The sequence below is a fragment of the Saimiri boliviensis genome, chromosome 17 (assembly GCF_048565385.1).
Source record: "Saimiri boliviensis isolate mSaiBol1 chromosome 17, mSaiBol1.pri, whole genome shotgun sequence".
Lineage (NCBI taxonomy): Eukaryota > Metazoa > Chordata > Mammalia > Primates > Cebidae > Saimiri > Saimiri boliviensis.
The window spans coordinates 7,185,568-7,257,656 of NC_133465.1; the positions used below are offsets into that span (position 1 = coordinate 7,185,568).

At 41.3% G+C, this 72,089-nt stretch overlaps 1 protein-coding gene across 2 annotated transcripts; it reads right to left on the reverse strand.

Moving 5' to 3' along the window:
- Nucleotides 1–3,628: 3,628 nt before the first annotated feature.
- TEKT1 (tektin 1) lies at nt 3,629–39,055 on the reverse strand. Of its 2 annotated transcripts, none has more exons than XM_074388104.1 (11): nt 38,982–39,055; nt 38,650–38,762; nt 37,075–37,151; nt 35,822–36,549; nt 34,127–34,333; nt 23,992–24,157; nt 21,448–21,576; nt 20,768–20,911; nt 18,674–18,896; nt 4,422–4,618; nt 3,629–3,933 (listed from the first exon to the last, which is right to left on the reverse strand). In XM_074388104.1, the coding sequence occupies exons 5-11, from the start codon at nt 34,314–34,316 to the stop codon at nt 3,726–3,728; spliced, it is 1,257 nt and encodes a 418-aa protein (XP_074244205.1). In that variant the 5' UTR covers nt 34,317–34,333; nt 35,822–36,549; nt 37,075–37,151; nt 38,650–38,762; nt 38,982–39,055; the 3' UTR covers nt 3,629–3,725. The 2 variants fall into 2 exon arrangements, with proteins under 2 accessions (XP_074244205.1, XP_010338053.3); XM_010339751.3 differs by having other exon boundaries at nt 38,543–38,762.
- Between the last annotated feature and the right edge of the window lie 33,034 nt (nt 39,056–72,089).

Below are 72,089 nucleotides of genomic sequence, written 5' to 3' on the forward strand. Positions count from 1 at the left end.
CTAATACTAATACCAGCCTCTTCAGGTTTTTGTAAAGATTTGGTGAGAAAATACACGATAAGCCACTTTATGAACTGTGGATCACAGTTGAGAGTGATAGGTCATCACTGCTGTCCATCGGTCAATTATCTGGGATGACCGGAGGTTGTGCCATAGCCACAGAAAAATTGACTTGTGAAAGAATCAGAGCTGAGCCTAAATGAAGGAGAAACTACGTTTAAATGGAGCCCAGACTGAACAGAAACCAAAGGTGGGTTCTAATACCATTACTCATCACTGTTACCCAGCTATGATCCTGCTCCCCTAGGAGGGTGGCTCTGACCTTGTCATTCCCAACCCTGGCACCCCCAGAACATGCTAGAGTGGTTGTGAAGGGAGAAGATGACAAGACATGAGCTCTCTGGGTTAAGGTGAGTGGCAGACAACAGAACCCACAGAACAGAGAAGTACCTAGACTGAGTACACTGGGGGAAAAGCAACCTTCCTGAGATTTTCTCCAGCGTGCCAAATTCTGTGCTACTCAAGAGAATTCCCACTCATCACTGCCAAATGAACCACGGAAGAGATAGAAACTTTGATCCTGTGTTTCTTTTAATTATGTGGATTACAGACACTCAACTTTGGTTCTATCTTAAGAAGATTCAAGTTTAAATAACTCCCATTTTTTTCTTTTCTTTTTTTTTGAGATGGAGTCTCCCTCTGTTGCCCAGGCTGGAGTGCAGTGGCATGATCTTGGCTCACTGCAACCTTCACCTCCTGGGTTCAAGCGATTCTCCTGCCTCAGCTTCCCGGAGTAGCTGGGACTACAAGTATGTGCCACCATGCCCAGCTAATTTTTTTTTTTTTTTTTAGTAGAGAAGAGGTTTCACCATGTCGGCCAGGCTGGTCTTGAACTCTTGAACTCAGATCATCCACCCGCCTCAGCCTCCCAAAGTGCTGGGATTACAGGTGTGAGCCACCATGCCTGGCCAAATGACTCTCAATTTAAGTGATGATATTTAAAAATAAATTTTGTATTATCTAAGAAGAAAGTTTTATCTTGAAAAGATATCTGGCTTGGATGGGTCAGAGGGCTATGAAACAGGATGGCCTTAGTCAGTAGCTAAAAAGGCTCTTGAAACTGTGGGCTAATGGCAAATGCCCTTCATGAAACACAGGCTAAGATCAGATTTCATTTGTGAAACACAATGAGACCCAATGAGACCCAGGAAGTACGTGAGCAGATTTACTAACAAAACGTTGTTTCCTTGAAATCTTAGATGTTTCTGCATTTTGTGTCTACATGTTGAGAAATAGCCTCAACCAAAATCGAAATGATATTTCCCTTAAAAACAGCACGTGCCAGACGCTGTGCTGAGAGTCTTCCAGGTGTTATCTCACTGACCTAGCCTTTATTAGTCTTATTTACAGATTAGGCAACTGAAGCTCAGGGCAGTTGAGTAACTTGTCGGGAATCACACCACAGGTAGACGGTGGAACTGATCCACCAGCTGATCTGAATCACATCTCCCAGCAGAGCCTGAAATCTGAATCCACCACTGAGGCTGGCTGCCTCTCAGAGCTGTATTCACGAGGAGGGATTTTGCCCAACGTCTTCACACCCTGCTGGCCACATCCTCTGGGACAGACCTCATAACCCTACTAAGTTAGCACAAACTCTGAGGTCTGCCCACTGAGGCCTACTCAGACTCTTCTGAGCCAGAGCAGAAGAGCACCCAGAGACTTCCCAGTGAGCAGAGAGGGGCCTCCCTCCTTGATTGGGACATAGGAACCGCTGTGTATTTGCTCGGCACTCTGAGAGGAGATGTTCAGCACCTGCAGCCTAGATCAGAATTAAGCCAGTGCTTTTGGCCTCAAAGGGGCTTTCTCCATCCCAAATCGGGAACATCCCTTTCTGATGTCAAAGAGTCTCTGGACCAAGGAAAACCTCGATTGTAAAGCTCGCAGGAATTAGGCCCACACCCTGCATGGTCCTTGTGCCCTGTGACACCATACATGCCCACAGACAGCCAGATTCAGGGAACGGCAAGGATAGGAAGAGTTCTAGGCCATGTAGTCCATTCCTTACTTTACAGGTGGCCCTAAGGAAAGAGAGAAACTTTCCTGGCTAGTGTTGGAACTAGAAGCTAGGGCTTCTGAGCCTCACACTAACAGGTGTCCATAAGCATCAGGGAACCAAATGCTAGCAGAGCGTAGCAGCAGCTTCGCACGTGGGAGGGTGGTGAGATGGTAAACCTCACCCTTGGAAGGCATTCCTTCAATGTTAGCAGAATAAGGAACGAAGGAATGGTTTTTCACAGCAAAGGTCTTCCTTTGACGGTCACCCAGATAGATCCCTGAGCTGCTGCAACTTAGCGGAAGGCAGCCGCCACCCAGAAGCAGAGCTCTCTTTGGAAAAGAAACAGTAAGTATTTGAAACAGTCTTGCTGAAAACTTTTAAAGAGGTACGTAACCATTAAAATAATTATAAAGACAATTTAGCAACATGAACGATGGCTTGCAATTAACAGTGAAGGAAGAAAACCATATGAAATCGAGTCTATGCCATGAGTACAACTGTGCAGAAATTATGCTGGTATAGGGTGGGGCTGCTCACAACGGCTCACATTCATCAAACACTCGCTGCCCCACAATAGAGGCTCAGTATGAACCCCTTTACGGAGGTGCTTTCATTCAACGCCCCCTTAACCCTATCAGTACGGTCTACTGGAGATCCTGTACTGCGGACGGCAGACTCCAGAACCTACAGCCTTAACCATTGACTTGAACCCATGGCATGAATGGAATTTTTTTCTTTTTCTTTATGTTATTTGAGTATTTTAAAGAAAAAAACCACTCCCACTGATTGCTAATTGGTCTGGAAACTATCACCTAACTCACATTAGGTGCACATTAGTAAGGACGCACGTTACTGGTACCTGGAAAAGCTCGCACGTGGAGCCCGGGAAAGTCTGCCTCCTCTTTCTTAACCTGGCAATTTTGAGACTGCAGTTCCTGGGGTCTGCACACAGGCTGAGTACCCCCATCAGCTGCCCCTCCCACGCCTACCCCTCACAGCTGACATGCGCGTCCACAGGCACCCTTAGAGCCCTCCTCCAGCCTGTGAGCCGGAGATATCCCCACTCTGTGACCACATAACCCCAGACCACAGCAACCTGGCTCACCCACGCCTCATTCCCTGCCCCCACATTGAATTTCACTCTGAAGAAATTCTACAGGCTCAAGAGGACTCCTGATGGGGCCTGCCGCTCTTTCACCTAGGTTTTGTAGGACTTGAATAAGCTTCCTGTGGACCATCCAGAGGGGTCTATGTCAGCCATCACCACATTGTTTTCTAGAGAAAAGAAATTTTGAGAGCCAAGAGACAGCTTAGCATCCCATCTCATGAGCAAGAGGGGCGTGGTCTAGAGAGTGATCCACCCCGGCTACTTTACTGAATTGAACCTGAACTGAAATGTCTTGAAACCCTCTCCTGGGGCCCCAAGTCCTGTGGCATTATAAGGGTGGCCTGTGCTTAAAACATGGAATTTAATTGTTAGGCAAACACCACACCAGCAGCATAAAAGAAACTTGCCCCCAAATCAGCCCCCTGAGCAGGCTTGGAATGCCAGCCGAGAGGTTGCAGCAGGCTGCTTAGAGGCTCCGCCAGCCTGAAATGAGAGCTCTGTACTACTGTAACTACCGTTTACAATGTGGTTTAATGAGAATTGGAACTAGCCCGCCTATTAGCAGACAGCTTCAGGGCGGAGGCCCCCAGCCCAGACCCCATGGTCTTCCCCGTCCCGAAGTGGGATGGACTTCCTCATGTGCATACACAGCACTTCGTCAATATAGATGGTGTTCTCTTTGACCTGGATCTCCTCCTGCAGGGCAAGCTGTCTGCGATGCAGCCCTTTCAGCTCGACCTGAGCTTGGGCTAAAGTTTCCTTCAATCTAGGAGAAGGGGAAGAGCAGAAGAGAATCATTTCTCTCTATGCATTGCTTTCTCAGGGGAAAGAATGTTCCACAGTGTTCAGTGCAGCCGCCAGATTGATACGTCCCCTTCCCTTCCTCTCTCCTCATTAAGACAAAGATTTCACTAATTTTAAAATAAAAAGCATAATGAAAAACAAGAGATTTCAAATTGGTGGACACAGACCAGATTCATGACGTAAATACCTTATGAAATGCTGATGTTTAAAGGGCAGATTTTACCTCAACAACTAGATTTGGGCTTCTTTAGAATCATTCCATATAGGGTTCTGTTTTCTGCAAGGCAACAATTTTGGTGGGAGGTGGTGGAGACTGCCCTCTAGGGAGGATTCCGCAAACGTTACAAAGCAAGTAGGCTTCATTCACCCTGCTGGTCACTACCTAGCCTCTGCTTGAAATCGGGTTGGGAGTGAGTCCCCAAGGCCTTCTGCCCCTGGCTGCTAGCCTACCTTGCAACGTTGCAGGTGAGCTCTTGAACCTCCTTCATTAGCCTATACTGCGCAACATCGCGACACAGCTCCACATTCGGCCGGTGCGTCCTGGTCTCCAAGCGCGTATGAGCCACCTTGGCTGGCCCTTCTTGGTCAAGGATGGCTTTTTCAAGAGCTGTCATATTTTTCTCCTGGGAAACAATCTCTTCCATGACCTTACAAAAAGGATTAGAGTAGGTGAGGCCAAGTCGTGCTCTTCAAAACTCAACAGCTGACAGCAGATCGGTTGTGGTCATGTAAGTTAGGAAGAGGGAACCTCAGATTTCTTCTTAAGCAGGAGGCCAGAGTCTGAGCTCTCTTCCCTAAAGCAGTGATTGCTGGTGGGCAAGGTCACTCACCCAGCCTTAGAACCTTATGGACTGAAGGGACAGGACCGGGCATTGTCACCTCATCTACCCACAGGAAAATGCCCTCAGCAAAGGCCTGGCCAGAGTGGGATCTCACTGCTGCTCAAAGCCGCCTGCTTGCCTTGGTACAGGATACCTTCGTATAGCGAGCAGAAAGCTGCCTATTTTCCTCACCACTCCCCACTGCTAGCACCAGCTCTGTCCTCTGGAAGCCTGGGAAAAGAAGGAGCAGTTCCGTCCGAATTCGATTGGTCTTTTTGTGAGTGACTTTATGCACAGAAAAAGACTACTTTTAAGTTACTTGGTTTTAACAAAATTAATATTTAACTGGTTTAAAAATGTATTTCTTCATTAAGCATTTTTTTAAAACTTTACATCTGCTTTTTTTTTTCTATCTACACAAAAGTAGATAGAATAAGGAACCTCGTATACCCATCATCAGTTTGAACAATGAGCAATAGATGGCCAATCTTGCTTCATCTATGCTCCTGTCCATCAGCTTAGTTATTTTAAAGCAACTCTCAGATATTATTTCACTTAAATATTTGAGAATGTATTTCTAAGCATAAGGATTCTTTCTTTCTTTTGAAATAACCACAGTACCTTTATCACACCAAAAAAGAGACAAAAGATTTAGTGATTAAATTTCACCAATAGTTCCATATATTTTGGTCAGAGTTGGTTTGTCCAAATTATATCCCAATGAGGTCCAGAAATTGTACTTTGCTTTCTTAAGTTTCTTTTAAAACATTTCTTAAGCTTTTAATAAGTCCAGTTCACAGATATGCTATTTTTAAATTTAGCAAATATCAACAATTACTTTAAACTGATTTTGACTAACAGTTGCTCCCACTTCAAACTTAAAGTTCTTCGAATATTTATTTAAAGCAGCATTTATCAATTTGATATATAATATTTTAAGAGATTTGAATTAACAAATAAGACCTTCTGGAGTTCTTAAATAGATTTGTCAATTAATAAATCAGTAAAAAACGATGATGCTTTGAATTCTCTTAAATATTCTAATGCTATCTTCAAAGCGAAAGTTTCAACTAAAATCATTGGCTAAAACAATTATTTAATTGCATATTGTAAAGTAATTTGTGAAAAACAGGCCAAATCTCTTAAATTTTACAAATACCTTAACCATCCAAAACACATAGATAACAATACACTTAGAATAAAACTACTACTGCAATGAGTGAGATCAAGAATCAGCAAACTATGGCCTATGGACCAAATCCAGTCTGCAACCTGTTTTTGCACAGACCATGAAATAAGAATTTTTTTTTAGAGCCATTTTAGGTTTAAAGAAAAACTGAGAAGAAAGTAGAGTTCGCGTAGGCTTTCCCCTCCCTACCTAGGCTTCCCTTATTATTAGCCTCTTGCATTAGTGTAGTCCATTTGTGATTCATACAATCGATGCGCCAATATTGATATCTTACTGTTAACTGAAGTCTATAGTTTACATGAAGGTTCTCTCTCTGTGTTGTACATTCTATGGGTGTTTGTTTATCTGTTTGGGATGGAGTTGCTCTGTCACCCAGGCTGGAGAGCAGTGGCACAGTCTTGGCTCACTGCAACTCTGGATTCAAGAGATTCTCCTGCCTCGGCCCCCCAGATAGTTGGGATTACAGGCATGTGCCACCACAACAGGCTAATTGTTGTATTTTTAGTAGAGACTGGGTTTTGCATGTTGGCCAGGCTGGTCTTGAACTTCTGACCTCAGATGATCCACCCACCTCAGCCTCCCAAAGTGCTGGGATTACAGGCATGAGCCACACTGCGCCTGGTAGAGTCTATGGGTTTTGGCGGAAGTGTAACTACATGTATCCACCTGTACAATATCATACAGAATATGTTTCACTGCCCTAAAGACCCCCTGGGGTGCCCCCATTGATCCTCCCTTCCTTCTTCCACCCACTGAAACCCCTGACAACCATTGATCTTTTTAGTTTCCATAGGTTTGTCTTTTCCAGAATGTCACACAATTGAAATCATGATTCATATCATACAGTGTGAGTTTCAGATTGGCTTCTTTCACTTAGCAATATGCATTTAAAATTTCTCTATGTCTTTTCTTTTTTAAAAAATGTATTTATTATACTTTAAGTTCTGGGGTACATGTGCAGAATGTGCAGGTGTGTTACATAGGTGTACACGTGCCATGGTGGTTTGCTGTATCCATCACTCTCATCTACATTAGATATTTCTCCTAATGCTATCCCTCCCCTATCCCTACACCCCCTGCTATCCCTCCACTAGCCCCCCACCCTCTGACAGGCCCCAGTGTGAGATGTTCCCCTCCTTGTGTCTATGTGTTCTCATTGTTCAACACCCACTTATGAATGAGAACATTTAGTTTTCTGTTCTTGTGTCAGTTTGCTGAGAATGATGGTTTCCAGCTTCATCCATGTCCCGGCAAGGACATGAACTCATCCTTTTTTATGGCTACATAGTATTCCATGTTGTATATATGCCATATTTTCTTTATCCAGTCTCTCATTGATGAGCATTTGGGTTGGTTCCAAGTCTTTGCTATTGTGAACAGGGCCACAATAAACATATGTGTGCATGTGTCTTTATAATAGAATGGTTTATAATCCATTGGGTAAATGCGATTGTGAGTCAAATGGTATTTCTATTTCTAGATCCTTGAGGAATTGCCACAATGTCTTCCACAATGGTTGAACTAATTTACACTCCCACCAACAGTGTAAAAATGTTCCTATTTCTCCACATCCCCTCCAGCATCTGTTGTCTCCTCAGTTTTTAATAATTGCCATTTTAACTGGCATGAGATGGTATCTCAATGTGGTTTGATTTGCATTTCTCTAATGACCAGTGATGATGATGAGCTTTTTTCATGTTGGTTGGCTGCATAAATGCCTTCTTTTGAAAAGTGTCTGTTCATATCCTCTACCCACTTTTTGATGGGGTTGTTTTTTTCTTATAAATTTGTTTAAGTTCTTTGCAAATTTTAGGTATCAGCCCCTTTGTCAGATGGGTAGATTGCAAAAGTTTTTCCCCATTCTGTTGGTTGCTGGTTCACTCTAATGATAGTTTCTCTTGCTGTGCAGAAGCTCTTTAGTTGAATTAGATCCCATTTGTCTATTTTGGCTTTTGTTGCCATTGCTTTTAGTGTTTTAGTCATGAAGTCCTTGCCCCCGCCTATGTCCTGAATAGTATTGCCTAGGTTTTCTTCTAGGGTTTTTATGGTGTTAGGTCCTATATTTAAATCTTGAATCAATCTGGAGTTAATTTTTGTATAAGGTGTAAGGAAGGGATCCAGTTATAGCTTTCTGCACATGGCTAGCCAGTTTTCCCAAAAGCATTTATTAAATAGGAAATCTTTTCCCCATGGCTTGTTTTTGTCAGGTTAGTCAAAGATCAGATGTTTATAGACATGTGGCATTATTTCTGAAGCCTCTGTTCTGTTCCATTGGTCTATATATCTCTTTTGGTACTGGTACCATGCTGTTTTGATTACTGCAGCCTTGTAGTATAGTTTGAAGTCAGGTAGCCTGATGCCTCCAGCTCTGTTTTGTGTTTTGTTTTGTTTTGCTTTGCTTAGGATTGTCTTGGCTATGTGGGCTCCTTTTTGGTTCCATATGAAGTTTAAGGTGATTTTTTCCAATTCTGTGAAAAAAGTCAATGGTAGCTTGATGGAGATAGTGTCGAATCTATAAATTACTTTGGGCAGTATGGCCATTTTCACGATATTGATTCTTCCTATCCATTAGCATGGAATGTTTTTCCATCTGTCTGTGTCCTCTCATTTCCTTGAGCAGAGGTTTGTAGTCCTCTATGTCTTTTCATGGCTTGATAACTCATGCCTTTTTCATGCTGAATAATACCACAATTTATCCATCCATTCACCTACCTTAGGTGTTTTCAAGTTTTGGCAATCAAAAATAAAGCTACTATAGACATTCATATGCAGGGTTTTGTATGAACATAAGTTTTCAATTCATCTGAGCAAATACCAAGGAAGGAGATTGCTGAATCCTAAGAGTATGTTTAGCCTTGTAAGAAACTGCCCCACTGTCTTCCAAAGGGGCTGCACCATTTTGCATTCTCATAAGCAATGAATGAGAGTTCCTATTGCTCCACATCATCACCGGCATTTGGGGTTGTCAGTGCTTTGGGTTTTCTGTAAGTGTATAGGAGTATCTTGTTGTTTTAACTTGCAGTTCCCTAATGACATATGCAATGAACATCTTTTCTTATGCTTTCTTGCCCTCTGTATATCTATATTGGTGAGGAGTCTGTTTAGGTCTTTTGTTCTTTTTCAGTTGGTCTGCTTCTTACTGTTTAATTTTAAGAGTTATTTGTATATTTTGGATAACAATCCTTTATCAGATATGTATTTTGCAAATATTTTCTCCCAGTGTGTAGTTTTTCTTTTCATTGTCTTATGGGTTTTAAAACTTTTAAATGGTTGTGGAGAAAAAAGCAGAATGTTGTCACGTGAAAATTATATAAAATTAAATTTTTAATGCCCATAAGTAAAGCTATATTGAAACATAGCCATGCTTATTCATTTATTTATTATTGCTTCTGAACTACCATGGCATAGTTAAGTCATGACGACCGACTGAATGTGATGTTCTTATGGTTTTGCACTGTTGCCCAGAGCACTATAAATCACAGTGACATGTTTATAACTTGACAGTTTTCCAACCATGTATCACCGTACAGTGACATCTTATTTTATTGTTTTATTAACAATGTGTCTTTGTCTGTTTCTGCTGCTATAACAAAATACCTGAGACTGAGTAACTTATAAAGTACAGGAATTTATTTCCCACAGTTCTGGAGGCTGGGAAGTTCAAGATCAAGGCCCTATGCAGTGTCTGGTTAGGATACTCTCCACTTCAAGGTGGCACCTTGTTACTGCATCCTCTGGAGGAGACAAACACTGCATTCTCACAAGGTAGAAGGCAGGGGGAAAAGGGCCTAGCTAGTTTCATCCAGCCCTTTTATAAAGCACTAAGCTCACTCATGAAGGTGGAGCCTTCATGGTCTCATTGCCTCCTAAAGACTCTACCTCTTAATACTGTTGCATTGGGGATTAATTCACAACATGAATTTTGGAAGGGACACAGACATTCAAACCATAGCACAGTGCATACCCATCATGTTAGAACAAGAAAAATGTGCTTTGTGAGTTGCATTTTTAAGTCCTAGTGGAACGTAGGTTCTGTTTATCAATTAGCTGTCAGACCACTGTGTTTATTTTGCAAGGACACTATAAGTTTGCTGAAAGAATATAATACACATTGACATTACCAGACTAATTCTCATCTCATAGAAAAGCAATCATCAGGGTCGGGATCCAAGATGGCCAAACAGGGAGAGCTCTGGAGTGCAGTTCCCAGCAAGAACAGCAGAGGGTGAGTGCCCACCACATTTCCAAACAAATTTTCACTGCCCATAGACCAGGATATTCCCAAGCTGAAAATCACGAGTTTTCGACATGGCAGTTTCAGCTGGTACCAGCTTGGCGCACAGAAAGTCACACAAATCTGGGCGGCCATTTCAACTGGAACCTGGAATGCCTGGGAGACAGAGCTGCCCATTCACCTGAAAGGGAGCAGGCAGAGACAGGGAACCAGGCAATCTGGCTTAGCGGGTACCATCCCCACAAAACAAGCAATCTGAAACACTCTGGATTGAGAGTTTCGCAGCAAGGACAGCTGGACCCAGGATGGTCCCACACAGTGAGGGGAAGGGTGACCACCACTACCAAGGCAGTTCACAGCAGCTGGGCAGAGCCTGCGGCAGCTCAGCAATACCTCTGCTGGCAGGCTGTGACTAGACTACTCTGCAGGGCAAGGCATCTATGAAAAAAAGGCAGCAGCACAACAGGATCTTATAAATAACGCTGACCTTCCCTCAAGCAGCTCCCCAACCCCTGTATACCCAAAGAGACACCTCATAAAGGAGAGCTCAGGCCAACATCTGGCAGGTACCCCTCTGGGATGAAGATAACAGAAGAAACTGGCAGCAACCCTTACTGTTCTGCAGTCCCCATGGGTGATCCCCAGGCAAGCAGGGTCTGGAGTGGACCTCCAGCAATCCTGCAGCAGAAAGGCCTGGCTGTTAGAAGGAAAAATAAGAAACAGAAAGAAATAACTTTATCATCAACAAAAAGGACGTCCACTCAGAGACCCCATTAGAAAGTCACCAACTACAAACACGACAGGTAGATAAAGCCACTAAGATGGGAAGAAACCAGTGCAAAAAGGATGAAAACACCCAAAACCAGAATGCCTCTCCTCGTCCAAGGGATCACAACTCCTCACTAGCTAGTGATCAAAGATGGATGGAGAATCAATCTGATGAATTAACAGAAACAGGCTTCAGAAGGTGGGTAATAACAAACATCTCTGAGCTAAAAGAACATGTGCTAACCCAATGCAAAGAAATTAAGAACCTAGAAAAAAGTTAGATGAGATGGCAACTAGAATAAACAGTTTAGAGAAGAATATAAATGACTTGTTGGAGGTGAAAAACACAGCAGGAGAACTTCACAAAGCATACACAAGTTTCAATAGCTGAATCGACCAAGCAGAGGAAAGGATATCAGAGATTGAAGATCAACTCAATGAAATAAAATAAGGAAAGAACAGAGTAAAAAGAAATGAATAAAGCCTCCAAGAAATATGGGATTATGGGAAAAGACCTAATCTACATTTGATAGGTGTACCTGAATGTGACGAAGAGAATGAATCCAAGCTGGAAAATACTCTTCAGGATATTATCCAGGAGAACTTCCCCAACCTAGCAAGGCAGGCCAACATTCAAGTCCAGGAAATAAGACAGCACCACAAAAATATTCCTCAAGAAAAGCAACCCCACGGCACATAACTGTCAGATTCACCAGGGTTAAAATGAAGGAAAAAGTGCTAAGGGCAACCAGAGAAAAAGGTCAGGTTACCCACAAAGGGAAGCCCATCAGACTCACAGCAGATCTCTCAGCAGAAACCCTACAACAGAAGAGAGTGGGGGCCAATATTCAACATCCTTAGAGAAAAGAATTTTTGACCTAGAATTTCCTATCCAGCCAAACTAAGCTTCATAAGCAAAGGAGAAAGAAAATCTTTTATGGACAAGCAATTGCTGAGAGATTTCGTCACCACCAGGCCTGCCTTACAAAAGCTCCTGAAAGAAGCACTAAACAAGGAAAGGAACAACCAGTACCAGCCACTCCAAAAATGTACCAAATGGTAAAGAGCATCGACACAATGAAAAAAAAAAATGCGTCAACTAATGGGCAAAACATCCAGCTAGCAACAAAATGGCAGGACCAAATTCACACATAACAATATTAACCTTAAATGTAAATGGGCTAAATGCCCTAGTCGAAAGACACAGAATGGCAAATTGGATAGAAAGTCAAGACCCATCGGTGTGCTGTATTCAGGAAACCCATCTCACATGCAAGGACACACATAGTCTCAAAATAAAGGGATGGAGGAAGATTTATCAAGCAAATGGAGAACAAAAAAAAAAAAAAAAAAAAAAAAAAAACGCAGGAGTTGCAATCCTAGTCTCTGATAAAATGGACTTTAAACCAACAAAGATCAAAAGAGACAAAGAAGAGCATTACATAATGGTAAAAGGATCAATGCATCAAGAAGAGCTAATGATCCTAAATATATACACACTCAATATAGGAGCATCCAGGTACATAAAGCAAGTTCTTAATGACCTACAAAGAGACTTAGACTCCCACACAGTAATAGTGGGAAACTTTAAAACCCCACTGTCAATATTAGACAGATCAACCAGACAGAAAATTAATAAGGATATTCAGGACTTGAACTCAGATCTGGACCAAATGGACCTAATAGACATCTACAGAACCGTCCACCCCAAATCCACAGAATATACATTCTTCTCAGCACTGCATTGCACCTACTCTAAAATTGACCACATAATTGGAAGTAAATCACTCCTCAGGAAATGCAAAAGAAAGGAAATCGTAACAAACAGTCTCTCAGACCAAAGCGTAATCAAATTAGAACTCAGAATTACGAAACTCAGAACCGCACAGCTTCATGGAAACTGAACAACTGGCTCCTGAATGTTGACTGGATAAACAATGAAATGAAGGCAGAAAGAAAGATGTTCTTTGAAACCAGCAAGAACAAAGACACAACATACCAGAATCTCTGGGACATATGTAAAGCAGTGTCTAAAGGGAAATTTATAGCAATAAATACCCACATGAGAAGTGAGGAAAGATCTAAAATCGACACCCTATCATCAAAATTGAAAGAGCTAGAGGAGCAAGATAAAAAAAACTCAAAAGCTAGCAGAAGACAAGAAATAACTAAGATCAGAGCAGAACTGAAGGAGATAGAGACACAAAAAAAACCCTTCAAAAAATCAATAAATACAGGAGCTGATTTTTTGAAAAGATCAACAAAATAGACAGACCACTAGCCAGATTAATAAAAAAGAAAGGGAGATGAATCAAATAGATGCAATAAAAAACAATAAAGGGGATATCACCACTGATCCCACAGAAATACAAACTACCATCAGAGATTACTACGAATAACTCTATGCACATAAACCAGTAAACCTGGAAGAAATGGATAAATTCCTGGACACTTGCACCCTCCCAAGCCTAAACCAGGAAGAATTTCAAACCTTGAATAGACCAATAACAAGGGCTGAAGTTGAGGCAGCAATTAATAGCCTACCAACCAAGAAAAGTCCAGGTCCAGATGGGTTCACAGCCAAATTCTACCAGATGTATAAAGAGGAGCTGGTACCATTCCTTCTGAAACTATTCCAAACACTCCAAAAAGAGGGAATCCTTCTCAAATTATTTTATGAGACCAACATCATCTTGATACCAAAACCCGGCAGAGACTCAACAAAAAAGAAAACCTCAGGCCAATATCCATGATGAATAGAGATGCAAAAATCTTCAATAAAATACTGGCAAACTGATTGCAACAGCACATCAAAAAGCTTATACATCACGATCAAGTAGACTTCATTCTGGGGATGCAAGTCTGGTTTAACATGTACAAGTCTATAAATGTAATCCACCACATAAACAGAACCAAAGGCAAAAACCACATGATTATCTCAATAGATGCAGAGAAGGCCTTCAACAAAATTCAACAGCCCTTTATGCTAAAAATTCTCAATAAACTAGGTATCAAAGGAACATATCTCAAAACAACAAAAGCTATTTATGACAAACCTACAGCCAATATCATACTGAATGGGCAAAAACCGGAAGCATTCCCTTTGAAATCCAGCTCTAGACAAGGATGCCCTCTCTCACCACTCCTATTCGATATAGTATTGGAAGTTCTAGCCAGAGCAATTAGGCAAGAAATAAAAGGGGGGTGTTCAATTAGGAAAAGAAGAAGTTAAATTGTCTCTATTTGCAGATGGCAAAATTGTATATTTAGAAGACCCTATGATCTCAGCCCAAAATCTCCTTAAACTGATAAGCAACTTCAGCAAAGTCTCAGGATACAAAATCAACGTGCAGAAATCACAAGCATTCCTGTACACCAATAACAGACAAACAGAGAGCCAAATCATGAGCAAACACCCATTCACAATTGCTACAAAGAGAATAAAATACCCCCTCGCCCGTCACGCAATGCACGTTCGTGGAGAACCTGGCGCTAAACCATTCACAGACGACCTGCTTCTGGGTCGGGGTTTCGTACGTAGCAGAGCAGCTCCCTCACTACGATCTATTGAAAGTCAGCCCTCGACACGAGAATAAAATACCTAGGAATACAACTAACAAAGGATGTAAAGGACCTCTTCGAGGAGAACTGCAAACCACTGTTCAAGGAAATAAGAGAGGGCATAAACAGATGGAGAAACATTCCATGCTCATGGTTAGGAAGAACCAGTATTGTGAAAATGGCCACAATCTCGAAGCCCATTTCACTTACGTGAGGCTTCACCCAGTTGAAGAAAGACCCTGTTCCCCCAATGCTACACTAACCTAGCAGCCAGTGGCCACATGTGGCTGCTGAGCATGCAAAATGTGCTTCAGCCTAAACAAGATGCACCGTTAGTGTCAAATCCTACACATCAGATGTCTAAGACTTAAAACATGTAAAATATGTCATTATTTAAGTCGATAACAAGTTGATGTAATACTTCATGTAGCAGGTTACACAAAAATTAAGTTCACTTGTTTTCTGTTTTTTTGTTTTTCTAAAAAGGCTACTAGCAAATATAAAATGACACATGTGGCTTGCATCACATCCCTCTTAGACCCTGCTGCCCTACAGTCTTTGCTCCTGTCACCTGCAGGGCGTTGGGCCCCTCTTTACCCAGGCTACCTCCTGCGTGAGCTCCTGAGTCCATCTGGTCCCTCCTGCAGTGTGAGGCCAGAAGAGGATGTAGCCTTTGTGTTTCCATCACAACGTGGTGGTGGGGACAGGTGCAAGCTCAGGAGTCAGGCAGACCTAGTTTCGATGCGCAGCTTTTCTTACTAGTCATGAGACTTTAACAAAGTGATTTGTCTTCTCAGCCTCAGTTTCCACATCTTTCAAATGGTGACATGTGATATTGTGAAATATTTGGTCTTCTTCCCCACTCCTAAAACCCTTGGCATCTCTGGAGTGATGAGTGTCTTTTGCATGCTGGTGAAATGTCTGTTGGCTGGTGGCCCTGAATAGCTTCAGGATGGAGGCTGGTCACCAGAAAGATTAAGGCAGGATTCAAGAGTTAGGACTTTCAGTCTTATTCTCCAACCTCCAGGAAGGGGAGAAAGGCTGAAGGTTGAGCTGATACTCAACCCAATCATGCCTATGTAATGAAGCCCCCATAAAAACCCAGAAGGTCAGGGTTCAGGGAGCTTCTGGATAGCTGAACACATGGAGGTTTCTGGAGGGTGGTGCCAGGAGAGAGCATGGAAGCTTCACACCCCTTCCCATGTGCCTTGCCCTATGCATCAAGCTGTTCATCTGTATCCTTAGCAATATCCCTTATTATAAATGGGTGGATGTAAGTCAAGTGCTTCCCTGAGTTCTGTGTGCTGCTCTAGCAAATTAACTGAACCCCAAAAGGACGTCATGGGAATGTTGATTTACAGCTGGTTGGTCCAACAGCACAGGATACAGCCCGAGACTTGTGACTGGCATCTGAAGTAGGGGCAGTCTTGTGGAACTGAGCCCTACTGAGCCCTGGGATCTGATGCTACCTCCAGTCAGACAGTGTGAGAACTCAGTTAAATTAGAGGACACCCAGCTGGTGCCTGCTAGAAAATTGTGTGGTTGGTCTGAGGAGCAATAAATACCTCTGGGGTCAGAAGTGTTGTGTTGAGGGGTGTGTGAAAGTGGGGAAAACGCTTCTCTTCCCTGTCTCTCAGAAGATGATAAGGATATCTACCCATTTCAGCGTTGCTAAGACATAGTAATGTAATGGCACAGGGCACCCAATGCAATGTGACTGTCATTCTTGTCATCAATGTTATTAACCATCCTTAAGGCGAGGTCACCACTTCAGATAAGAGCAGGACCATCAGCTCCCAAGTTCTAGATGCCTCTTCCATCTATGGATGGTTTGCTCTCAATGTTCTTTCAGCGAAAATACTTTCATTCATGCTGCTGCTAAGACATTCTATGCTAGTACAATTTTTTTTTTTTTTTTTGAGATGGAGTCTTATTTATTCTGTTGTCCAGACTGGAGTGCAGTGGTGCAATCTTGGCTCAACACAACTTCTGCCTCCTGGGTTCTAGCAATTCTCCTGGCTCAGCCTCCCAAATAGCTGGGATTACAGGTGCATGCCACCATGCCTGGTTAATGTTTGTATTTTCAGTAAAGATGGGATTTCACTATGTTGGCCAGGCTGGTCTCAAACTCCGAACCTCAAGTGACTCGCCAGCCTCAGCCTCCCAAAGTGCTGGGATTACAGGCGTGAGCCACCACACCCAGCCAGCGCAATTGATTTTTTAGACCTACGTGAAAGACTTTACTTTTGCCACGGTTCAATTTCACCTAATTGGTTTTAACTCATCATTGCAGCCTGTCCAGACCATTTGAAATGCTCGTTTTAGATGTCCCTTCCAAACACTCAGCCTTATACCTCCCAGCTCCTGCAGGGACCTTCTCCTTTATCGGGACTGGGCTCCCCACAGGCCCCCGTGAACCAGCTTCCTGCCTCCTTAGCCTCTTCCTCTCTTCTCAGTGCTCTCCTGTCTTAGATCCATCTTTCAAGGCCTATACTAAGTTCTTACTCCACCAGGAAGTCTCTGGAGTATTCCTTGGCTATCATCATCATCATCAATCAACCAATTTTTATTAGTTATATGTATAGTATTATATGTTAATTATATAGGCAAATTGTGTGTGTGTGTGTGTGTGAAATGCATACGTGCCAGGCATTGTTGTAAATATTTTATATGAGTTGTCTAATTTAACTCTGTCTGGGGAAGACTATTGTTTCTCCCCATTTTATCAAGAAGGAAACTAAGGAACAGGAGGCTTCAGGGGCTCCCTAAGGTCACACAGCAAGTGTTGAAGCCACAATTCAAACTGAACACGTCTGCCTCTGACGTCTACTGGTTTCCACTAGGCTTGTCTACCTCTCCGTTTACTGAATATTGCAGCCTTACCCTCGATGGTACCCTGGTTTGTCCTGCATATCACAGAAATAAAATCTTGTCCACAATTGGACTCTGAGCTCCAGGAGGGAGTGTTAAGAATGTGGCAGCAGGACAGGGATTCAGGGGCCGAGAAGGCCTGGGCTCTACTCCCACCCTCCCACCTTGGGGCCCTTCCCCTCTCTGTCTCAGCTTCACCAGCAGTAAAATGCAGGGCAGGCTCACAGTGGCCTGCTGAAACGGGTAGCTTGAAATCTACCAGTGTGGGAGTATTTGTACCACAGATAATGGCAAATTCTATAGGAAGGACCCTAATCTGTAGAATTTGCCGATATTTGTAGTACAAATACTCCCATATTGTATTTGCAATACCGATACTAACCCCCTCCGATATGGTTTTGCTCCATGTCCCCACCCAAATCTCATCTTAAATTGTAATCCCCACATGTTGAGGGAAGAACCTGGTGGGAGGTAATTGGATCATGGGGGCAGTTTCCCCCATGCTGTTCTCATGATAGTGTGGGTGTTCTCAAGAGATTAGATGGTTTTAAAAGTGGCAGCTTCCCTTTCACTCTTTCTGTCTCCTTCCACCTGTGAAGAAGGTGCTTGCTTCTCCTTCACCTTCTGCCATGGCTGTAAGTTTCCTGAGGCCTCCCCAGCCATGCAGAAGTGTGAGTCAATTAAACCTCTTTCCTTTATAAATTATCCAGTCTTGGGTAGCTCTTTACAGCAGTGTGAAAATGGACTAAATACACCCTCTGAGAGCCAATTTACCAGCATAAAGCTGGATAACCAGGAGTAACAACTAGCTCGAGACCTAAAGCTACAACCAGGTTTGGAGAAACTGGCGGCATCAACTCCTGTTACTTCAGAGTCCTAAAGGACATGTGAGAGCATGCACTCCATTTCCATATTTCGCATACGGATGAGTGGTGACTGGAGTGGGAAGACAGCCAGGCACAAAGCTGCAGCTGGCCCCTGAGCCTCCCGTCTCCTGCCTCAAGGCTCTGTCCTCTGCATTTCTGTTTTCTGCAGCAGTGAGTGATGATAGAGGCCCTGAGTGGGGCAAAGTCCCACTACAGTCCCCGAAAACCCAAGGCCTGCTGCTAAGCTGGAGAGATATAAATGACCCTTACCCATGAGTTAACCCAGTATTCCAAGCCCAGAAGTCTAGCGGTCTGGCCCAGGGGCTTTCTTGTTTTCCATGATGAAACCTACTGAATCTGCTCTTCTTCCATGCTCCCTCAAGGGGCCTCACCTTGGCCAGATGAACAGCCAGCTTGTCCCTGGCATCCTTGATATCCTTCAGCCCATTCTTGAATGCCGTGTCCACCACATCACACTGCTTGCGCAGATCATTGGCTGTCTGGGACAGGATTCGATCCACCAGGGCTTTTAGCATCAGGGAGTTGTTCCGCTGCTTGTCAGCCTTCTCCACGTTGGTGTTGGAGAAGTCCAACCAGTCTTCCAGACTCACAGAGCTGAAACAGACCCCATGCTTTCATTCACAGTATATTTGGGGTGGGGAAGGGGATTGGGGAAAGGGATGAGCCATACCTAACCTCTTGTCAGAAGCACCTAGAATGTTTCCCTATCTATAGGCAGAGCACGCAGTGGTCTGCCAGTATCAATAGCTGTCACTTTGGGCAACTTCCCTACTCTAGCATTGGGCTGGCAACTTATGGACATAATCTCATTTAATCCTCATGATGGCCAAGTGAGCTGACTAACTTTTATAATCCCCATTTTATAGTTGAGGAAATCTGGGCTCAGAAAAATAAAGTAACTTGGGTGAGATAGCACAGCTAGAGATAATTTGAGCATCAAAATAAATTCTAATGTAACAGATTATAATACATTGAGTAAAATAGAAACCATACATCTATGCAGATTTAAATAAAAAAGTGAATAAATTACTAGTGTGAAGAGGAACTGTCTTCTGTCTTCTGTAATGACACTGATGAACCTCAAAATGATGTTAATTGGAAGAAACCGGACACACATACACACACACACACACACACACACACACACACACCCCTAATATATAATGCTGTTTAATGAAAAGCCGGGAAAACCACCCTATTAGGAGTCAGGAAAGTTATTTATTACCTTCAGGTGGGAGGGAGGGAGTATTGATTGGAAGAGGACAACATAATAGGGATTGTGATCATGTTTTCTTTCTTGACCTAGTGGTGACATGAGGCTTGTTCAGTTTGTGATTAGAGGCAGCCTCTGAGATGTCCCTTAGTGATCAACCCCTCCTGGTGTTCGTGCCTTTGTATAATCCCCTTGCCTTGAGTATGGGATGAATTTATTGACTTGCTTCTCACAAACAGAAGGATGTCACTTCTGGGATAAGGATATAAAAAAACTGGCTTCTGTCATGGGTATGCTCTCTCGCTCTCGCTCTCTCTCTCTCTCTCTCTCTCACTCGCTCTCTCAGATCACTCATTATGGGAGAAACCAGTGCCATGTCATGGGACTTCCCCATGGTGAAATTCACATGGCAAGGAACCAAGGCCCACCATCACCTGTAATCAGCTTGGAATTGGACCCCACCCAGGTCGAGCCTTCAGATGGACTGCAACCCTGGCAGCTGGCTTGACTACAACCTCAGAAGACATAGAGACTGGGACACCCAGTTAAACAGGGCTTGGCTTCCCAACCCACAGGAACCATGAGATAATAAATGTTTATAGTCTTAAGCTGCAAAGTTTTGGGATAGCTTATTATACAGCAAAAGGTAACTAACACAATGATAATGCCTTGAACTGTATGTTTATTATTTGTGCACTTTCCTATATATATATGTTTTATTTCAAAACGAAGGTTTTAAAAATTAGAGTTAGGCTGTGATATAATGTTAACTGAAAATGCAAATGATTAGATGTCACAGAAAAGGTACATAGTATAATCCCATTTTTATAAACTAAACAAAGTTTACCATGTGTGAGTGCATATGTACATATGTTTGAATGAACATGCAGCTAACATTAGTTATCTCAGTGGATGTAAAAATGGAAATAGGAAAATTAATTTGCTCTTCATATATTTTTTAGATTCTTTTACTTATTAAAAACATGTATAGATGAAGGAATACATTTTTTATTCTTTAAAAGTTTTGTGTCAGACTTTCTTAGTTAGTAGGCCTAACCTGGAGGATCAGGAGTCTCTGGGCCCAATGTCAAGGTCATCACCATTTAGCACTGCCTTTACCCCAAGCCCACCTCTTCCAACCTCTCAGCCAGCTGCAAGGACGAGTCACTAGGTCTTACTTGTCTAAGAAACACTGGGACATCACCAGGCCGCCAACATATACAGCACTATGAAGACTGCAAGACGCACTCACTTTGGCTCGATCCTCACGGCGTTCTCAGAATATCTGATGTTTGGTGAGTTGTTGTTGAGTGAGAAGCAGATGTCATCTATGGTCAGGGCCACAAACTTGTCCTTCAAATCCTTCTCAAGATTGTACTTGGCAGAGCGGTTCATCCTGAAGAGGGAGAAAGTAAACTGGGTTTCTGCCTCTGGAATGCCCAGGTGGCACCCACAGGTCCTCAGGGAAGTCCTGGAAAGTGAAGCTGCAGCGAGGTCTGGGACAGGATGATGGTACTGCCTCCCCAACTCCCATCACCCCAACACTCACGCATATACCATTTGATGCCTAGTGACAAATCCACGTAGCCAAACATGGACTTGGAGATCCTCCCTTCTACACCGACGTTTCCCAGTGTCACCACTGCAGAGCCTACTGTGTGTGAGGGGTCAGCCCAGGCAGTGGGCTCCAGCACCCTCCAGTTTATAACCAGGGTAAAATCCAGCTCCAGCCCCACCCTTACCGGAGGGTGGCTGCCATGTAGGAGGGATGCGGCCAGCTCTTACCCTGAGTGCTGGGAGATCTGGGGACAGAAAGTGGGAGTGGGAGTACTGAACCCCATTCTTTCTGGTCTGTGGAGCTCAGCTTTTGTGGGCACTGCCTCTTCTCAAAATTCCCAGTGGAGATTTGGAGAGCAGCCCAAAACATCCTACCTAATCTGCTCAGAAGCCTCCTCCAAGGTACGGGTCAGCAGAGCCATAACACCCCGGATGATCTCAGCCTCCTTTATCAGCTCATGCTCCACCGTGTCGTGCACCAGGTCAATGCCAACACGCTTCTCCCTGGCAGGGGGAAAGGCAGCCAGTCAGCCAACACGCAACATGAGGTGACTCGACGTTGGCTAATGTCTACACTGTCAGAACCACCTGCACAACTGATCTGAGTGTCACCCAATCCATCCGGTGACACAGTGGATGATGGATATTAGTGGGCGTCTATGTGACTTCAAAACGTCCAAACACGACGAAGAAAAATTGACTGGTGACTGGTCACTTGGTCTGAAACATGCCAAATGGACCTTTTTTCCCCAAGTAGAAGAAAGTTTTAAATAATAATAATATATTCAAAGACCTGTTTCCTTCCCTGATCCGCATCCAGTGTGTAGACAAACAATTGAATATAGAAAGATGTTTTATAGTAATAATAACTATTAGTGTTAACACCAATATTAATATTACCTCCACCACTGAGCACTTACTCTGTGACAGGCATTGTGCTGAGCTATTTTTTTTTTTAAGATGGAATTTTGCTCTTGTTACCCAGGCTGGAGAGCAATGATGTGACTTCGGCTCACTGCAACCTCCGCCTCCCAGGTTCAAGCAGTTCTCCTGCCTCAGTGCCCACCACCATGCCCAGCTAATTTTTGTATTTTTAGTAGATACAGCATTTCACCATGTTGGCCAGCCTGGCCTCGAACTCCTGACCTCAGGTGATCCACCTGCCTCGGCCTCCCAAAGTGCTGGGATTATAGGCATGAGCCACCGCATCCAGCCGTGCTGAGCTTTTTATATATAAACATTCTTTCTTAGCCCTTTCAAGTACAGATGGGGAAACTGAGTTTCAGAGAGATTAAGAAGTGACCTACCCAGTGTCAAGGAACTGTGCATCACATGTGCTTTTAGCCATCATGCCATCCTCCTCCCAAACAGACCGTGCTGGATGATGTTTTGCCCCTTTTCAACCTGCCTGATGGTGCTTGGCAAGGAGGCTCCCCTACTCATGAGCTGTGTACCCCTAGCCACTATATAACCTCCCTGTGCCTTGGTTTCCTTTTCTGTAAAATAGGGATAATTATTAGTACTTCACGGGATTGTGGCACACTACGAATGAGATATATAAGCATAAGATACAGTACCTGGCACCTAGTACATGCTCAATAAACTTAGCAACCTATATGTTATAACTATCCTTAGGCTTAGACTTGAGCCAGCTGGGTGTTGAGCTCTTTGATGAGCTGCTATTTCTCTTTGCTTCATAGACTTTCTAAATCTGGCTGGGAAGACTGCTTCCTGGTTGCTGCAAAGGGTCCTGGTTACCCTTATGTAAGGAATAGGGCTTTCCAGGAAGACAGAGGCATGGTGCCTTTGAGAAACTGCAAATAGCTCTACACACCTAGGCACATCCCACTATTGGGAATGAGATATGGACCTGGAGAGGTCACTGGGGTCCCTATAGTGATAAACCTTGGTTTGTTAAGCTAAGAAGCTTAAAATTTATCTTGAAGCCATTGGGGTTTGAAGAATTCTAAGCATGGGGGTGACCTGGAAAAATCTGCTTTTGGAAAAGTTCACTCAACAGCCAATGTGGAGGGTATACTAGATTACAGGGGATTACGATAACAGCAAGAAGACATGTTAGGGCTGTGGCAGGACCCAGGTCTGGAAACCAGCATCACCCCAGAGTAGAGAGGATCATTCTATTCAATGGATTTATAGGAGGGAAATAATAATAAAAAGCATGTTCATATAGGGCTGTCTGGATCAGAGTGCTTCTGTGTAACTCTGCATTGGAGGGACGTACTGGCCCCCAGGAGCCGTAGTGTCTCTTCTCACCTTCTTCCTTGGCAGCAGAACCCCTGATTTTTTAGCTGACTACCTGGCTACCCAAAGTAAAGCAAATCATTTCCCAGCTTCTGTTGGTGTGGACATGTGATTAAGTTCTGGTCAATAGGATGCAAATAGAAATGATGAATGCCAGACCTCACTTACTTCTACTTGCTGGAATGTAGACATAATGGCTGGAGCTCCAGCTGCCATCTTAAATCATGAGGTGACATTGGCAGTGAAAGCCATGTGCAGTAGAACAATAAGACAGACAAATCTTGGAACCCTAAAACTGTGGCTCACCATTCCAACCCTGAACTAACTATCTCTAGACTCTTTAAATGTAAGAGAGAAAGAAATCATTTTCTTTAAACTCAATGTTATTTTAGAGTTTTCTGTTACCCACAACGAAGCCTAGTCCTAAAGTATATTTGAGTTGAGTTAGTCAAGAGCAGAGTTGAGGCATGAACTGAGTCCAGTGCCCCTTGCACTGCCCGGCACCAGGGGCATGCTGGGATAACTACAGGCTCTAAAAGAACACCTGCTCAATTGCCATGTTCCAATTCACTATTCCACACAGCCAGCATAAAATGTTACTATCCAGCATCTCATTTGTCACAACAGATGAATCATTTGGGGGACCTTCCCTCCTACCTGTATGCCAGGCACATCTCAGTAATGTGCAAGGGCTCTTTCAAGCTCTCCAGGGCTTTTTCCAATCTGATCTTATATATGAGTAGATCATCAGTTTCATTCACAAGCTGCTCAAGTTTGTCATCTAACTCCTTCTTCCAGAACCGAACTTCTTCGAGTCTCTGTTCTGAAGCACACAGAGAAGTTACACCAGGGTTAATCTATCCCAAGGTAGCCAACATTGGAATTAAAAACTTGAGGGCTATTGTAAAACTACCTGTCATATGTTCTCTTCCTCTTACAGCTGTGCTGCTTGGAGCATCTTTTCATCTTTATAAATAGTTATTTTCAGGAAGGAAGGAAAATATATTTTCTTACAGTCCACATCAAATTTATCATTCTATACTCATTAGTTCTTCAGTGCCCACTGTTTTTAATAACTTTTAATTTTATCAAAGCTATAAATGTATGTTGTTTGAAAAATCAAATAGTATCACAGATAATTAAAATTCTCTGAGCTGTCCCTACCTACTCCCACCTTCTGGAGGCAGCCACTTTAAACACACTTATCACTTCTTCTAGCATTTGCTTATACTGCTATTCATTCATTATCAGTTTTGATATTATATATTTATTTCCTATGACAAAAGATAATGATTTGCTCTTAACAAACTCACACAACATACTTTGATCCTTCCATCTCCCAATATAGTTTTATCACCATTTTGTTAATAAACTTATTGTTTATTTACATCTTATAAATATATAAATGTTATTTACACCTGAGCCCTATCATACACTGTGATAAATTTCTTATAAAATTTTCTGTTTTGGGGAGGGGTTAAAATGACATTTTTCATTGTTCAACACCCGCCTATGAGTGAGAACATGCGGTGTTTGATTCTTCCTCTTCCTTGATTTACTCTTTCAGTAATTTCCTAAGAAATGGATGCATGTGAGGTAAAGTTTTTGAGAACCTGTAAGTCTGCAAATGTCTTTATTCTACCCTCACTGTTTCATCTTATTTATTTGGCTGTACACTCAGTTACAGTTTGTAAATCTTGTTTATTTAGAATAGTGATTATGCCCCGACATTTCCTTCTAATTTCCAAAGTTTCTGTTGAGAAGCCTGATGCCATTCTGATTCCTGATTCTTTATATGTGACCTGTTTTTTCCACTCTGAAAAATTTTAGTAATCTATTTTTCTAGTGTCCAGAAATTTCACACTGGTGTCAAACTTATATAATTTTTGTGCCACATGCCAAGCACACCCTTTGATATGGTTTGGCTCTGTGACCCCATCCAAATCTCATCTCGAACTGTAATCCCCACCTGTTGAGGGAGGAACCTGGTGGGAGGTGATTGGATCATGGAGGCAGTTTCCCCCATGCTGTTCTCCTGATCGTGAATGAGTTCTCTTGAGATCTGATGGTTTTATAAGGAGCTCTTCCCGCTTCACTTTCTCTTCTATCTCCTGCCACGATGTGAAGAAAGTCCTTGCTTTCTCTTCACCTTCCACCATGATTGTATGTTTCCTGAGGTCTCCCTGGCCATGTGAAACTATGGGTCAATTAAACCTCTTTTCTTTGTAAATTACCCAGTCTCGGATATTTCTTTATAACAGTGTGAAAAATGAACTGATACAGAGAATTGGTACTGGATGTGAGGCACTGCTATAAAGATAACCTCAAAATGTGGTAGTGACTTTGGAACTGGGTAACAGGCAGAGGTTGGAACACTTTGGAGGGCTCAGAAGAAGACAAAGTAATGGGAAAGGTTGAAACTTCCTAGAGATTTGTTGAATGGTTTTGATCAAAATGTTGAAGGTGATATGGATAATGAAGTCCAGCTGAGATACTCTCAGATGGCATTGGGAACTGGAGCAAAGGTCACTCTTGTTATGCTTTAGCAAAAAGACTGGCAGCATTTTGCCCCTAGAGAGATATGGAACTTTGAACTTGAGAGAGATGATCTAAAATTGGAACTTACGTTTAAAAGGGAAGCAGAGCATAAAGGTTTGAAAAGTTTGCAGCCTAATCATGTAATATAAAAGAAAAACTCATTTGGGGTGGGGCAGGGGGAGTGGGGGAGAGGTGGTTGTGGAATTAAAGCCAGCCGCAGAAATTTGCATAAGTAACAAAAAGCCAAATGCTAATTGCCAAAACAATGGGGAAAATGTCTCCAGGGCATGTCAGAGATCTTCACAGCAGCCCCTTTCATCACAGGCCCAGAGGCCTAGGAAGGAAAAATGGTTTCATGGGCCGGGCCTAGGGCCCCACTTCCTCATCTTTTTTTTAGAGACAGGATCTCACTGTGTCACTCAAGCTGGAGTGCAGTGGCACAATCATAGCTCACTGTAACTTTGAACTCCTGGGTTCAGGAGATCATCCCCACCTCAACCTCCTGGGTATATAGGTACACACCACACACACCCACCTAATTTTCTTATTTTTTGTGGAGGCAGGGGTCACTCTATGTTGCCAAGACTGATCTCAAACTCCTGGTCTCAACTGATCTTCCCATCTTGGCTTCCCAAAGTGCTGAGATTCCAGATGTGAATCACCATATCTTCTCCATTTGCTTTTTGCTCTTTCTGAAACTCCTCTTAGTTATTGAGCCTCCCAGATTGATCCTCTAATTTTCTTGTCTTTTCTTTGCTGTTACTTATTTTGTTGTCCTTTTTCCCCACTTTCTGGAGATTTTCAACACTTCTTTTGATTTTTTAAGATTTTTCTGCTCTTATATTCTTAAATTCCTAGAACTCTTGTTCTCCAAATGATATCTTTTTAAAGATGCCTCTACTCATTCCAAGGACACAATCTCTTCTCTAAATTCTTGGTAGATTGATAGTGTATTTCTTCTTTTTCTCTATGTACCGTCTGTCTCCTGAGTTTCTGTGTATTTGATTATTTGTTTCAGTATCTGCCATGTTAGTGGCTTTCCTCAAATATTTGGCAATCATCATCTGATTTAGACTGAGATGCTAAAGTGCTACCTGAAAATTGTCTATAGGGACAGTGCTTGTCAGCCAGAATGCTTTACTGTATAGAGTGATCAGGTGAGACCCTGGCATCTTGCTAGAGAATCCCCACATGTTCATATCTATAGATCTTTCCTTTGGGGACAGTTACTTTCTCCACAGAGAACTCCTCCAATCTCCTGTCTGAGGGCAGAAGCCTGTCTACCAGTGTTCTGGGAACCAGCTAGAAGAATTACTATGTAGACATAGGAATGAATGAATCATTAAGTAGACATTCATTGAACTCTTTAATCTTTAACCTTCTACTGGAGTGAGGGAGAGCCAGAGTGACGAGGGAGTTCTTTATAAGGACTTTCAGCCAATCTTGTTTCTGGTTCTATCTTGACCTTCCAGCTTCAGAAGTAACTGGGTGCATCCAATGTTGAGCATTGCGAGATTTCTGCAGCATAAATCAGCTGAATTCGTATTGTTCTCTACCCACCCTGACTTTCTGCAATCCCTAGGTCTGTTATCACTTGACCTTTGCTTTCTAAAATCTTGATTTCATCATTTGTCTACTGTTGCTTCCTCCGTGTGTGTGTGTGTGTGTGTGTGTGTGTGTGTGTGTGAATCTCTCTCATGCTTGAGGCATAGCTTTATTGTTATTCTGTTAGTTTTACTGTTGTTCGTTATTTACTGATATTTTGTTGAAATTCTAAAAGGAAGAGAAGGCAAATGCATGTACTCAGTCCACCATGTGGATGAGCATCTTCCCATTGATACCTTGTAACTGATTTTCACCACCACTGTATACCCTCCGCTATCCTACTGGACACCTCTTAGCTCAAAGGTCACCAAAATCAAGTCACCAGTCCAAATTTATTATGGCTCAACTCTCAGCCTCTTTGACATTTAGACAACCACTGATACAATAGAAGACTTCCTTGCCTATGGAACCTCATTTTTTGGCTTTCATAACCTTGGTTTCATCTTTTAGTCCTTCCACCTGAACTGTTCCTCAGCTCTTCTCTTGACCCACTTCATCTCATGTGCCCTTTTCTTCTCTTTCAATATATTCTTTGGGTAATCTAATCTACCCTTATGGCTCCCCTTAACCAACACCTTTATGTGATTACTTCCAAATTTCTAGCTTTACCTCTTTTTTTTTTTTTTTCTTTTTTCTTTTTTTGAGACAGAGTTTCGCTCTTGTTACCTAGGCTGGAGTGCAATGGCGCGATCTCGGCTCACCGCAACCTCCACCTCCTGGGTTCAGGCAATTCTCCTGCCTCAGCCTCCTGAGTAGCTGGGATTACAGGCACGAGTCACCATGCCCAGCTAATTTTTTTGTATTTTTAGTAGAGACGGGGTTTCACCATGTTGACCAGGATAGTCTCGATCTCTCGACCTCGTGATCCACCCGCCTCGGCCTCCCAAAGTGCTGGGATTACAGGCTTGAGCCACCGCGCCCGGCCTGCTTTACCTCTTAAATTCTAACAGGCTACCCACTGAACTGAACCTTCCAAATTCAAGATCTTCCTCAGACTTGGCCCTACCTCATCTACCTCTCATCTTTATCATGCTGCTCTTCCTCATGTACTCTATACATCAATTTGGACCTCTCTACTCATTCCCCATAAATGTCACATTCATCCTGCCTTTATTATTTTGTCCAAGCTATCTCCTTGGCTTCTGTTATTAAAATTCATTCATAAAGCCAACATACATTTTATCAAGCACCTTTTCTCTCCATCTTTGCTGCTATTGCCTTCATCTAGGCCAGCAACTTAGAATAATTTTAGTTACTTGTCTTTTTGCTTGTGTTGTGTCTCTTTTACAGAGTAGAATATAACAGTCTTCTTCAACTTTACACTCCTAAGCATCTAGCACAGGGTGAGACCTCCTTGAAGGATGAATGAATGATGAATGAGCTCTGGTCCCATTAACCAGGATAGGGAACTACAGAAGCAGAAGCAAGTTTTGAAGGACGGGGTGAGTTCATCTTAGGATGTATTTATTTTGAGGTGCCTGAAGGAATATATGTGGCAATATATAGCAAGTAGTTCTCTATTTCCCCAAAAAGTTCTCATGAGATTTCTACCTAAACGCAGAAGATTTCTTTCTGCAAACCAATAACACAAAGAAAATAGTGAAAAAATTCCTAATGAGATCATCAAGAAATTGCATAGAGGGAAGAGAAGAAAAAGCTAAGAACAAAACACTAAAGAACACCAACAGGAAATGAATGGGAAAAGCATCAACAATAGAGAAGAGGAAGACACGTCCAGAGAGAAAGGAAATGAATCAGGAAAAATTTGTGCCACAGAATTCCAAAAGCATCCAGTATTGTGGAGAAGTCAAGATGGACGAAGACTAAGTGAACATTAGACTGGCAAATTGAGTAGTCATTGGATGTGACCAATCGGAAGTGATTTGCCCTCTCCTCCAATCTGACAGTGCTTTATCGGTGCCACTTATGGAACAAATCAGAGCATATCTTGGGTATCCTGTACTGGACTTATCTCTACTTTCAGACTGCAAGCTCCCCAAGGGCAAGCGCCAGTCTGGAATGTCTATATCATCAGCACCATCACAGGTACTTACAAGTTATTTTTAAATTTTTATTGAAATATCAAAAACCTATAGAAAAGTACAAATACCATAAAACTCAATGTATTTTCATAGTGAACACACACATATAACAAAGACCCAACTAAAGAAATAGAATATAACTGGCATCCTAGGAGATCTCTCATGACCCCTTCCAGTTCCTATCATATCATACCAGTTCATATACCAATGTTGACTTCTAACAGTATAATTTTTCCTTTTCATTTGGTTTGTTTTACTTTACATAAGTAGAATAATATGGCATGTACTCATTTGTGTGTCATTTATTTTGCTCAACATCTTAATACATTTGTAGGATTCATCTGTAGTGCTGTATATAGCTATAGGTCACTCCTTCTCTTTGCTGTAAAGCGTAACATATTTATCCGACCTGCTGTTGATGGGCATGTGGGTAGTTTCTAATTTAGAGCCAGGACAAATGGTACTCCTTTAGCCATTGCAGCATGTATCTTTAGTAAACACATGTATGAATTCCTGTATGAAAAAACTCTAAAGTTAGAATGACCAGGTGAAAGATATGCATATCTTCAACTATAGTTGATACTGCCAAAGCTTTCCAAAGGGATTATAGCAATTTATATTTCCACCAGCAGCGTATGAGAGTTCCAGTTGCTCCACATCCTCTTCTCTCTCCTTCTTGTTCTCTTCCTTCTTTTTAATTGTAGCCATTCCATGGCTGTATAATGGCATCTCAACTTGATTTTAATTTGTATGTCCCTGATGACTCACAAAATTAGAGCACCTCTTCACATGTTAATCAGCTGTTTGAATTTCCGCTCTTGAAAGGTGTCTGTCCATTTTTTGTCCGTTTGTTGATTGAATTCTCTGCCTTTTTCTTTCGTGTTCTTAAAAGTTATTTATATATTTTGGATAAGAATCATTTGTCAGGTACATATATTGTGAATATCTTCTACTCTGTGCTTTTCAGCCTTTTGATGGGGTGTTTTTGTTAAACAAAAGTTCTTCATTTTAATATAGTCTAATTTATTGTTTTTCTTTCCCATAAATGGTTCTTTTTGGTCCTGCTTAAGAATGTATCAAATCTTTGCCTTCTCCAAGTCATAAAGATCATCAAGATGTTCTCCCCTAAAGTGTTATTGTTTCATCTTTCCCATTTAGATATGGACTCCAGTTAGATTTGTTGATAGACAGATAGGCGGTAGAGAGAGAGAGAGAGAACAAGAGAGAGAGAACAAGAGAGAGAGAGAATATGAGGTAGGGGTTGGGATATCATTTTTTTCATATGAATATCCAATTGGCCAATTCATTGAAAAGGCTATCCTTTTCTCATTACACTGCGGTGTTACTTTTGTCAAACTCAGATGAACAAATGTGTGTGGGTTTGTTTCTGGACTCTATCATGTTTTATTTGTCAACTGGTCTATCCTCACCTATACTTCACTATCTCAATTACCATAGCTTTGTCACAGCTCTTAGTTCTTATGGTAGAAGTCTTCCAACTGTGCTCTTCTTTAAGATAGTTGTGTCTGGCCGGGTGTGGTGGCTCACGCCTGTAATCCAAGCACTTTGGAGGCAAAGGCGGGTGGATCACCTGAGGTTGGGAGTTCAAGACCAGCCTGACCAACATGGTGAAACCCCGTCTTTAAAAAAAAAAAAAAAAAAAAAAAAAAAAAGATAGTTGTGTCTATTCTTGACCCTTTGCAATTCCATATGAATTTTAGAAGTGGTTTGCCAATTTCACTATAAAACCTGCTGAGATTTTCATTGCCATTGCCTTGAATCTATAGATTAATTCTGGAGGGAAATCAACATTTTTAAATACTAGATTTTCCAATCCAGTAGCTCATAAATCCCTGCATTTACTAAGAACTTCTTTAATTTCTTGCAAAAATTGTTTTTCGGTGCAAAACATTTGCACATCTTTTGCTAGATTTATTCCTACGTATTTGATGCTTTTAATGGCTAATTTTTTAAATGATTCAATGGATCAATGAAGGTTTGCTTTTTTCCTATATCTACCTAAACACAGTATTGTAAAAAAATGAATGATGCCGGCTGGCTGTGGTGGCTCACGCCTGTAATCCTAGCACTTTGGGAGGCCGAGGCGGGTGGATCACAAGGTCGAGAGATCGAGACCATCCTGGTCAACGTGGTGAAACCTCATCTCTACTAAAAATACAAAAAATTAGCTGGGCATGGTGGCACGTGCCTGTAATCCCAGCTACTCAGGAGGCTGAGGCAGGAGAATTGCCTGAACCCAGGAGGCGGAGGTTGCAGTGAGCCGAGATCGCGCCATCGTACTCCAGCCTGGGTAACAAGAGCGAAACTCCAGCCGGGCGCGGTGGCTCAAGCCTGTAATCCCAGCACTTTGGGAGGCCGAGGCGGGTGGATCACAAGGTCGAGAGATCGAGACCATCCTGGTCAACGTGGTGAAACCCCGTCTCTACTAAAAATACAAAAAATTAGCTGGGCATGGTGGCGCGTGCCTGTAATCCCAGCTACTCAGGAGGCTGAGGCAGGAGAATTGCCTGAACCCAGGAGGCGGAGGTTGCGGTGAGCCGAGATCGCGCCATTGCACTCCAGCCTGGGTAACAAGAGCGAAACTCCGTCTCAAAAAAAAAAAAAAAAAAAAGAGCGAAACTCCGTCTCAAAAAAAAAAAAAAAAAAGAATGATGCCTTCTCATTTTTAATACCTACCTATTTGCATAATTATTTACAACAGGCCTATCTACAAGGTGATATCAATATAAGGATCAGCCTATTAGGAGAGTCTGTCATTTAACATTATTCCTGGCCTGAATGAAGGTTTGGGTTATTGGAAGTTAGAAAACTACAGTCCTCAGACCAGATTTGATCCATAAATGTCTTTGTTCAGCTAGCCCAGTGTTATAAATACATTAAATTAATTACCAATGTTTCAAAAGTGAGTAAATTTCAGCTTTCCAGATTTTCTTGAAAAAAATCAGACAATTAGGCAACACTGGGCCCATATTCTTTCTTGGAAGAAATAGGTTGAAATAGAGTAGCAACTTCTACCTTAGGTGGAGCACATGTTCTCCAGGTCCCTACAGTCCCTACTACACCCTCATGTCTTATACTCAACCCCAGTGCTGCCTGCTTGGTCCCTATAGATAGCTGAGTTGGTGACCTCTGGTTAATCCCTTTTTGGCATTTGGGAGATATCAGTTGTTTGTTTTGTTTTACGTCTTTGTTTTGATTATTTAAGGAAATTAACTTTTATTTTTTTTTTAATGTGCTTTCCTGAGATCTTTGCTAAAGAACACTACCTTTTGAATACTGTTTTAGGCCCGGTGCGGTGGCTCACGCCTGTAATCCCAGCACTTTTGGAGGCCAAGGCAGGCGGATCACCTGAGGTCAGGAGTTCAAGACTAGCCTGGCCAACATGGTGAAACCTCATCTCTACTAAAAATGCAAAAATTAGCCGGGTGTGATGGCGCACTCCTGTAATCCCAGCTACTTGGGAGGCTGAGGCAGGAGAAGTGCTTGAACCTCAGAGACAGAGATTGCCATGAGCCAAGATTGTGCCACTGTACTCCAGCCTGGGTGATGGAGCGAGACTCTGTCTCAAGAAATTAAAATAAATAAAGATATAAATAAATATGGTTTTAAGTATGGAATTGCCAAGAGAAAATTAGTCTTCTTTTAAGACTCAAGTAGATGTTCTTCTCTAGGAAAACTTTTCCAACTCTTCATGTCTACTCCACCCCTGTCTTTGTTCCCCTACCCCAGCATCAATCTGGTTACACAAGTGTCCCTTGGTATCCTCGGAGGATTTGTTCCAGAATCCCTGACAGATACCAAAATCCATGGATGCTCAAGCCTCTTACACAAAATGGTGTAGTGTTTGTATGTAACCTATGCACATCCTCCCGTCCACTCTTTCTCTCTTTCTTTTTCTTTCTTTCTCTTTTTTTTTTTTTTTTTTTTTTTTTTTAAGAAACAGGATCTTGCTATATCACCCAGGGTGGTCTCTAATTCCTGGGCTCATGGGATCCTCCTGCCTCAGCCCTCCAAGCACTGGGACCACCAGCACATTCTACCACACCCAGCCACTACACTTTTAATCATCTCCAGGTTACTTATGATACCAAATACAATGCAAATACTATGTAAATAGTTGTTGAACTGTATTGGTTTTATCTGTATTTTTAATTGTTGTATTGTTATCTTTTATTGTAAGCCCAAATATTTTGGACCTACAATTGGCTAAACCCGTGGATACAAGGGATGACTGTTTTCTGATTATTAATTTTTGTATCTTTATTCTCTTCAAGCTAGAAGCCCCTAAAAAGTAGAGATTCTGATCATTCCCTGTGATATACCTAGTATGTACTATATAGATGCCCATAGATGCTTGATAACTGTGTATCAAATCAACGAATAAATAAATGATGGGTGGCTGAAAATCAGACTGGGTTACCTTGTGTCTATCTTAGGGCAGCGAACTTAAACATAGAATTTGGAGGCTACACATGATTTTCTCTGATATTTCAAGAATAATATGTTGCTGCAACTGAACTTGATGCTATAGCTAAATTCAACAGCCTCATCCTAGTGTGTTCACAAACGTGCCAAGCATGTCTTACCTAGTTTCTTGTTCACATCGCTTTGAGATTTTCTTGTGGTCTTTTCGATTTCATCCACAAGCCTCTGGCTTTCTGCGACCAGGCGTTCTGATCGGGACCTCTGGGCATCTGCTCTGTGGTACTGGTTCTTGTTAGCAATATGCCACTCTGAGGGCAGGAACTTGGGCGGAGGTTGGAATAGTTTAGCCATTCGAGGTTTCCAAAGCCCTAATCGAAAGCAGACTTTTTCAGTTTAAGTGAAAATAAAAATGTCAATTTTTATTAAAGTGTGACATACATATGGAAAATTGCATAAATCATAATCTGTACACGAAATGAACACATCTGTGTAGCTGGCACCCAAATCAAGAAATGGGCATCACCACCATCTCTAATCTCTTTCCAGTCCCTCCACCCCAAGCCCCTGAGGGTAACCAGTATCCTGACTTTTAACACTACAAATCCATTTTGCTGTTTTTTAATTTAACATAAAGGGAATCACATGGTGTGTATTATTTTTGTATCTGACTTTTTCATTCATCATTATGTTTGTAAAATTCATCTGTATTGACTATATAATTGTAGTTGGTTTGTTCTCATTGCTGGGTCAGTGCCATTATATGAATAAAATCTAGCTGTTTTTTCTACTGTTTATGGATATTTGGGTTGTTTACACTCTAGGGCCATAATGAGAATGCTATTAATATTCTCTAGCATATCTTTTGGTGAACACATGTATACATTTTTATAACTCATTAGAATTGCAGGGTCATGGAGTAATGTTCTGCCAAACAGATGAACACAGACATGTTTTCATTTAAAAAAAAAAAAAAAAAAAAAAAAGCCAGGTGTGGTGGCTCAGGCCTGTAATCCCAGCACTCTGGGAGAATGAAGCAAGTGGATCACAAGGTCAGGAGTTTGAGACCAGCCTGGCCAATATGTTGAAATCCCGTCTCTACTAAAAATACAAAAATTAGCTGGGTGTGGGGGTGTGCACTTGTAGTTCCAGCTGCTGGGGAGGCTGAGGCAAGAGGATTTTTTGAACCTGGGAGGTAGAGGTTGCAATGCGCTGAGATCGCACCACTGCACTCCAGCCTGGGTGATGGAGCAAGACTCCATCTCAAAAATAAAAAAAGAACTAACGTGACATGTGTAAACTGACAACTGGGTATTGAACCTGTTCAACACATAAAAGAATCTCAAAACTTCCAGGACAAAGAAAAGGAGAGAAACACATGAGAAGCCAGCTGGCAGAGGCTGGTGGCAGCAGAAACGCTAAAATTACCCACTTCATCTGCATACAACTCTGAAGGACTGTGAGAACTGTCTTCCTCAGACAGAGCTGAAATCTGCCCCCACTCCCGTCTCTACCCCAAAGCCTGAGCCCTTGCCCTTAAAGGGTCTCTCGGTCTCTGAAGCCTTCACACATACAAGAATGAAACTAGAGTCGGATATTGACCAGGCTGAGAAGCTCAGCCCACTCAGCCCACTCAGACAAGGAGTTTCTCCATGTCTTCCTAGCCAAGTCCCTTTTACGGTCTCTACCAAATTTATCTGAGTGCGGGGCCCACATTTAACCCAAGACTCCTGGGTAAGTCTCAGTAGCCCTCAGAGAGCTGGGGACCTAAATTAGGGCTCATCCCAAGGGCATAAGGATTTGGTCAGAGGAAAGGGTTGCGGGTAGGGGTCGGTGGGGTGGGGTCGAGGTTTACTTACCTCAGCGCCACACAGAACCACTACGCAGCTCGAGATGGGAGCCTCCTTACCCCAATTGGAACTTCCAGCTCTTGCAGAACAAGGGAGGTAAACATCGGAGTCTCCATGACAACGACTGACGCGTTGCCTGGGCAGAGAGGGCGGTTCCGCCACCGAGCAGCCTTGCCAAAGGCTTGGCGCAGGCGCCAATTCCGCGGACCCCAGAGCCAGAGAAGCAGGAGTGTGGCGTGTGGGAAGGGTAGGCCAGATGCTCCGGCCGTCTCGACCTACCGCGAAGACGCGGGGCACCAAGCAGAAGACAGCAGCCAAAGCTCCGGGCTGGAAGTCAGGAGACTCCCTGCGTCTAGCCTGGGCCCTCCCCCGGGCTGGATCATCTCGGGGCGCGCAGTACCCCGGGTCTCGGAATTCCCGGGTATAAAGTAGGGTTGGGCTGGGTGATGCCTCCAGGGCCTCGCAGTCGCAGGCCCGGCACCACCACGCCAGACACCCGGCGCTGCAGGTGGAGGGGGTGAGGGATTCCTGGGGTTGCCGTGGCCGGAGTTGGGGGTAAGAAGGAGGAGCCTGGAAGTGGCGTGAGAGGCCAGGACCCAGGCGAGCCTGGAGCCGGCGGAGCCGTGGGAATGGGACGCTCGGGGAGCGCTCTGTAGCCCGGGGCGGTGGCCAAACTCACAGTTGGGAGTCAGGAGCCGGATTTCAAGTCTTCCCACGGTGGCTCTTAGTTTCTCCATCTGTAAAATGAGCGGATTGGAACTTCCAAACGAATACAGTGCTCGGAATGTGTTCTTTATGATTGTGTCCTGGAAAAGGACTAATACGTGTAAAATAAAGCAATTACACGATGGGGAATGGTGGGGGGGCGGGGATTGGAAAAAGCGACCTGGGTCCTCGCCGGCACATCCCGAAACACAGAAAGTGGGTATTCAAATCTCCCGCCCAAGTGTAAATGACTTCACGCCCACCAATGGGAGGCAGCATTTTCCTCAGAGGGCAACCAATCAGAGGAGGCTTTACCTCGTTCCCGCCCCCTACGCCATGCGTGACGAGGCCGGTGCCCTGCAGAATCACGAGGCGTCATGAATATTAAATAGTCAACACGCCGTCCGTCCAATGGGACGCGGGAGTCTTTTGTAGATTCCTGTTCTCCACCCTCTCCGCGAAGAGGCCAGCGGAGGAGCCGGGTCGGCCTTAACCCAGGTTTCCCACCCCGCGAAGACCTGCCCGCACCCCAGCCTGGGCACTGCGCTCCCCCGGACCTGTGCGGAGGGTTTCTGCCCGCCTGGGCGTGGTGCGGAGAGCAGGCTTCAGGGAGATGCGCGCTGGCGGCTCCTACCTGGGAGAGAGGAAAGTGGCCTGCTGGGTCCATGGAAGCCGCAGCCCTGGAGGAGCGAGCCTACCCCGGGGAGGCTCCAGCCTTGGAGAGCCAGCCCTAGGGTTGCTCCCCAATATACACAGAGGACATTTCTTGGATCTTTCGGAAACATGATAGAATTAGCCAAAGTGCATGAAGTTATATAAATGATGATCATAGCTCACCGTCGTATTTTACATCAATATGCAAATTTACTTCTCCTTTCAGCCACCGCGGCGTGGAGGGGCACAGAAAAACCATGAGACCTTCACCTAAGGACTGACGCCAAGACTTCGCGCTCAAGGAGGCATCCCTCCTCTGCTGGTGTTCTGCCCTTTGAAAGACCTGTGTTTGGATCGTGTTGGATCTCTTGACAGGCCTTTAAAAAAAAAAAAAAAAAAAAAAAAAAAAAAAAAAAAAAAAAAAAAAACGAAACAAAAACTCTCCTCCGAGTATCTAGCTATTTATTCTGGAGTTCCAGTGTAATTGCAACGACTCAAGAAAAGGTTTAAAAGAAAAATATTTGCACACACAATACAAACAGTCCAGCAAAGGACTAAGTCCAATAGAGGACTGTGGAAAAACTTATCAATAATTATTCAGTGTATATCTAGCACCAATATACGGGTAGGAGATAATGGAGTTTAAAGCAGATATCTAGCAGAAGGCTTATAATTTACTAAATAAATGAGCATAGTCAAAGCTTTTATTCAAATTAGAAATACCCAAGGTATACTTCAGTTTTAAGCGATTTTGAGATTTTTGTTGGTTGAAATAAAGTTATGTTTCCCAAACTTGAGCCATTCTCTACGAACTTCTTGATTTTTTGGCATATCCACATACCACCTGTAAAATTATTTTGAGGTTTTTCTTCGAGTACATTCACTTTTACACATAAACATTTATTTTAAAAGGAAACTACCATACCATAAGTGGAAAAATAATATCACCAGCAGGAGACAGAGCAGACATGAAAATAAAATAAAACAATATAAAATTTAATGTTGATTTAAAACAATGAGATAAAGTCATAATAAATCTAACCTATTAAAAACCCACATCTGAAAGCAAGTTCTTCAGTAAGAAAAATTGACCTGTTTATAATAAATATGTATTTGGCTTGATGTCGTTAAAGACGACTTGTTTTCTAGTTTTGTTGTTTATCACTAGTAATCTCAACTGGCTAGTAATCTCAACCGGCTAGTAAGCATATTTAGAAAATTTAAAAGCTATAGCTGCTCCCCAAAGTTAGTGACTTTTGTCCAGGAGGGAAAAGGAAACTATAATCGTCCTGGGGGCCCAGGAAGGAGAGAACCAGATAAGCGGAACTCCAGAAGTCTCTAGCACCAAGCTCTTTCATTATCTGGTCTCACCTCTTGACACTCTCACCCTGAAACTGAGGGTTAAAAATCAGGAAGCCCAGTTGATTGTTTATGTAAACTGCAGGGAGTTTCCTCCAGAGTTTGCATAGGTCCATTACCACGACTGGCTTATTTCTGCGTGGGAAGCCTGATGGGCACTCTGTGAGGGAAGGCGTGAGTAGGAAGGCGTAAGTAGTAGCAGGCAAACACTCCGGTAGTCACTCTGCATTCACTAGGAGATGAAAAACATGGGAGAAAAATTAAATCAGAGGGGATAGCTCCAGAAGATTCAATATTTGTCAAGTAGGATATTGTAATATGTCTGCGATTGAATCTTGGCAGATACCATCCAGTGTTATCTCAGAATACCGGCAGCCCTCCAACACTCTGCATCAGAACCCCTCCCACAGGGGAGCTTGTTAAAAAATGGATTCCCAGGCCCCATACAAACCTGCTGAATCAGAACTGAAACTTGTAAAATGCTGCACCTTCGGGGATGCTTGCTCTGTCCTACCAGTATGCTTCCTTTCGGTTTCACTTTTCCACAGGAAACAGGACTTAGGTCTGAAACTGTCTTTGCACTTCGACTGGTTTCCTTTGCTGGTCTAATACAGAACACCTTCTTGTACTGTGACTGTGAGTGTGTGGAACAGATCCTTAGTATTTTAGGAGAAGAAATTTAGTGCCTCGTTGCTCACTATCACCACTGGCCTTGGTAGCTCCGTGGATAAACCAGCTTGGACTTCACCCTTGAGGATTAACGTTGCATAGGAATACGAGGCCACTTGTTTGCAAGAGGACAGGTTCATTCCAAGAAACAAGAACATTCCTGGCTGAGCTGGGATGCCTCATTTATGCCAATTATGCAGTGTCAGAGTGGCCAAGACTGGAGGGATTTCCCCATTGCCTTCTTACACTCCGAAGAACTCTGAGATCCGCGGGTAGGTGGGCTTCCCAGGAGAAGCCTGCAGAATGTGCTGCTTCCTTCCGGGCACAAAAGAGGATGGACAGAAGTCCTCCTAAGTCCCCAGAGCCCTTAGTCAAGTTCATCCCAAAGCGATCAGAATAATCATCACTGCTATCCCTTGAGAACTCAAATGCCAGGCCCTGTGCTAAGCATTTTACTTGTATTAGCTCATCTAATCCTCATAGCAACTCAGTGAGGTAGGTCCTATGTCCACCATCTGAAAATGTCATGGGCTGGCCCCTCTCACAGGAGCTTCATGTGCAAAGCATGCATACATTTATGCATGAAAAAGTATGTCTTGCACACAAATTGGTTTTCCTAAACCCTCCCTTATCTTTGAGCAATGCAGCCAATCTTGTTTTTAAAATGCAGCCCACTTCTGAGTAAGAATGGCAGATTGCTCACTTCTCCCTTCCAAAACTCCACTGAAATGGCAATAAAGGAATCAAGAATGTATAAACTCATAAGCGGATAAAATGAGGGAAGAGACAAACATGGATGAGAGAGTCCCACAAATATCTGGAAGAGGGAGAGGAGCAGGCACTGACTTGGCAGACCTGGGGATTACTACTTAGCTCCCTGCAGACGAGGAAACTAACAAGCAGAAGGCACTTGGTCTCGTAGGACTCTAGGTGCTGAGGATGGGGAGAGCCAAATCTACAGAAGGTGGGCATGAGGCATGGGACTAAAAACAGGGGGACTAAATGGCCTGTATAAGGGGAGGATGGACCCCCTTCTTCCTCCTACAGCAGGCACACCCCAGCTCTCTCCACCCATCCATTGCACACCCCCACTGACAGTAGGAGGATTGACACATTCTCTCTGGATAACTGAATGGCTCCAGAGAAGAGACCTCCACATTCTGACACCTTGGAGTCCTGCCCCAATTTAAGAGCCACTTTGCTGTGCAACAACCTCGTTGTGAGCCCTTCTGTGAACAAGCCTCACTCACTCCCTCAGAGTTCCCCTTCATGTTTCAGTGAGTCACACTTAGGCAAGAACAGGCAGCCCAGGGTCACCAAATGTTTAAAGACAACCTCCAACGTGGAGGACAGAGTTCCAAACAAGTAGAAAAAAGGAACTTAGAGAAAGCAGAAATGATGGAAGTGGAAAAAAAATGTGAAAATAAAACTGATAAGCAATTTATTCAGAAAAATAAAATAAGCTGTTATATTCATTAATCAATAGTTAGATTTTTTTTTTTGAATATACGTTAAGTTCTGGGATACCTGTACAAAACAATTTGTTTTGCATAGGTTTGTTACATAGGTATATACACGCCATGGTGGTTTGCGGCACCCATCAACCCATCATCTACATTAGATATTTCTCCGAATCCTATCCCTCCTCTAGCCCCCCACCCTCCAACAGGCCCTGGTGTATGATGTTCCCCTCCCTGTGTCCATGTGTTCTCATTGTTCAACTCCCACTTAGGAGTGAAAACATAAGGTGTTTGGTTTTCTGTTCCTGTGTTACTTTGCTGACAATGATGGTTTCCAGCTTCATCCATGTCCCTGCCGAGGACATGAATTCATCCCTTTTTATGGCTGCATAGTATTCCATGGTATATATGTGCCACATTTTCTTTATCCAGCCTATCATTGATGGGCATTTGGGTTGGTTCCAAGTCTTTGCTATTGTGAATAGTACTGCAATAAACGTACATGTGCATGTGTCTTTATAGTAGAATGATTTGTAATCCTTTGGGTATAAAAGCATTATACCCAAAGGATATAAATGGGATTGCTGGGTCAAATGGTATTTCTGGTTCTAGATCCTTGAGGAATTGCCACACTGTCTTCTGCAATGTTTGAACTAATTTACACTCCCACCAACAGTATAAAAAGTTCCTATTTCTCCACATCCTCTCCAGCATCTGTTGTTTCCTGATTTTTTAATGATCGCCATCCTAACTGGTGTGAGATGGTATCTCATTGTGGTTTTAATTTGCATTTCTCTAATGACCAGTGATGATGAGATCTTTTCATATGTTTGTTGGCTGCATAAATATTTTCTTTTGAGAAGTGTCTGTACATATCCTTTGCCCACTTTTTAATGGGGTTGTTTTTTTCTTGTAAATGTCTTTGAGTTCCTTGTGGATTTTGTAGGTTGCCTTCTCACTCTGATGATTGTTTCTTTTGCTGTGCAGAAGCTCTTTAGTTGAATTAGATCCCGTTTGTCAATTTTGGCTTTTGTTGCCATTGCTTTTGGGGTTTTAGTCATGAAGTCTTTGCCCATGCCTATGTCCTGAATGGTATTGCCTAGGTTTCTTTCTAGGGTTTTTATGGTTTCAGGTCTTATGTTTAAGTCTTTAATCCACCTTGAGTTAATTTTTGTATAAGGTGTAAGGAAGGGGTCCAGTTTCTATTTTCTGCATGTGGCTAGCCAGTTTTTCCAACACTATTTATTAAAAAGGGAATTTTTCCCCATTGCTTATTTTTGTCAGGGTTGTTGAAGATCAGATGGTTGTAGACATGTAGCATTATTTCTGAGGGCTCTGTTCTGTTCTGCTGGTCTATATATCTGTTTTGGTACCAGTATCATGCTGTTTTGGTTACTACAGCTTGTAGCATAGTTTGAAGTCAGGTAGCATGATGCCTCCAGTTCTTTTTGCTCGGAATTGTCTTCACTATACAGGCTCTTCTTTGGTTTTATATGAAATTTAAAGTAGTTTTTTCTAATTCTGTGAAGAGAGTCAACGGTAGCTTGATGGGGATAGTGTTGAATCTATAAATTACTTTGGGCAGTATGGCCATTTTCATAATATTGATTCTTCCTATTCATGAGCGTGGAATGTTTTTCCATCTGTTTTGTGTCCTCTCTTACTTCCTTAAGCAGTGGTTAGCTCTCCTTGAAGAGGTCCTTCCATCTCATTTAACTTGTATTTGTAGGTATTTTATTCCCTTTGTAGCAATTGTGAATGGGAGTTCACTCATGATTTGGCTCTCTGCTTGTCTGTTATGGGTGTATAGGAATGCTTGTGATTTTTGCACATTTATTTTGTATCCTGAGACTTTGCTGAAGTTGCCTATCAGCTTAAAGAGATTTGGGGCTGAAATGATGGAGCTTTCTAAATATATAATCATGTCATTTGCAAACACAGACAATTTGACTTCCTCTTTTCCTATTTGAAGACGCTTTATTTGTTTCTCTTGCCTGATTTCCCTGGCCAGAACATCCAATACTATGTGGAATAGGAGTGGTGAGAGAGGGCATCCTTGTCTAGTGCTAGTTTTCGAAGGGAATACTTCCGGTTTTTGCCCATTCAGTATGATATTAGCTGTGAGTTTGTCATTAATAGCTCTTATCATTTTGAGATAATGTACTATCAATACCTAATTTATGGAGAGTTTTTAGCATGAACAGGTGCTGAATTTTATAGAAGGCCTTTTCTGGGTCTATTGAGATTATCATGTGGTTTTTGTCATTGGTCCTGTTTATGTGATGGATTACATTTATTGATTTGTGTATATTGAACAGTCTTGCATCCCAGAGATGAAACTGACTTGATCATGGTGGATAATCTTTTTGATGTGCTGCTGGATTCAGTTTGCCAGTATTTTATTAAGGATTTTCACATTGATGTTCATCAGGGATGTTGGCCTGAAATTTTCTTTTTTCATTGTGTGTCTGCTAGGTTTTGGTATCAGGATGATGCTGGCCTCATAAAATGAGTTAGCAAGGAGTTCCTCTTTTTCTATTTTTGGAATAGTTTCAGAAGAAATGGTACTAGCTCCTCTTTGTACCTCTGGTAAAATTTGGTTGTGAATCTGTGTGGTCCTGGGCTGTTTGTGGTTGGTAGGCTATTAATTACTGCCTCCATTTCAGAACTTGTTATTGGTCTATTCAGAGATTCAACTTTTTTTTTTGAGAAAAAAAAAAGAATAATAAGAAAAAGAATAAAGAAGAAGAAGAAAGAGAAAGAGGAATAGGGAGAGAGGATGGGGGTATTGCTTTATTGCCCGGGCTAGAATGCAGTCTAAATATGGGTATGCCTATAATTGTCCTTAATAATGGAGACATGAAAGAAAATGAGGGAAGAGAATAACAAACAAGGAGCCAGCCAACATTTCGTTTAAACTTCTAAGTTGATATGATGTGGTACTGATAAGAGTGTATATTTTGTGTATTTAAAGTGGAGAGTTCTATAAATGTTAATTACATTTACTTGTTCCAGATCTGAGTTCAAGTCCTGGATATCGTTGTTAATTTTCTGTCTCATCGATCTGCCTAATATTGATGTTGAAGTTTCCCACTATTATTGTGTGGGAGTCTAAGTCTCTTTATTAGTCTTGTATGTCTGGGTATTCCTGTATTGGGTGCGTATATATTTAGGATCTTTAGCTCTTCTTGTTGTTGCATTGATCCTTTTATCATTATATAATGTCCTTCTTTGCTTCTTTTGATCTTTGTTGCTTTAACGACTATTTTATCAGAGGCAAAAATTGTAACTTCTGCTTTTTATTTATTTATGTTTGCTCTCTGTTTGGTTGGTAAATCTTTCTCCATCCCTTGTTTTGAGTCTTTGTGTATCCTTAAATGTGAGATGGGTCTGGATGCAGCATACAGATGGGTTTTAGTTTTTTATCCAAATTGCCTGTCTTTGGATTGGGGAATTTAGTCAATTTAAATTCAGAATTAATAATGATATATGTGAGTTTAATACTGCCATTTAATATTAGCTGGCTGTTTTGCCCATTAGTTGATGTAAATTATTCATTATATTGATGCTCTTTACTTTTTGGTATTTTTTAGAAAGCCTGATACTGTTTGTTCCTTTCTATGTGTAGTGTTTCTTTCAGAAGCTCTTGTAAAGCAGGCCTGGTGGTGATGAAATCTCTGAGTGCTTGCTTGTTCACAAAAAACTTTATTTTTCCTTCACTTATGAAGCTTAGTTTGGCTGGATGTGAAATTCTTGGTTGAAAGTTCTTTTCTTTAAGGATGTTGAATATTGGTCCCCACTCTCTTCTGGCTTGTAGGGTTTCTGCTGAGAGATCTGCTGTAAGTCTGATAGGCTTCCCTCTGTGGGCAACCTGACCTTTCTCTCTGGCTGCCCTTAGTATTTTCTCCTTCATTTCAACCCTGGTGAATCTGACGATTATGTGCCTTGGAGTTGCTCTTCTTGAGGAATATCTTTGTGGTGTTCTCTGTATTACCTGGAGTTGAATATTATCCTGCCTTACTAGGTTGGGAAATTTTTCCTGAATAGTATCCTGAAGCATATTTTCCAGCTTGGATTCATTCTCTTCATCACATTCAGGTACACCTATCAAGTGTAGGTTAGGTCTTTTCACATAGTCCCATATTTCTTGGAGACTTTGCTCGTTCCTTTTTATCCTTTTTTCTCTAATCTTGTCTTCTTGTTTTATTTCATTGGTTGGTCTTCGACCGCTGATATCCTTTCTTCGGCTTTATCAATTCGGCTGTTAAAACTTGTGCATACTTCACGTAGTTCTCGTATTGTGTTTTTCAGCTCCATCAATTCACTTATATTCCTCTCTAAATTGTGTATTCTTGTTAACATTTCGTCAAACCTTTTTTCAAAGTTCTTAGTTTCTTTGGATTGGGTTAGAACAAGTTCTTTTAATTCACAGAAGTTTCTCATTATCCACATTTTGAAGCCTGCTTCTGTAATTGGAACACACTCGTTCTCCATCAAGCCTTGTTTCGTTGCTGATGAGGAACTGGGATCCCCTGCTGAGGGAGAGGCATTCTGATCTCAGGTATTCTCAGCCTTTTTTGGCTGTTTTCTTCCCTTTGTTGTAGATTTATCCATCTGTGGTCTTTATAATTACCGTCTTTGTAATTGGGTTTCTGAGTGGACGTCCAACTTACTGATTCTCAGCGCCGAAATCTGAGCAACCCACTGCGCCGACTCAATCAGCGGCGTTAAGATTGATGGTGCTTTTCTGACTCTGCACCAAGAACCGACGCTCTGAGGCGCCGGCAAAACCGCCTCGCCAGTCACAGGAGTCGCGCTGGCGACCCGTGGGGCTCCTCCGCTGGGAATCTCCTGGTGCGTGAGCAACAAGAATTCATGTGAAGGTGTGGCGTCCTCTCGTTCTTTGCGCTTTCACTGGGGGCTACAATCCTGAGCTGCTAGTGATCAGCCATCTTGGATCTCTCTCTGAGATTCAACTTCTTTGTGGTTTAGACTTGGGAGAGTGTATGTGTCCAGGAATTTTTCCATTTCTTCTAGATTTTCTGGTTTCTTTGCATAGAGGTGTTTATAGTATTTTCTGATGATAGTTTGCATTTCTGTGGATTAGTGGTAATATCTCCTTTATCATTTTTTATTGCATCTATTTGATTCTTCTCTCTTTTCTTCTCTATTAGTCTGGCTAGCGGGCTTTCTTCTTTGTTAATCTTTACAAAAAGCCAGCTCCTGGGTTCATTGATTTTTTGAAGGGGTGTGTGTGTGTGCGTGTGTGTGTGTGTGTGTGTGTGTATCTTTCAGTTCTGCTCTGATCTTAGTTATTTCTTGTCTTCTAGTAGGTTTTGAATTTGTTTGCTCTTGCTTCTCTAGTTTTGTTTTTTTGGGGTTTTTTTTGCATTTTAATTATGATGTTAGGATGTCAATTTTAGATCTTTCCCACTTTCTCCTATGGGCATTTAGTGCTATAAATTTCCCTCTAAACACTGCGTTAGCTCACTCTCAGAGATTCTGGTACAAATATCTTTGTTCTCATTGGTTTCAAAGAACTTATTTATTTCTGCCTTAATTTCGTTATTTACCCAGTAGTCATTCAGGAGAAAGTTGTTCGGTTTTTATGTTGTTGTGTGGTTTTGGGTGAGTTTCTTAATCCTGAGTTCTAATTTGATTGCACTGTGGTCTGAGAGACTGATTGTTATGATTTGAGTTCTTTTGCATTTGCTGAGGAGGGTTTTACTTTCAATTATGTGGTCAATTTTAGAACAAGTGTGATGTGGTGCTGGGAATAATGTATACTCTGTTGATTTGGGGTGGAGAGTTCTGTAGATGTCTATTAGGTCTGCTTGGTCCAGAGCTCAGTTCAAGTCCTGAATATCTTGTTAATTTTCTCTCTCATTGATCTGTCTAATATTGACAGTGGAGTGTTAAAGTCTCCCACTATTATTGTGTGGGAGTCTAACTCTAGGGTCTTGACACAAGTGTATCTTCTCTGCAAGGTGGGGTATGTGGTTTGGGCATTGTTCCACGTCGAGACTTTTAGCCAGCCTTGGCATTTCTCACTTCCATGTATTCTAGAGAAACTGGTAACTCCCCAGGCTTGGATCTTTGAGGAGGTGTCTGAGAGTTATTTGGCTTGGTACTTACTGGTCTTCCTGATCAATGCACTTTAAGTTATAGCTTCTACTATGTAAAGTACCATTTCTCCATCTGTGTTGGTCTGTTTTGCATGACTATTAATATAAAGGAATACCTGAGGCTGGGTAATTTATAAAGAAAAGAGGTTTGTTTGGCTCGTGATTCCACAGACTGTACAAGAAGCATGTCACTAGTATCTTTATCTGGTAAGGAACTCAGGAAGGTTCCACTCATGTTGAAGGGTGAAGTGGGGGCTGGCATGTCACAGGGTGAGAAAGTGAGCAAGAGATGCCAGGCTCTTTTAAACAACCAGCCCAGCTCTCATGGGAAGTCATAGAACAAGAACTCACTCATTACTAGTGGGAGGTCACCAAGTCATTCATGAGGGATTTTGCCTCATTACCCAAACTCTTCCCGCCAGGCCTCACCCTGAACATTGGGGGTCACATTTTAACATGGTATTTGGTAAGGACAAACCATATCACCAGCGGCTTCATTTTTCTCTTGTTTTATTTTTTGAGAGGACTGTGAATGTTGATGAAGGGAAACACTATGGAAATGAGGGTGGCGGGGAGAGGGGGAGACACTGGGCATGGAACATAAAATATGTTAGATACTTTTCCAAGACGTCACAGCTCAGGGAAGTCTTCCAATTTCAAAATTGTCCACGTGGTGCATGTGAAGATGGTGGTTGAGGTCCCAGAGGCCACATGAATAGAGGAGGTGGCTGAGGTCCCAGAGGACACTGAGGTGAAGGAATCAGTCGAGGTAGAATAGGCCAGTCAACTGGAGGTGGCTGATGTACAAGAGGAGACCCAGGCAGAGGAGGTGATTGAAGTCCCAGAGGCGGTGAGTGGAGATTACTGAAGGACCAGAGGAGATTCATGTGAAAGTAGCCGTTGAGGGGCCAGAGACCAGCGATGTAGAGGAAGTGGCTGAGGAACCAGAGGCTCCAAAGAGGAAAAGGAGGCTGAGGTCCCAGATGCCTCACAGCACAAGAAAATGGATGAGGTCCCAGAGGACAAATAGGAGGCAAGTTGATGAGGTCTTGGAGGACAGACAGCTACACAGCTGCTTTTAATATGTAAAAAAAAATATTTTGAGAGAGGACCCACAGATTCCCTGAAAAAAAGCAGACTGCTCCCGTAGGGCCAGGGAGTCACCCCACATGCTGTGAGTGCCCCAACGGCGGAAGTGGCAAAGGGAGACCCTCCTTTCCGGAGCACACGCACACACTGGAAAAGCTGAAGTTCTGTTGGCGGGAGATGTCTGAACTTTACCTGGAGCTGAGGCAAGTTAGAGAGTGCAGCCAAGTGAGATACAGGGGTGGAGGAGGCAGCAGGGAGTCCCTGGGAACTCGCTGAACCCCCAAATAGCCCATCACTGCCTGGCACCACAGGGATCCATCAGGAGGGAGGCTAGAGGAGCATGGGGAAAACCCTACCCTAGAGAAGGACTTCCTAGCTGAACTTCGTTAACAGTTTGATTGGGGCGAGAAGCCTCCTAGGCCAGAACTCAGGGGAGGATGTGAATCCCGCTTGCAGTCTTCACAGGTGGGGGGAAAACTAAAGCCCTCTTCTTTCACAGCTGGGAGGCGGAAAGCCCTCTGCCTAGAAACAGGCTCAGGGCTGTTGCGGGGGACGTGGTGGGAGTGAGACCAGCCCTTCGGTTTGTGTGGGATCTGGGCGAGGCCTGAGACTGCCAGCTTTCCCCTGCTTCTCTGACAACCTGGATGAATCAGTAGAAGTAGCCATAACCCTCCTAGAGAGCCCCAGGTTAAAATCTCCAGGTGAAGTAGATTTTTATTGTAAGTAACTTTTGTGCTTTTCAAGTTGTGAGACCTGCAGCCAAGGTTGAATTCTGAAATAATGTCTGAAATAACTTCACTGCAGTCTTCTGTTGCCCATGCAGAGTAGAGAATTCTCATAGTTCTACTAGCAATTATTTTGGGGGGCTGGTGTGGTCTAGCAAGGAAAGGCTGGAGAGCAATTCGGACCAAGGGAAAGACCTTGGGCCATGGAAGGTTGAGTTCTCTGAAGGTTTTAAAGAATATAACTGTGTACTTTTACTTTAGAGATGCAGTCTCACTACGTTGCCTAGGCTGGTCTCAAGTGATTCTCCAGCCTTAGCCTTCCAATGTTCTGGGATTACAGAAATAAGCCACCACACCTGGCCTTACCTCTAAACGTTTTGAAAATTTTAGTTTTAATTGTCATTTTACTTGTTCAATTATTCTGCATGACTGGATAGCGTGTGGATTATGTAATTTTGGGGACAAAGGAAGAACTTTCAGATTTTTTGGATGACTTTACTGGTGCAATGAGTTCCCTGGTCACTTGACAGGGCAAGTGGAATTCCTCAGGAGGGGAAATTTGTTCTAACAGAACAAACAGTAGTAACGGTGGGCTTCTTAGATGGGAAAGCTTCTAGCCAGTAAGTCAACATGAAAACAATGGCAAGGGCATATTAATAACACTGACTTAGGATGTTGAAGAAAATCTCATCGCCATTGGAGAAAGAGTCCTGCTGGAGGTGGCTGTCTTCATAGCTCTACCTTTATAACTTTTCCAGGACTATGTTTTTGGCAGATATCCCAAGTAAGGAGTGAATTTTCCCCACAAATGATGACGCAGGAGTTGAGTCAGTATTTTTCCCATGATGAAAAATTTTAGGAAGACTGAACTTCAGGTCAGGGACCAAGGAGAGACCAAGTAGCCTTCTTGGCGCCTCCAAAGCCTAACTTTGGACTTTTTGGTGGGTGAAACACCCACCTTGTTTTCAACTAGCCTTTTCATGTTCAGGGGCCTTTACCTGAGATGTTTTAATGTCCTCAATTAGAGGTTAAAGTGGCAAACTGAGTCGGTTTAAGATCTGGTCTATTGCAGTGGGACTGGGACAGATGTATAAACTGCTACTTAGCATATTAATCAGCTGAGTTTCCCCTTGCCTTAGGGGTCTTATTGCCCATATAAGCTTCTATCTTGAGTATGGCCAGCTCTTGTAATAGTAAGTCCTCTAGGAGGTTACCTGCACTTCACATTTTTAACTAGTGTTCCAGCTGTAGTCACAAATTCCCTGGCTTTCCACAACATGTCAAAGTCAGGTAATACCCTAAAAACATACCTATTATCTGTGTTGATGTTAACTCTTTGATTCTCAGTTGAAGTGTAGGTTCTTGTGAGAGTCACAAATTATTCTATCTGATCTAATTTGCACTGAGTAAAGCCTCATATTTTATGGGACAGTGGATATATGCAATGGCATATCCAGCCTGGAAACCTTCTGACGTCAGAGCTATGAACTATAAACAAAAAAGGGGAGATCTGGATCTGTAAGAGGCACTTCGGCAAGATCAGGACAGGAAAAGGTTAAAGCTTAGGTGGCTGAAATACAGTCATGGTGGTTGTACTTCAGTTGGGAGAGAAATGGTGACAAGATTTAAGATTTTGGTAATGGTGAATAGCAATGTGAGAAGGACCAAAGTATCTCATACGAGGTAAGGAGAGACGTTGAAAAATGTCGGGTGTTTGAAGTCAGGATAAAGATGTGAACCACTTGGGCATAGAAGTGTGTGAAGTATGACCTTGCACAAAATCAACTGTGACTTGAATCAAATTTCCTGTTGCCATGACAACTCAGAAGCAAGGAAGGAAGGCTTGAGCTGTAGGGTCTAGCGTGAAGGTAAAATATCCAATGGGCCTTGGGCTCCTTTTGTATTTCTGGGACAGGACATCTAAAGTATGTTCTTCTCTCTCACGAATGAATAGGGAGAAGGGCAAGGAGTAGTTTAGGAGTCCCAAGCTGAGGGAAGAGCAGAAGGAGGTCTTCAAAGGATTCAATACTGTTATAGAGACTAATTCTCATTGTAGGGGTTCAGGCAAGGAATCCACATTCTACAACAGCCAACCAGTCTCAAAGTCCGGGAGTTATCTTATTGTTTTAGATAAAGTGAAACTGAAGATGATCTTGATACATCTGAGGACAAAGTATTTCCCTTATGGGATATGTCATGTTTTCGAGAGTGAAACTGAAAATAGCAAAACTAAGAATAGTAAAATTATATTTCTCTTGAAAATGATGTCTCTTTTGAGTCAGATCTCCAAGTAGGTATTGACTATCTGCCAACAAATTATCAAATGTACCGGGGCAAAGAAAAAGGATATCTACATGTTGGATGAAGATGCAATTACAAGGGAAAACCGAATCCTTCAAATTTGCATTTTTAGAAATCTTAAACATTTATTTTAGGTTCTGGGGTACATATGCAGGTTTGTTACATTGGTAAGTTCTGTGTCATAGAGGTTTGGTGTACAGGTTATTTTTGTCACCCAGGTGATAAGTTAAGCATAGTTCATGGTTCTTGATAGTTTTTTTTGTGTGTTTTTTATCCCCACTCTTGTTATAAGTGAGAACATGTGGTCTTTAGTTTTCTGTTCCTGTGTTAGTTCGCTTAGGATAATGGCCTCCAGTCCCATCCATGTTGCTGCAAAGAACATGATCTTTCTTTTAATGGCTGTGTAGAATTCCATGATGAATATGTACCACATTTTCTTTATCCAGTCTACCATTGATGGGCATTTAAGTTGATTCCATGTCTTTGCTATTGTGAATAGTGCTATGTTGAACATACGTGTCCACGTGTTTTTATAAAACAATTTATATTCCTTTGGGTATGTACCCGATACAGTAATGGGATTGCTGGACCAAATGCTAGTTCTGTTTTAAGTACTTTGAGAAATTGCCAAACTGTTTTCCAGAGTGGCTGAACTAATTTACACTCTACCAGCAGTATATAAGCATTCCCTTTTTTCTGCAATGTCTCCAGCATCTGTGATTTTTTTTGATTTTTTATTAATAGCCATTCTGACTGCTGTGAGATGGTATCTCAGTGTAGTTTGGATATGCATTTGTCTTATGATTAGTGATGTTGAGCATTTTTTCATATGCTTTTTGCCTCTATGTATGTCTTCTTTTGGAAAGTGTCTGCTCATGTCCTTTGTCCACTTTTTGATGGCGTTGTTTTTTGCTTGTTAATTTAAGTTCCTTGTAGATTCCGGATATTGGACTTTTGCATAGTTTGCAAATATTTTCTCACATTCTGTAGGCTGTATGTTTACTCCGTTAATAGTTTCTTTTGCTGTATAGAAGCTCTCTAGTTTACTTAGATTAATTTGTCCATTTTTGCTTTTGTTGCAATTGCTTTGGGTTTCTTCAACATGAAATCTCTGCCAGGTCGTATGTCCAAAATGGTATTTCCTAGGTTATTTTCCAAGATGTTTCTGGTTTTAGGTTTTACATTTAAGTCTTTAGTCTGTCTTCAGTTGATTTTTGCATATGATGAAACAGTCCAGTTTCAATCTTCTGCATATGGCTAGCCAGCACCATTTATTGAATACAGAGTCCTTTCCTCATTGTTTGTTTTTGTTGACTTTGTCAAAGATCAGATGGTGTCGATGTGTGACTGTATTTCTGAGCTCTCTATTCTGTTCCATTGGTCTGTGTGTCTGTTTTTGTACCAGTATCATGTTGTTTTGGTTACTGTAGACCCATAGTATAGTTTGAAATTAAGTAATATGATGTCTCCAGCTTTGTACCTTCTGATTAGGATTACTTTGGCTATTCAGGCCATTTTTTGGTTTCATATACATTTTAGAAGATATGTTTTAAAAATTCTGTTAAAAATGTCATTTGTAGTTTGATAGGAATAGCATTAAATCTGTAAATCGCTTTGGTGATTATGGTCATTTTAGCAGCATTGATCTTTCCTATCGATGAGCGTGGAATGTCTTCCCATTTGTTTGTGTCATCTTGGATTTCTTTCAGTAGTGTTTTGTAATTATCACTGCAGAGATCTCTCACCACCCTGGATAAGTATATTCCTATGTATTTATTTTTTGTGTAAGGCTGTTGTGAATGGGGTTGCATTCTTGATTTGACTCTCTGCTTGGATGTTGCTTCTGATTTTTGTACATTGATTTTGTATTCTGAAACTTTGCTAAAGTTGTTTATCAGATTTAGGAGCTTTGGGGCAGAGACTATGGGGTTTTCTAGGTATAGAATCGTGTTATTTGCAAATAGGGATAGTTTGATTTCCTTTCTTCTTATTTGGATGGCTTTTATTTATTTCTATTGCTCGATTGCTCTGGCTAGGACTTCCAGAATTATGTTAAATAGGAGTGGTGAGAAAGGGCATCCTAATCTCTTTCTGGTTCTCAAAAGGAATGCTTCCAACTTTTACTCATTCAGTATGATGTTGGCTATGGGTTTTCATAGATGGCTCTCACATTTTGTGTTACATTCCTTCAGTGCTTAGTAGGTTGAGGTTTTTAACATGAAGTGATGTTGATTTTATTGAAAGCTTTTTCTGCATCTATTGAAAGAATCACATGGTTTTTGTCTTTAGTTACATTTATGTAATGAATCACATTTATTGATTTGCATATACTGAGCCAACCTTGTATCCCATGGATAAAGCCTACTTGATTTTAGCAGATTAGCATTTTGATGTGATGATGAATTGGAATTGCCAGTAATTTGTTGAAAAATTTTGGATCTATGTTCATCAGGATATTGGTCTGAAATTTTCTTTTGTGTGTCTCTGCCAGGTTTTGGTATCCGAATGATTCTGTCTTCAAACAATAAATGAGGGAGGAGTCCTTCCTTCTCAGAATTTGGCTGTGAATCCAGCTGGTCCAGGGCTTTTCCTGGTAAGCGGGGATTTTTTTTTATTGCTAATTCAATTTGGGGACATGTTTTGGTCTGTTCAGTATTTCAATGTCTTACTGGTTCAATATTCGGAGGTTACCTGTTTCTAGGAATTTTATCCATTTCTTGTATAAGTTTCTTAGTTTGTGTGCAGAAGTGCTCATAATAGTCTTTTAGGGTTTCTTTTTTTTTTTAATTCCTTCGTATTTCTTTGGAGTCAGTGGTAAAGTCATTTCTGACATTTCTGATTGTGTTTACTTAGAGCTCTCATTTTTTATTAGTCTATCTAGTGGTTTACCAATCTTACTTATTTTTCAAGGAAACAATTTATGATGTTGCTAATCTTTTGTATGGTTTCCCAAGTCTCAATTTAATTCAGTTCACCTCTGATTTTGGTTATTTCTTATCTTCTGGGAGCTTTGGGGTTGGTTTGCTCTTGCATTTCTAATTTTTCTAGGTATGATATTAGGTTGTTAATTTGAGATCTTTCTAACTTTTTGATGTAAGGATTTAAGTTTCTGCTTAATACTGCTTTGGGTATGTTTCAGAGACTCTGATATGTTCTTTGTCTTTATTAGTTTCAAAGAATTTCTTGATACCTGACTTAATTTCTTTGTTTATCCAGAAGTCAATTAGGAGCATGTTGTTTGATTTCCACATAATTGTGTGGTTTTGTGCAATCTTCTTAGTATTGATTTCTATTTTTATTGTGTTGTCGTCTGGGAGTGTAGTTGGTATGATTTGTTTATTTGAAATTTGCTGAAAATCGCTTTTATGGACTATTGTGTAGCCGATTTTAGAGTGTGTACCATGTGCCGATAAGAAGAATGTATATTCTGTTGTTTTAGGGTGGAGATTGCTGGAGATGCTGTTAGGTTTATTTGGTCAAGTGTTGAGTTCAGGTCCTAAATACCATTGTTAGTTTTCTGCCTCAATGATCTGTCAGTGGAAGTATTGAAGTCTTCCCCTATTATTGTGTGGTTTTCTAAGTCTCTTTGTAGCTCTCTGAGAACTGGATTTATGAATCTAGGTGTTCCTGTGTTGGGTGCATATATATTTAGAATAGTTTATTCTTCTTGTTAAAACTTTCACTTTCTTTGTCATTTTTGACTATTGTTGGCTTAATGTCTATTTTGCCTGAAATTAGAATAGCAACCCCTGCCTTTTTTGTTTTACATTTGCTTGTTAGAATTTTCTTCATCCCTTTACTTTGAACCTATGGGTGTCATTGCATATGAGATCGATTCCTTGAAGACAGCATACAGTTGGGTCTAGTTTCTTTATCTAACTGGATACTCTGTCTTTTAAGTGGGGCATTTTGCACCTTTATATTCAAGGTTAATATTCATGTGTTCAGGTTTGATACTGTTATTGTGATATTAGCTGGTTATTATGCAGACTTCTTTATGTAGTTGCTTTATGGTGTCAGTGGTCTATGCACTTAATGTGTTTTTTTGTGTGTGTGGTGGCTGGCAACAGTCTTTTGTTTGCATAGTTAGCACTCCCTTAAGAACCTCTTGTTAGGCAGATCTGGTGGTAATGAATTCCCTTGGCATTTGCTTGTCTGAAAAGGATCTTATTTCTCCTTTGCTTATGAAGCTTAGTTTGGTTGGATATAAAATTTCCTGGTTGGAATGTCTTTTCCTTAAGAATGCTGAATATAGGGTCTCAGCTGGCTTGTAGGGTTTCTGCCAGAAGGACCACTGTTAAGCTGATGCGGTTCCCTTTGTAAGTGACTTGCTCCTTCTCTCTTGTTGCCTTTAATATTTTTTCTTTCATGTTGACCTTGAAAAAGTAAATGACTATGTGTACTGGGGATGATTGTCCTAACAGTATCTCACAGGGGTTCTCTGTATTTCCTGAATTTGAATGTCAGTCTCTCTAGCATGGTTGGGGAAATTTTCATGGACAGTACCCTCAAATATGTTTACCAAGTTGCTTGCATTCTCTCCCTGTCTTTCAGGGACACCAGTAAGTTGTAGATTTGGTCGCTTTACATAATCCTATATGGCTCAGAGGTTTGAAAATTAATTTAATAAAATAGAAATAGGGTCTCACTATGTTGCCTAGGCTGGCCTTAAACTCCTGGGCTCAAGTGATCCTTCTGCCTTGGCATCCTAACCGTGCCCAGCCTTTTTGGAGATTTTGTTTATTCTTTTTTATTCTTGGTTTTCTTTTTGTCTGAGTTGATTCAAAGGACTGGTCTTCAAACTCTGAGATTCAATCCCTCCACTTGGTTTATTCTGCTGTAAATACTTGCAATTGCATTATGCAATTCTTACAGTGAGTTTTCAGCTTTATTAGCTCATTTTGGTTCTTTCGTTAAATGGCCATTTCATCTTTCATCTCTTGTATATTTTATTGAATTCCTTAAATTTATTTGATTGGGTTTTTGTTTGTTTGTTTGTTTGTTTTGAGATGGAGTCTCACTCTGTTGCCCAGGCTGGAGTGCAGTGGTGCAATCTCGGCTCACTGCAACCTCCACTTCCCAGGTGCAAGCAATTCTCTGCCTCAGTCTCCCAAGTAGCTGGGATTATAGGCACCTGCCACCATGCCCAGCTAATTTTTTTTTTTATTATTTTTTAGTAGAGACGGTGTTTCACCATCTTGGCCAGGCTGATCTTGAACTCTTGACTTTGTGATCCACCCACCTTGGCCTCCCAAAGTGCTGGGGTTATAGGTGTGAGCCACCGTACCTGGCCTTGATTGGGTTTTCACTTTCTCGTGAATTTCAATTATCTTCATTCCTGTACAGATTCTAAATTCTACATCTTTCATTTCCGTCATTTCAGCCTTGTTAAGAACCATTGCTGAAGAACTAGTGTGGTCATTTGAAGGTGAGAAGACATTCTGACCTTTTCAGTTGCCAAAGTTATTAAGCTGATTTTTTTCTCATCTGTATGGACTGATGTCCCTTTGATCTCTGAAGTTGCTATCCTTTGCATGGGGTTTTTTGCTTTTATGTTATTTGTTGCCCTTGAGGGTTTGACTATGGTACAACATGGGTTCAGTCAATTGTCTTTGTTTAAAACATTTCAGGAGGCCAAAGCTCAGTTCATCACTCCTGGTCTGCATGCTCTAACTCTGAGAGGCTGGTACTGGGCCCTAACCTTGTTATCTGGCCCTTCAAGGTTAGAAACTTGCTGCAGTAGGGAGCTAAAGTGTTCCTGGCTCACTGGCCACAAAACTCTGCATGTGGGTTGCTGGCCAAAGTGCTTTGTTGTGGCAGTGGCAGTGGTATCCATGCTTGCATGTGTGTGCCAGCAGCCACAGCAGCACAGTAGGGGCACCAGTGTGATGAGGTGGCCGCATCCCTGCATGCACTAGCGCTGGTGGTGATGATATGGTGGGATATGCGTGCGTCAGTGGGAGCTAGACACTAGTAGGGGTGGGGTGGTGGTGTCTGCATGCACACTTGTTCTGACTGTGATGGGGCAGCAGGGTGTGTACACATGTGCGGGCCGGAAAGGGGAGGTGAGGTGAGATCTGCCCGCACTCATACTGACAAAGCTGCAAGGATGGGCTGTAAGTGTGTGCTGGCAAAGTGGTGGAAGGAGGCTGCAGTGGGGAGATGGTGCAGATGGCTGATTGCACAACATTGGGAACTGGCCTGCTGGAGCCAGAGTTAGTCATGGTGAGCTGGTGAAGGCGTTATTATGACAGCCCGAGGAGGTACCCTGGTTTGGCATCTGAGGCTGTACTGAAAGATGCAGCAAGGCTGGCGCCCAGGAGAGGCTGGTAAACAGGGGCACACTCAGATCAAACTGGTCCCATTCCATGGGCAAGAGCACCCTTCTCTGTCCAGGTCCAGCAGCCACAAACAGGTCAAACAGCAGGTGTCACAAATACTCTAAGAGACTTCTTAGAATTATTTAATACCTACATTTTTCTCCTCAAAAGAAGAAAATGCATTTAGAATTAGATGATAAAAGTGAGTTACTAGACATGCTTTTGTCAAAATCTAATCCAATTACAATCTATATTGCCATAGAAGACACTAAATTATTGAGTAGTAAAAAATTACAAAACCCACGAAAGGTAGTACCTAATCAATCGTGGTTAAAGTCTTCCACTGGTTTTGGAAAATGTATTGTGCCTACCCCAATCGAAGTTCAAATAAATTCATCAAAACCCCTTCCAAATTTTAAACAATACCTCTAAGAACTAAAGTACTAAAAGGTTTCAGATTATTTTAAAATAGGACCTGATTATTCCCTATACCAGCCAGTGTGATACTCCAATCCTTCTTGTAAGAAAACCAAATGGTAGAGGATGGGGTTCTGTACAGAATCTGAGAGCAATTTAAAACATAGTCACTCTCTGACATCCAGCAGCGCTAAACTTCCATATGTTGTTGACCGACATCCCAGCTGAAGCTGAGTTCTTTTCATTCCTTTTAACTTTGAGACAGGGTCTTACTCTATTGCCCAGACTGGAATACAGTGTGATTACAGCTCACTGCAGCCCCAATCTCCCAGGGCTCAAGCAATTCTCCCACCTCAGCCCCCTGTATAGCTGGGACTTCAGGTGCACACCACAACACTTGGTTACTTTTTGTATATTTTGTAGAGATGGGGTTTTCCCTTTTTGCCCAGGCTGGTCTTGAACACTTGGGCTCAAGCCATCCACCTGTCTCAGCTTCCCAAATTGCTGGGACTATAGGCATGAGCCACCATGCCCAGCTGAAGCTCAGTTGTTTACTGTATAGACTTAAGTAGTACATTCTTTAGTATTCCCGTGGACAAAAATAATTAATTTCTCTTCACCTTCACCTGGGAAGCCAGACAATACACGTGAACAGTCATGCCTCAGGGATGAACTGAGTCCAACTTACTTTTCACAAATATTAAAGCAGATCTCTCAGCTACTGACTTCTTGAAAATTCATTTTAATAAAATACGCAGGCAATTTACCCTCTGCTCAGAGCAGGCGTCCCCAAACTACAGCCCGCGGGCCGCATGCGGCCCCCTGAGGCCATTTATCCGCCTCCCACCCCAACCCCACTGCACTTCAGGAAGGGGCACCTCTTTCATTGGTGGTCAGTGAGAGGAGCACAGTATGTGGTGGCCCTCCAGCGGTCTGAGGGACAGTGAACTGGCCCCCTGTGTAAAAAGTTTGGGGACGCCTGGCTCAGAGGATAAGCAAGTATTTCTAGAAAATAGGATTCACTTGTTACAACAATTAGCCTTAAAGTGACACAAAGTTTCTAAAATCGGTGTTTACTAATCCTGTCAAAAACAAGTGAAGTATTTAGGCCACCTAAAATGTAAGGAAGGACTTTCTATTAGTCCATACAGACTGAAAGGAATTTTAGCTCTTCTGCCATGAAGAATCAAGAAACAGTTGGGAGAGTTTTGGGAACTGGCAAGATGTTTCAAAACTTGAATGCCAAACTTTTCTTTAAAAGCCTGGCCCTTAAATGCTTCTAAACAGAACATCTCAGACCCTCTTGATTGGACAGAAGAAAATCAAGTAATGTTAGAAATGATTAAAAATGACTTTGCTAATGCCCAAGCTTTGGTGCATCCAGATTATAATTTTCAGTTTTCAGTATTTGTACGTGAAAGTGATAGAAACATTTTAAGATTCCTAACTAAGAAACATGGAGTCCAAAAGAGACCTGTGGAGTATTATAGCCAACAATTAGACTCAGCAATAAGAGGATTTCCATCTTGCATGAGAGCCGTAACAGCCCCTGCTTTGTTAGTTGAAGCAACTGAAGAAATTATAATGACAACCCTTAGTGTTTTTGTTCCTCATTCTGTGAAAGGATTGCTAAACTGGCATCATACTCAACATTATTTAGTTAGTAGACTACTTTTATACAAAGTTTTACTCCTTTCAGCTTCTTGTATTATAATCTGTAGATATAATAACCTAAATCCTGCTACTCTTCTGTCTCCATTTCCAGATAAAACACTTTGCTATTGCATAACCCTAACTGATCACTGACCAGCTTCTTTCTCCCAGGGTTGACCTCTAAGAGACTCCACTTACTACTCCGGATGGTGTTTGGTTTACGGATGGATCTTAAGGGATAAATCTGGGATTTGCTGCTCAGGTTATACAATAGTATCTTTACCTGGAAAAAAAAGAATAAGAAAGTTTTAACCTTCTAGGCTCCACTTGGGCCCAACAAACAGAATTAATTACATTAGTCAAGACTTGTCAATTGGCGAAAGGAATAATTGCTAATATTCATATAGACACTAGATATGCTTTTAGAGTAGCTCATGATTTTGAAACACTATGGAAACACAGAGGATTTCTAACTTCTTCTGGTTAGTCCTTAAAAAATGGACACCTCATTTCAGAATTGTTGAAAGTTGTGTTATTACCACAGACACTGGTTATAATAAAATTCCAGGCCATTTCAAATCAGATATCCCAGAAAGCAAAGAAAATTAGCTAGCTGATAAGGTAGCAAACAGAGTGGCTCTAAACAAAAGCAATCTATATTAATTCTTAAAGAAACACCTGAGTTTGATGTAAAATTAGCTCAATTCAGAGCCCCAAAATCAGAATACAAAATCACACTCTGTGCTTGAACAAACTCCCTTCAAATTAGATTGATTGTTTTAGGCTGACAGTGGTAAAGGCAAAGAGATGGTTGGGATTCTGGGTGGAGAAATTTACTGGAGAAGGTGAAAACATGAAGCAACTGCAAAGCAACTGGTGTCAGGGAGAACTGAAATGAGGATGGGTTTAGGGTTAGAACTAAAGGGAATCCAGGCTTCATTCATGTATGTATGGCTTGCAGGTATTGGGACTCATTGACATCCTTTCCCTTGAGCTTCTTAATAGGCTTTAATTTTTTTAGAACAGTATTTGATTTACAGAGAAATTGAGTATATAGTAGAGAGTTCCCACATATCCCTGTTCCTCCTTACACAGAGTTTCCCCTATTATTTGCATCTTGTGTTAGGGTTGTTACAGGTAATGTACATTACGTTGTTAAATATAGTATATTTAAAGACTATAGTTTATATTATTTCACTCTCGGTATTGTATGGTTCTAAGCGTTTTGACAAATGCTTAACAATTTATTCATTACGGTATCAGGCAGACTAGTTTTCTCTCCTAAAAATCCCGTGTTCTACCTATTTGTTCCTCTCCAGCTCCCTCCAGACCTCTGCCAACTGCTGATCTTTTTACTGTCTCTATAGTTCTGTCTTGTCTGCAATCCATACAGCGTGAAGTTCCTCCATGTCTTACTTTTTCCTAATCTCAGCGGCAAGCAGCTCCATGTCTTTTAATTGCGTGATAGCTCATTTTTTAAATTGCTGAATAATATTCCATCAAATGATCAAATGACTGCACCATGGTTTGTTTATTCACTCACCTATTCAAGGATATCTTGGTTGCTTCCAGTTTTTTATGATTATGAATAAAACTGCGATAAACATTTATGTGCAGGGTTTTGTGCTGACATAATGAGTTAAATATCTAGGAGTACAGTTGCTGGATCTGATGGTAAAGCTATATTTAGCTTGTGGGAAACTTCCGAATTTTCCAAGTGGCTCTTTCATTGTGCATTCCCACCAGCAATAAATGAAAGTTCCTATTGCTCTTCATCCCTGTCAGCATTTGGTATTGTCAGTGATATCTCATTGCAGTTTTATTTATTTATTTAATTTTAAATTTTTAGTTTTTGAGACAGGGTCTTTCTCTGTTGCCCAGGCCGGAGTGCAGTGGCATAATCACGGCTCACTGCAGCCTCTACCTCCTGGGTTCAAGCAATCCTCCTGCCTCAGCCTCCAGAGTAGCTGGGATTACAGGCACATGCCAACACACCTTTGAAATTTGCTTTGTAGAGATGGAGTCTTATTGCCCAGGCTTGTCTTGAACTCCTGGTCTCAGGTAAACCTCCCGCCTTGGTCTCCCAAACTGCTGTGATTACAGGCATGAGCCACTGTCCCTGGCCTCACTGTAGTTTTACTTGGCAATTTGCTAATGGCATATGACTTGAGCACCTCTTCCTGCACTCATTCGCCATATGTATACCTTCTTTCATGAGATATCTGTTCAGATCTTTTGCCCATTTTAAAGTTTTTATTTTTATGGCAAAATTTACATAGAATGTACCATCTTAATCATTTTTAAGTGTACAGCTCGGTAGCGTTAAGTACATTCACATTGTCGGCAGTCATTCTCCAGAACTCTTCCTCTTGCAAAACCAAAACTCTGTGCCCATCAAACAACTCCCGATTCTGCAGCTTGCCCTCCTTCCCCTAGTTCCCACCGTTTGTTATGGAAAAAACCCAAAACTGCACAGAAGCAAGTTTTCCCATACTGGGAAGGAGGCAAGACACCAAAAAATCACTTAGATAAGTTCGGTCTGAGGAGTAGATGAGTTTATTGGGACTTACATGCAGGATGCTCCTGGGCAGCAGCAAGATGCTCCTGGGCAGCAGCAAGACAACTGTGGACGTCTGCTCTGCTGCCTGCCTGTAAGCTGCTGTTCATTTATCTAACTGTTTATTTTTACTTTAAAATAATTTTGTATGATTTTTCGTGGGTGCTTAGTAAATGTATACCTACTCATATACCCCATAGTAGGTATACGGGGTATATAAGATGTTTTGTTATTGGCATCCAATGCATAATACATATCATGGAAAATGAGGTATTCATCCCTCAAGCATTTATTCCTAATGTTATAAACAATCCTATTATGGTCTTAGTTGTTTTAAATTTATTTAAATATATTCATACATTTGTTTAATATATATTTAAATTATTGACTGTAGTCACCTTTCTAAGCTGCTTTTGGGCTAATTTTCTGGCTCTTTGCCTACGGTGTGTGTGCGATGGGACTGTTTGCCTTGGTGTGCTTTCAGATACACTCTGGGATGTTTGGGTTCTCAGGGACACCAGCTCCTTGGGTAGACCACTGACTCATTGCCTAGCTTTCAGGGTTCAGGGAGCAAAAACCCCTAAGTAATCTGGCAGGTGACTCATCACATTACACTTAGCCGTTTCATTTTCTTTAGAAGTGTCTAAACTTAGGTGTTATACACAGAAAACAAAGGCGTTACAGGAGGTGCAAAGAGGAATGACGAAACTTGTGTTAAGAAATCCTTGAATAATAAACAGATCTGAGACTTTCATTTGCTTCAGATTTTGAAGGAAACTGGGACCGTTCATGAAGGGGGAATGGTGGGGTCTATTTCTACTTTTAAGGACCCTACTTCCCCAATATGTCTGTTGATCCTATAACCAAGGAAACTGATGGATGTGAGTGAGCATGTTCTGAATGAGGGATGTCAGACTCGGGGAATTACGAGCAGATCATGGAAACTGCGATGATCTATCAGAGCTGTTAGAGGATAAAGGCCAGTGGGAAGGAGTTCCATGACTTCAAGAATTAGTACTTTGGATAAACAAAAATATTAACATTCCAATTAGAAAGTAAATCCCTGCTAATAGATTGACAGGGATGATGAAATTTAACTAAAAGCTGTGTTGGAGTCCAAGAGATACCAAAAGGGGCTTAGAAAGAGGCAAATCCTCTCCCCCCACTATTGAGGCATTGCGGTAAGGAATTGTGAGGGTTAAGGGTAGAGTAGGTGGTTCTAGTATTTATTACAAAGGTCACAGGATGCCCATTGATTATTATTTCACCCAGTGTTTTAGGGTAGAGTAGGTGGTTCTCGCATTTATTACAAAGGTCACAGGATGCCCATAGGATTATTATTTCACCCAGTGTGTTAAGGGTATCTGGGGGCACACAGGAGCAGATTCCTCAAAGGGGAGTCACTGGGATGCTGACATCTTTCTTTTGGACCTGAAGATATTGACAGGTGCTTTAGGCCACTCAAGGTTGTAGGAAAGTCGAAGTGGCTCCAAGGCCTTGGGGTGATTTTCCACGAGTTGTTTTAGTTTGAGATCCATGACTTTGCAGTGTTCAAATTATTTCGATGCCTGTACAGCTTTTTGGTTTGTGCTACAACATAGATGTTAAAGAGAGGGGCATTTTGGTTGTGGTACTTTTGACCAGTTACTTAAGTGGAATTTAATTCTCTCTTGACTTCCTTCACAGAAAATGTAAGTATTAAATTCAAAGAGAGAAAGAGAAAGCGTAAAAAGCAGATGGGTATAACTTGAATTAGGACAGGTGGTGAGGAGCGTATAATTAATACGATGTTAATTAATATGGATAAACTCTTTCATTTAGTATGGCGCTCATTAACAAAACAGGTAACTAAAGCCGACGCCGTTTAGAGTTAAACCTGAATAATCCTTCCAGCTGTTTTCTTTTTATTTATTTATTTTTATTATTATTATTTTTAAAGACGGGCTTTCACCATGTTGGTCAGGCTGGTCTTGAACTCCCGACTTCAGGTGATCCACCCGCCTTGGCCTCCAAAGTGCTTGTATTACAAGTGTGAGCCTCCAGCTGTTTTCTAACTGGTATTTATAGACAGATACTAATTTGTCTCTCTGTTGTCTGTACTCTTAACGTCTTTGATGAGTTGACTTTAGTTGAGAAGGCTATAGGAATGGAATCTGAAAGCTTTTCTCTGATTTCTTCATCTGTGATAGACCCCAGGTGTTTTGGGGTTCAACTGTAGGTCTTCATTAATTTTGGTCTTCTCAAACTCTAGGGAGGCATCTCTGGGTCCTATAAGAAGTTAGAATAATTAGTTAAAGATCTTGAAGCTCTAGAGAAGATGCCCCTAAGACTCACTAACTTGTGTAAAACTTTCTCCCTTCATTATATATAGTTTCATTTTCTAAACTACATATGGTTATTTCTTACATAATACCCCACAAACACAGGCAACCAAAGCAAAAATCAACAAATGAGGTCACATCAAGTTAAAAAGAAACTTCTGCACATCAAAAGATACAATCAACAAAGTGAAGAGACAGTCCACATAATGGGTGAAAATATTTGCAAACTACCCATTTGACAAGGGCTTAATAACCAGAATACATAAGGAGCTCAAACAACTCTATAGGAAAATAGTGTTTCAAATGGCTGCAACATGACAAACACTACAATCGGTGACCTCAAGGTGGTCCATTTTGTGCACTGGTCTTCAGTTTTAGTTACAGGCTCAGTTCCTCTCTAAGTCTTGAGGTACCCTTGTGTGTAATGACAATATCCATCATTTGTTGCATGCTCATTTAATGTTATATACTGTGTTAAGAGCAAGTTTTCACAGTAACCCTTTTAATCCTCAAGTATTTCTACGATGTAGTATTAGTATTTTCATTTTACAGATGAGGACATAGAGGCTCCGTCCTCAGTAATGTGTCATGGGTCACACAGCAAGTTAGGGGCATGGCCAGAATGGGGCTGAAGTGTGTTTAGCTCAAAAGCCTATGGCCTTAACTACTACACCAGCCTTTCTCCATTATCTCACACTCTGAGGTGCTTCCCATGAGGTAATCTCAAACTCTTAAGTCCAACTTAAAGAAAATGGCCTTATCTGAATATGGTTTAATACTGTTTTGATTTGGAGGATTTTCCTATTGCCTAAAGGCTTTGCAGTGGTGAGAATGGGATGGGAACTACCAAAGTTACCAGGACAAGTTTAATATTAATTTTTGTGGGTACACAGTGGATGTATATATTTATGGATTACATGAGATATTTTTGATACAGGTGTGCAATGCATAATACATCAGAAGGGAGTATCCATCTTCTCAAGCATTTATACTTTGTGTTACCAAAAATTTAATTATACTCTTTTAGTTTTTTGTTTGTTTGTTTTTTGTTTTTTGTTTTTTTGTTTTTGAGACGGAGTTTTGCTCTTGTTACCCAGGCTGGAGTGCAATGGCGCGATCTCGGCTCACCGCAACCTCCGCCTCCTGGGTTCAAGCAATTCTCCTGCCTCAGCCTCCTGAGTAGCTGGGATTACAGGCACGCGCCACCATGCCCAGCTAATTTTTTGTATTTTTAGTAGAGACGGGGTTTCACCATGTTGACCAGGATGGTCTCAATCTCTCGACCTCGTGATCCACCCACCTCGGCCTCCCAAAATGCTGGGATTACAGGCTTGAGCCACCGCGCCCAGCCCTCTTTTAGTTATTTTTAAATGTATAATTAAATTATCTTTGACTGTAGTCACACTGTTGTGCTAGCAAATAATAGGTCTTACTCATTCTTTCCATTTTTTTTTTTTTTTGTACCCATTAAGTATCTCCATTCCCCACCCGCTATCAGCTCCCCCACAACATTGCTCTTCCCAGCCTCTGGTAAGTATCCTTCTGCTCTATGTCTATGTGTTCAATTGTTTTAGTTGTTAGGTCCCACAAATAAGTGAGAGCATTTAAAGTTTGTCTTTCTGTGCTTGGCTTATTTCACTTAACATAATGAACTCCAGTTCTATCCGTGTCGTTGCAAATGACAGAATCTTATTTTTTGGTGGCTGAATAGTACTCCATTGTGTATATGTACTATATTTTCTTTATCCATTCCACTGTTGATGGACATTTAGATTACTTCCAAATCTTGGCTTTGATAAATAGTGTTGCAGGAAACATGAGAGTGCAGATATATCTTCGATATTCTGATTTCCTTTCTTTTGAGTGTATACCTAGCAGTGGGGTTGCTGAATCATATGGTAGCTCATTTTCAGTGTTTTGATAAACCTCCATAGTGGTTGTATTAATTTACATTCCCACCAGCAGTCCCTTTCTCCACACCCTCACCACCATTTGCTATTGCCTGTCTTTTTGATATAAGCCATTTTTAAGTGGGGTAAGATGGTATCTCACTGCAGTTTTGATTTGTATTTCTCTGATGATCAGTGATGTTGAGCATGTTTTCATATACCTGTTTTACATTTGGATGCCTTCTTTTGAGAAATGTCTATTCAGATCTTTGTCTGTTTTAACCAAATTATTAGATTACTTTTCTCTAGCAGTGTTTAAGCTCCTTATGTATTCTGGTTATTAATCCCTTGTCAAATGGATAATTTACAAATATTTTCACCCATTACGTAGGTGAAAAACTCAAGAAGTTTTTGCCCAGACCAATATCCTGAAGATTTTCCCAATGTTTTCTTATAGCAGTTTCATAGTGTGAGAACAGAGATTTAAATCTTTAGACTTAAGCCTTTAATCCATTTGATGTGATTTTTGTATATGGCAAGAGACAAGGGTGTAGTTTCATTCTTCTGCATATAGATATCTAGATTTATTTTCACCATTTATTGAAGAGACTGTCCTTTCCCTGATGTATCTTCTCAACATCTTTGTCAAAAATAAGTTCACCATAGATGGGTTAATTTGTGAGTTCTCTATTCTGTTCCACTGGTCTATGTGTCTATTTTTATAACAGTACCATGCTGTTTTGGTTACTATAGCTCTGTAGTATAATTTGAAGTAAGATAATGTGATTCCTCCAGTTTTGCTCTTTTTGCTCAGAATAGCTTTGGCTATTCGGTTTTTGTTTTGCTTGGTTTGGTTTGGTCTCATATAAATTTTAGGATTGTTTTTTCTATTTCTGTGAAGAACGTCTTTGATATTTTGATAGCAATTGCATTGCATATGTAGATTGCTTTGGTTGGTATGGACATTTAGCAATATTGATTTTTCCAACCCATAATCATGGAATATCTTTCTATTTTTTGATATTCTCTTCAGCTACTTGCATCAGTGTTTTATAGTTTTTATTGTGGAGATATTTCACTTCTTTAGTTAATTCCTAGGTGTTTTGTTTTATTTGTAGCTATTGTAAATAGGATTGCTTTTTTATTTCTTTCTCAGACTGTTTGCTGTTTGCATGTGGAGATCCTACTGATTTTTGTATATAACTCTGTATCCTACAATTTTACTAAATTTTTATCAGTTTTAATAGCTCTTTGGTGATGTCTTTAGGTTTTTCCAAATATAAAATCATATTATCTGCAAATTAGGATAATTTGACTTCTTCTTTTCAATTGACTTCTTCTATTTCTTTCTCCTGCCTGATTGCTCCATCAAGGACTTCAAGTACTATGTTGAATAACAGTGACAAAAGTGGGCATATTTGATCCTTGAGCACTCTTATGGAAAAATAAAGAAAAAATAATAAGAAGAAAGTGGACTTCCTTGTCTTGTTCCATAACTTAGAGGAAAGGCTTTCAATTTTTCCCCATTCAGTGTGATTCTAGCCATGAGTCTATTGTATATTGCTTCTACTATATTATATTGAGGTATGTTCCTTCTACACCTTGTTTATAGAGGGTTTTTATCATGAAAAAGTGTTAAATGTTATCAAGTGCTTTTTTAGCATCAATTGAAATAATCATATGTCTCTTGTCCTTCATTCTATTGAGATGATGTATCACACTGATTGATTTGCAGATGTTAAACCATCCTTGCATCCAGGGATATATCTTACTTGGTCATGGTGAATGATCTTTTTAACGTGTTGTTGAGTTTGGTTTGCTAGTATTTGTTGATAATTTTGGCATCAATATTCATCAGTGATATTGGCCTGTAGTTTTTTTGTTTGTTTGTGGGTTTTTTGTTTGTTTTGTTTGGTGTGTCTTGTCTGCTTTGGGTAGGAGGGTAAATCTGGCCTCACAGAATGAATGTGGAAATACTCCCTCCTTCTATATTTTTTGTAATAGTTTGAGTAGGATTGGTGATTAGTTCTCTAAATGTTTGGTAGAATTCAGCAGTGAAGCCATTGGGTCCTGGGTTTTTCTTTGATGGGAGAATTGTTATTTTTTAATAACAGCTTCTAGCTTGTAACTTGTTATTCGTCTCTTCAGCTTTTAGATTTCTTCCTGGTTCAATCTTAGGAGGTTGTACATATGTAGGAATTTATTAGTTTCTTCTAGATTTTCCAATGTATTGGCATATAGTTGCTCATAATAGCCATTAATGATCCTTTGAATTTATGTAGTATTAGTTCTAATGTCTCATTTTTCATTTCTAATCTTATTTATTTGGCTCCTCTCTCTTTTTTTCTTAGTCTGTCTAAAGGTTTGTCAGTTTTATCTTTTCAAACACCAAATTTTTTTTCGCATTTATTTATGTATTTACTGACAAACTTATGGAGAAACAGGTCACATTTATTTATTTATTTGTTTATTTATTTATTTATTTATTTGGAGGTATGCTTGGATTTATCCATATATCTACCTAGCTATCTAATTTTTTAAAATTTATTTATTTTACTTTAGGTGCATACTATATCTGGCATTTCTCCCCATGTTATCCGTCCCCACCCCCAATTGTCTCTCCCCTAAGCCCTCAACTGTCCCCTATGTGTGATGCTCCTCTCCCTGAGTCCACGTGTTCTCGTTGTTCAACACTCACCTATGAGTGAGAACATACGGTGCTTGGCTTTCTGTTCTTGGGTCAGTTTGCTGAGAATGATGGTTTCCAGATTCATCCAAGTCCCTACAAAGGACACAACTCATCATTTATTATGGCTATGTAGTATTCCATGGTGTATATGTACCACATGTTCTTTGTCCAGTCTATCATTGATGGGCATTTGGGTTGGTTCCAGCTCTTTGCTATTGTAACAGGGCTGCAATGAACATACATGTGCATGTGTATTTATAGTAGAACGATTTATAGTTCTTTGGGTATATACCCAATAGTGGGATTGCTGGGTCAAATGGAATTTCTATTTCTAGATCCTTGAGAAATCGCCACACTGCCTTCCACAATGATTGAACTAATTTACACTCCCACCAACTGTGTAAAAGTGTTCCTATTTCTCCACATCCTCTCCAGCATCTGTTGTCTCTTCATTTTTTAATGATCGCCATTCTAACTGGTATGAGATGATATCTCCGTTTTGGTTTTGATTTGCATTTCTCTAATGACCAGTGATGATGAGCATTTTTTCAGATGTTTGTTGGCCTCATATATTCCTCTTTTGAAAAATGTTTGTTATATCCTTCGCTCACTTTTGAATGGAGTTGTTTGTTTTTTTCTTGTATATCTGTTTTAGTTCTTTGTAGATTCTGGATATTAGCCCTTTGTCAGATGGGTAAATTGCAAAAAATTTTTCCCATCTATTGGTTGCCGATTCACTCTAATGATGGTTTCTTTTGCTGTATAGAAGCTCTGGAGTTTAAGTAGATTCCATTTGTCTATCCTGGCTTTTATTGCCATTGCTTTTGGTGTTTTAGTCATGAAGTCCTTGCCTGTGCTTATGTCCTGGATGGTTTTGCCTACGTTTTCTTCTAGTGTTTTTATGGTGTTAGGTTTTATGTTTAAATTTTGTATCCATCTGGAGTTAATTTTAGTGTAAGGTGACAGGTAGGGGTTCAGTTTCTGCTTTTTGCACATTGCTGGCCAGTTTTCCCAACACCATTTATTAAACATGGAGTCCTTTCCCCATTGCTTGTTTTTGCTGGGTTTGTCAAAGATCAGATGGTTGTAGATGTGTGGTGTTTCTTCTGGGGTGTCTGTTCTGTTCCATTGGTCTATGTCTCTGTTTTGGTACCAGTACTATGCTGTTTTGATAACTGTAGCCTTGTAGTATAGTTTGAGGTCTGGCAGTGTGAGGCCTCTGGCTTTGTTCTTTTTGCTTAGGATTGTCTTGGCCATGCAGGGTCTCTTGTGATTCCATATGAAGTTTAAAGTGGTTTTTTCCAGTTCTGTGAAGAAGGTCATTGGTAGCTTGATGGGGATAGCATTGAATCTATAGATTATTTTGAGCAGTATGGCCATTTTCACAATATTGATTCTTCCTAACCATGAGCATGGAATGTTTCTCTATCTGTTTGTGTCCTCTCTTATTTCGTTGAGCAGTGGTTTGTAGTTCTCCTTGAAGAGGTCCTTTACATCCTTCATTAGTTGTGTTCCTAGGTTTTTTATTCTCTTTGTAGCAATTGTGAATGGGTGTTCACTGCTGATTTGGCTGTTTGTCTGTTATTGGTGTATAGGAATGCTTGTGATTTTTGCACATTGATTTTGTATCCTGAGACTTTGCTGAAGTTGCTTATCAGTTTGAGAAGATTTTGGGCTGAGACGATGGGGTCTTCTAGGTATACAATCATGTCACCTGCAAATAGAGACAGTTTGACTTCCTGCTTTCCTAATTGAATACCTTTATTTCTTTTTCTTGCCTGATTGCTCTGGCTAGAACTTCCAATACTATGTTGAATAGGAGTGGTGAGAGAGGGCATCCTTGTCTAGTGCCTAATTTCAAAGGGAATTCTTCCAGCTTTTGCCCATTCAGTATGATATTGGCTGTAGGTTTGTCATATATAGCTTTTATCATTTTATAATACATTCCATCAATACCTAGTTTATTGAGAGTTTTTAGCATGAAGGGCTGTTGAATTTTGTCGAAGGCCTTCTCTGCATCTATTGAGATTATCATGTGGTTTTTGTTTTTGGTTTTGTTTATGTGATGGATTACATTTATGGTTTGCATATGTTGAACCAGCCTTGCATCCCCGGGATGAAGCCTACTTGGTCATGATGGATAAGCTTCTTGATGTGCTGTTGCAATCTGTTTGCTAGTATTTTATTGAAGATTTTTGTGTTGATGTTCATCATGGATATTGGCCTGAAGTTTTCTATTTTAGTTGAGTCTCTGCCTGGTTTTGATATCAGGATGATGTTGGTCTCATAAAATGAGTTAGGATTCTCTCCTTTTTTATTGTTTGATACAGTTTCATAAGGAATGGAACCAGCTCCTCTTTGTACGTCTGGTAGAATTCGGCTGTGAAATCGTCTGGACCTGGACTTTTTTTGGTTGGTAGGCTATTGATTGCTGCCTCTACTTCATCCCTTGTTATTGGTTTATTCAGGGTTTCAGCTTCCTCCTGGTTTAGTTTTGGTAGAGTACAAGTGTCTAGGAATTTATCCATTTCTTCCTGGTTTACTGGTTTATGTGAATAGAGCTGTTTGTAGTAATCTCTGATAGTAGTTTGTATTTCTGTGGGATCAGTGGTGATATCCCCTTTATCATTTTTTATTGCATCTATTTGGTTCTTCTCCCTTTTCTTTTTTATTAATCTGGCTAGTGGTCTGTCTATTTTGTTGATCTTTTCAAAAAACCAGCTCCTGGATTTATTGCTTTTTTGAAGGGTTTTTTATGTTTCTGTCTCCTTCAGTTCTGCTCTGATCTTAGTTATCTCTTGTCTTCTGCTAGCTTTTGAGTGTTGTTTTTTGTTGTTGTTTTTTTTTTAATCTTGCTCCTCTAGTTCTTTCAATTTTGATGAAAGGTGTCGATTTTAGATCTTTCCTCTCTTCTCTGGTGGGCATTTATTGCTATAAATTTCCCTCTCGATACTGCTTTAAAGATGTCCCATAGATTCTGGTAAGTTGTGTCTTCATTCTGGTTGGTTTTGAAGAATATCTTTATTTCTGTCTTCATTTCATTGTTTATCCAGTCAACATTCAGAAGCAAATTGTTCAGTTTCCAAGTGGTTGTGCAGGTTTGAGTGTGTTTCTTGATCCTGAGTTCTAGTCTGATTGCGCTGTGGTCTGATAGACTGTTTGTTATGATTTCTGTTCTTTTGCATTTGCTGCGGAGTGATTTGCTTCCAATGATGTGGTCAATTTTAGAGTAAGTGCAATGTGGTGCTGAGAAAAATGTATATTCTGTGAACTTGGGGTGGAGCATTCTGTATATGTCTATTAGATCTGCTTGGTCCAGCACTGCATTCAAGTCCTGAATATCC

Coding starts and splice junctions, on each gene's coding strand:
- TEKT1 (XM_074388104.1), bottom strand. CDS start 34,316: ATGGCTAAACTATTCCAACCTCCGCCCAAGTTCCTGCCCTCAGAGTGG. Junction 20,912..21,447: donor GAGGCTTCTGAGCAGATTAG/GTAGGATGTTTT, acceptor CTCCCTCTTCAG/GATGAACCGCTCTGCCAAGT. Junction 18,897..20,767: donor GCCGTGAGGATCGAGCCAAA/GTGAGTGCGTCT, acceptor GGTCTGTTTCAG/CTCTGTGAGTCTGGAAGACT.